We start from the raw sequence: 72,089 nt of genomic DNA on the forward strand, positions 1-72,089 counted from the left end.
AAAGAAATTCAAAGGCTTTGAAATTGTTACTGCTTTGCAAGGAGTATAAAAAGACTTAAGTGGGAATAAACTGCACTGACATTGCTTATCAGTATATTTTATTTCCTTGTAGCATGTTCTGTCTTAATGCATACAAGGTCAGACATACAGAAATGACTGTAGGTTGTTTTCAATACTTGTGTTCTGCCTACTGAATTACCTGAATCATCTTGCAGTGCACGTATTGTAATCACTTCTGAATGTAAGGGCAGGTTTTAAAAAAATACCAAGGAGAGTGTATGTGCCTGACAACAGGCAAGTCACTTGACTAGCATGTGATGCTGTCCTACCCAGAGTAAACAGCAGGTAGGTGTTGCATATTTGGAATTTGAATGGGGTTACCAGATGTCCTGGGAAAACTGGGATTGTCCAGGACTGAAACAGTAAAATTGTTTAATTTTCCAAGTTTTATTCACGTTTATTCTATTCACGTTTTTTTTATAATCACAAAACTGTTTAACTTCCTGGACCATGTTAAAAATGGCGATAGCTGATCTATTTTTTTTTTTTTTTTTTTAACCTGATTTTTTGAACGTTTAACAGATTTGGTCAGATGAGAATAGAAAGAAAATAATGAATTGTTATGGTCTGCAGTAAATACACACAGTGTTTGTTTTTTTGTTTTGTTTTATTACATACAGTTACTTTAACTGCTTCAGGCATCAATGAACAGAAGACAAAAATGTCACGATTTTTCAATTTCACTCTACAAATCTGGTAACCGTAATTTTGAAAGACAGGCATAACACGCTTCCGCAACACCATAAAATCCACCCACATCAGCACCAACACTAAAACACCTCATCTGAGAAAGGGCTGGGGTAATAATAAGAAATTCCCAAACAAGGATTGAAGACAAGAATAATATCACCCAGGCAGACTGTCTTCCCACAGCTGTACCTAAACACACTCCCTCACTCCCTCTCTCTCTCTCTCTCTCTCTCTCTCTCTCTCTCTCTCTCTCTCTCTCTCTCCCCCCCTCTCTCTCTCTCTCTCTCCCCCCCCCCCCCCCCCCCTCTCTATATATATATATATATATATATATATATATATATATATATATTATATATATATATATATATATATATATATATATATATATTGCTGATATATTCCGTTGTTTTATATGCTGAACACCTTCGTTAGGGTTCAGTTTTGTAGTCATAATACAAATACCTAAAATAAAACGTGTCAGATACTTTGTTGTGTTGACTGTAGTAGCTAGCACGACTGGACTGTCACTGTAGTTTTTCTTTACGTTGTGCGGGCTGACGTCAGCTCCCTCTGTTGACAGTGAAGACGCTCCACGTGGCCTGTTGTTTACATCGTCCAGGAAGACTCACGTGGGGCTGTGTGAAAGAAGCCGAAGGATTGTGCAATCACATTCCAGTTGACTATTAAGTAACAGAGGCAAACTACATGAAAAGTACAAACACGGACCCTGAACTACAACGAGGTTTTCTGATTTCATCTCGCTTGTCCGGCAAAGTAAGAGGTTTGTGTTTTGATAACATTATATGTGGGCTTTGTTTACATGTGCTATGGTATCTCTTTGTTGGCTGCGATGCTGCTGTGCTTTTACTAATATTATATCGAATCAGTACTAAAATGTTCTTTTTAGAGAATAAATGCAGCTCTAGCATCCGGTAAACCATATTCAGTACTGAGTTGAAAAAAAATAAATAAATACAAAAAAATACAAAATACAAAAATAAATAAATAAATAAATAATCGTAAAACAAAACCTAGTTGAATATGTCCGAATGACCTAAGTACATGTGACATGAACGTGTGAAGTGTGACCATCATATCACATACATAGCTGCTTTGAAATAAGCGGATGACTAAGTCAAAGTCAAAGTTGTCTTGCGTTCTTTTTTTAAATGTACGGGTTTTTTTTGTTTTGTTTTTATACCCAACCGATGATAAATCTCCTCAGAGAAGCGCATGCAGTTGAATGACCCTTTAGGTAAGTCTTTAATGTGTGCTGTATGTATGCATGCCTCACTACAACAGCATTTGTTACTATTTCTTGAACTGTTTTTTCACACTAATGCTACAGGCTTGGCAGACCTAATTAAAGGCTATGTCCTGGAAATGGCTGGTTATGATGAGTCTAGGCATTTGTTTTGAAGATGCTATTCTGTATTCTGTGGGGGTACCATAGGCTGTGGTGACCAATTATTTGTTTATGGGACACTGGTCTAGTTTAATGGTCTTAACAGCAGCAGATCTTAATACCTCTGCCCATCTGTATAAACGGTGATATCTGCCTGACCTTTTAATAAGGTTGTCAATAAATTCCCCCCTGGGGAATACCCCAGAAGGATTGTTATAGAGTTCAAATAGAATCATCAACAGGTGGTGGTTTGAGTCAATAAAATTGAAACCACCACTACCACCACTTATAAAGGGATTCACCTACATTTTCAAAAATAGTAAGCGTAGATATTCATATATTTTGTTTTTCTTCTGCAGATACAAATCCAAAGATGTTAAAACTTGGAAGTCGGCTGGTCCAGTTTCACCGTGCCTCAGCCTCAAGTCAAGCAGAGTTTGGTAAACAGGAGGAGAATGTTCAGGAATTGCAATGTTTTAAGGATTTCTTAGCAAAGCTGAGGTAATTTGCCTCTAAAATCTGCTATGTTATTTTATGGAACATTGTTGTGCATGCATTCTGTCTGGCAACACCCCTTTAGTTAGTTATCAAAGATCTGTCATTTAATCTACATGCTTTCATATCATAAAGTAATGGCTTTTTACAAATGTCACTGTTAGGAATGCAGGCAACTTTAAACACTTTTGTCTCCTATGTAACTTCTGTAAAATGGGGTGAATAGGGACAAAAACAGAAAAAGTGATTGGCAGGTTTGTCAATTAGCCAGATCTTTCTTGGTGGAAGGCCCATAGCATTAGCTCATGATTGGTGGATGAATAGGTACGGTGATGTGATACTAGGCTGTTTCAGATCCAGTATTTCCAGAGGAGTTAAATTACTGAGAAACTGAAGGTGGTCAAAACATTGTGCCTGTAGGCTGAACTGCTGACAGGAGGGAAACTGTTCTGCATATACAGGTAACAAGTTGTCACCCTTACATTTTAAGATGAAAAAATAATTTTATGTTACTTATTATGTTGTAATTTTTCACGTATTGTAATTTGAGGCATATCAAGTGATATTACTGGGGAGAATATGGACACAATGCCATGCAACTTCAAGCCAACCCCTGGCCACAAACAGTATAAGAAGCATGGAGAGTAGGAACTGCAGAAAGTCATAAGGGCTATACAATCAGGGATGAGTTAGACAGCTAGAGAAAAGTTGAGAAGCAATTTGGGATCCTTGGGTGTGTTGTAGACAAACTAAGTGTACAGGATTTTGAAGGAATCTTTTGGCGACCAAAATCTCACAGCGATGGCTCACGGTGAAACCTGACGTTAAGGACTAGTGTGTTTTGCACTTTGATCAAGTCATTGATATTACCCTCCCTCCTGAGTAACAGCGAAGGGATGTTCTGAAATTGGCCATCAATTCATGTGATTAATACAAAACACAACAAAATAAAACATACCAAGACATTTGTCATGATTATTGATAATAGATAGAGTTTTTACCTGATAAATATTTAAGTTATCGAGTATTTCAGTTGTGAATATATCATGACAGAAGCAGTGCCTTTGTCCAATAAAATGGTATTATTATTATTATTATTATTATTAAAGGTTATAGTAAATAAAAAAAAAAAAGGTTGCAAATGTTATACTACGAAAAACATCCTTATGCACTCCCCTTTACAGTACTACTGAATATGAAACACGGTCAAACAACAGTGCTTTCATATCAGTGTTGAGTTATGGAGCACCGCCTTAAAAATATACACACTTTGTTTTTTAAATAATACATGTTTGCTGATTTTTTTTATTTTTAAGAAAACATGGTGGACTACAAAAGGAATCCATCTTCTGCAACTTAAGAGTTCCAAATCAGTTTCAAATAGGGAAAGAAGACATTGACTTGGTTATCCTTACAGGTACACACAACCCTTATAGGAAATCTGTTTTTTACTTTGTTTTTTTGTTTTTTATCTTTTACTGTGAGAGAGGTTGGAGCACCTCGTATCCAATATATATATATATAATATATATATATATATATATATATATATATATATATATATATATATATATATATATATATATGTGGTGTGTGGTGTGTGGTGTGTATATATATATATATATATATATATATATATAGGATCCAACCCAATAAAAACAAAAACAGTCCATTGCAACATGTCACCTTTTGTAATACAATGTGATAATGGGTTCAGAATTATGCTAAATGGTTAATGGTCTCCCAAAATAATAGAGAAAAACATGAACTACTGTATGTGTAAACAAGCTACAGCTCTGGCCAAACGTTTTGCATCACCCTATAGAATGAATTCATTTAGCTTCATAAAGTCAAATGAAACCTGATGAATAATGTTATGTAACATATTGAATTACACACCGCTTTGTAGTTTTTATTGAATTGCTCTTTTGACCGAAACTGCAAAAATGTTTTTTTTTTTTTTTTAAATCTAACATGAAATACTGTACTACTATTATGGCTTCCAGTAGACTTTTGCAACACCATTTTATAGTTTCTTAGTTTCTTCTCGGTGATGCAAAACTTTTGACCAGTCTGTGTTAGTGATTAGCTTATTAAAGAAGCACCTATGAGACAATAGCTGCTTTTCCTGTCCTACCTGTGGAAGCCCCAGGTAGTGTTGCTTGAGCAGTGTTGCCATGATGGTAAAGGGAATAATTATATATTGGAAATATCTGTAAAACACAATACCACAATATACATTTAATATACTTTTAATGACATGAGAAAAACAAACTTTGAAGTTACAAAGCAATTGAGGAATGTAATTCAAGAGCTCTTTAGGTATTCATAAGTTGTTTCTGCTTTGTGTAACATCAATAGGTGCTGTTTAGAAAATGTGTTGAAAATGATTTCTCACAGTCTTTAATGAAAACTTTTGACTCATATCTTCTGCATATGTGTCAAACAGCTTTGTACATTTTGTTTTGTGTGTGTGTGTTTGCATCATTGTGTTCAGACATTATTGTACGTGGTCCCCCTTTTTGCTATTGTGGATTACAATTAACAGCTGTTTAATGTGCATGATGCACGCATTTGCTCAAATTTACATTGTGCCTCTCTGGTTTATTTTTCTTTTGTCAAGGGCATGGTGTGTTCTGCCTTGATGTTAAAACCTGGAAGGGCAAAGTATCGGTCCAGGAACACAGCTGGCATTTAAGCTTTACAGAAGAAACAGAGCATTTCTCAAACACGTCCATCAGCCAGGTTGCTGATCCCATCCAGGTCATCAAGGTAACCCTTTACCCACTGTTACCATTTGTTATTTATTTTATCATTGTGAAATACATTTTTATGTCATTCTTTTTACTTTGCATCCATTTTTTTAGTGCCATCCTCGGTATGCATTGTATCTTTATGAGATGTGATAATAATTAAACAATGGCATTGATTAAAGGTGGCAAAGCAGGCAGCGTGGCCCTGCATAGGATTCAATATACATGGAAAAAAAGCTCTTTGTGATATGTGAGATTTATGTATTAAAAAAAAAAAAACACAGAAACAACACATCAGCTCTTCACCCTCTATTTAAAAGTTTTAATCACCACTTGTAAGCAAAACTTACAAACTTACCCATGCTATAGACTGTTGTCCTTTAATTAAATGTATTGAATTGATCCCCGTGTGTTGCTGTAGTGTGTGATATGCAGTTATATGTGTCTGATCAGCAATAAAAATGTTGCAGATAAAACACAAAATCAAGACCTGTCTACCAAACCCTGTGCCTTATAAATCTCCCTGTGAAATCAGATGGCCTCCAGCCCTAGGATGGGTATATAGAGTCTGTTGCGAGACAGGCATTCCTGCTGAAAAACTGCATGGGCTTTCTAAATGTCTTCAGCTACCTAAATATAATCATGCACAGGCAGCTGAGCACCCCTTTATGTTCTAGTGGTGGTTAACAGAAATATTCAAAGTAAATGTTTCATGAAAGTAAGAGATTCAGTATTCCAATTTGAAAAATTAAATCAAGTCCCATATTTTTTTCCTCTGGGCTCCACCAGGCCCTAAAGGACACAAAATAGTGCACCGATATTGGGGGCTTCACTTGGCAAGCACAGCGAAGGTAGTCCTTTCATAGTCCGTCTATAATTTTGATTGATCTAAATTATACTGTGAGTGCTATTTTTCTGAGTCAGGGTAACATTGTCTATACCGAGATAGAAAATACTTATACTTTATTAAACTCTTGAAGCTGAGCTCTTCATTTCAATTGCTATAATTATATTCATTGGAGGAAAAACAAGTGCCTAAGCACAGCTGGCAGGCTATGTACTGTCGGGCAGGATGGGATTAATTGTTTCCGAGCAGAAGCAACATTTTGGTGGAGGTTGGGATAAGTGGGGGCGGCCGCAAACATCTTAGTACTGAGGCTGACGTAAGTAATTTACTCGGCTTGCTCTGGTCCATCTCGTACATTAATTCTAAATGCAGGCAGCTTATGCCATAATTATTCCAGGTGTTCAACTTAGCTAGCAGAGGCAAACTCCTTGTGAAATCTCATTTCCGTCCTGTATAGATAATGAGTGGATAATTATCCACTTTACCCGCCCAAAAGGTTTTTTTTGTTTTGTTTTTGTTTTTGTTTTTTTTTATATATATATATATATAATATATATATATATATATATATATATATATATATATTATATATATAGAATGTATAGTTATTCTTACACATCATTAATAATAACCTTTCTCTAGAGAAGCTTCTTAATAGTGGCGGGAGCTGGGCTTTAGTTCTTTCAAATGAGAGGATGACGTGTCTATCTTTTCTGTCTAGTCTGAGGGTTAGCTGAAAGCGTTCAGGTTCTTTCTGTGTTTACAGGGCTGTGAATATTCAATATTCAAAGAAAGAAAATCATCAGCTTTGGTGATTAGTGTTTAATACAGTAATCCCTTGCATATCCTCCCGTCACGTATTCGCCATGATCAACCTCTTCAGCAACATTAGTTTATTATTGAGAACATTAGTTGAGATAGTTTTCTTATACTGCGCTGCCATTGATGGTATTGTCACGTGAGCTGAGCAGTTTGTTGATACGTAAACAATTCCTGTTCGCCTGCGGGGTGTATCACCTTCAACCACCATCTCGATCTCCTGCCTGTCACGCAGCGAATGCACACACTCACACAGCAAACAGCCACTCTGTCACAAGCATTAATACCCTGTATCTTTCTAAACAAGGGATTTAAGGGAGCTCCCTAATAAAAGCTGAATCTCAAAACAGTAATTGTGTGAATATAGTAATTGTTACAGCTATGTATAATGGTATTTAAAATAGGATTCATTCATCTGAAATTTTACATATCCGCCCTTACTCTGGTCCCACTGCACAGATATGCGACAGATTACTGTACTAGTAAATACAGTAACACTTAAAAATAATGGCCGCAAATTCATAATGAATTCCGTCGGAATAACACCTGAATATCTTCTGCACTTCCTCTGAGTTCTGAATTAATTCATTTTGAATTCAGCCCTGTTAATTCATGTGGATTGAATTAGCCATATTTATTCCATGTTCCTTTGTAAATGCATGAATTAACACTTATAACAATTCCCTGGTGGGTAAGTAAGTAAGGGTATGAATTAGTGAAGAATAAACAGTGAATTCATTAGGAATGTATGGAGGGCAAAGGGGAACCTAAATGTTTGTAAATCATGATGAATTAACAGGGCTGAATTAAACAAAGAATGACTTAGGAAGTGCATATGATATACAGATGTTATTCCTGGGTTATTCAGCTAGAATTTGTGGCCATTATTTTGAAGTGTTTTAACAAAAATGCCAAATATAAAAATAGAAAGTACATCATGTAATCAGTTTCGGAATTCTCCTGGTGTCATTAGAATAATGCAAGGGTTCTGTATGAAAGGATGCTGTGTCTAAAAAATACTGTACTGTGGCATGGAATGAAGCTTATTTACAACGACCCACAGTGACCTCATTCCCACAAACATGTGTGCTGCTATTATAAAGTGTTCCGTCCCATAAGATTAGGTCCTGGCTGACACAATACATATACAGCAATGTTTGGGAAAAACAGGTTTTGTTCAATGTCACTTTTCATTCTGTAACCATTATGAGTAAGCCCCGAATGTCACCCCAATTCAATAAGTATTTCATTCATGAATTACAAATATTTTCAAATGCAGATGGGAAGCTGTGGCAGGCTGGCGAGTGGATAGAGGCCCAGAGACAGTCTGTAGTTCAAAAAAATAACTATTTTATTATAAATAAACAAAAAAATGAAAGGGCACAAGGGCAAAAACAAAGGGATTTAAACACAAAAAACAAAGACAAAAAACAAAACTTACAAAAATAACAATTTCCAGGCTGGGCAATGCCTTCACTGGATTCAAACTTTCAAACTTTCAAACTTTCAAACTTTCAAACTTTCAAACTTTCAAACACCAACCTGCTTCCTGAGCTCCCGCCTCTGAAATGAGAAGCAGAGGCCTCCTTTTATGTCAGGTGGCTGGGCACTGATTGATCATTAATTAAACTAATCATCTAATCAACCCCAGCCACCTGAACACAATGAACCCAGGCAGGTAGGGGGCTTACCCATTGTGTGGGGTAGGGTACATTTAAAGATTTCCCCCGTCCTCATACGGGAGACGGGTATGTTCGGAAGTATTTAAAACTTCGTAAATAAGCATAGACGATGAACCGCTAACTAACGGTGTATTGCCACACATTTTATTTTTTTTTATTATTATTTTTTTTTACTGCTTTAAATTCTCTCCTTCAGACCAAGACAAAGAATCTGTGGAACCACTTGATGCGGAGTGGGGTCTGTGTTCGCCAGTCTCTCTTCCGCTCCAGGGTGGTCTTCCTCAATCCTGAATGCCATTTGGACCCTGAACTACAGAAGAGCAAGGAGGTGGTAGACCATTGTGATTTGGATTCATTCATCAGCTCCTTCAAGGATGGGTACCTTGCATGTATTTTGGATGCAGTGACACCATATTTGTTATCTGGTGAGTATAACACACCAGAATTGTTTTATTTTATTTTATTTGCTGTCATGCTGGTCCCACTGGGGGTAGCGTACTAAGGTTATGAAAACCAAACAATTAATAGAATAAATGATTTACTGCGTCGTTATTGCTTGTTTTATGTTTTAAACAGGTCACTTGTCATACAGGCAGCTGAGCGATTTAAGCAATGTGCTGCAGAGAACGGGTACGTGGGACACTGTCAATCTGCATGGAGGGCAGAAGCTGAAAGGGGATTATCGAGGCTGCCAGCACATAGCCTTGAACCGGGAGGAGACAGACCAGCTGGAGTTCACCCACCAGAGCAACATGTCAGCTGGGTATCTCTGGGCTTTCTTGGGATATTCACATCAGGTAAACAATGGCTAGCCCATCGTCAAACCCCTTGCAACTCCTCAGAATAATCAGGTTGTAGGTGCTATCGCACTCAGTGTGATAGACGAAAAGGATATATATATATATATATATATATATATATATATATATATATATATATATATATATATATATATATATATATATTATATATATATTAATCATCTTTAGGACTCTATTTAAAAGTTTTAGACAGCAAAATGTAAACAAACCAGATTATGCATGTCTGCGGCCTCATGCATTGTGATCTCTGTGGAAAGCCATCTGAGACAAAAATGCATTGGGCTGCTTTACAGCGATCCAGAATGTCATGGGACAGAAAAAATGCCAAGCACGTCATTCTGAAATGCCTCACTTAAACAGTGCCCAACTTCCTGAATAAACAAAACAACGTTTAACTTGAACTGTTATTTGGCATCCTTTGTTTTGTAGTTAATTCACAATATTTAAATTATGAGAGAATATCCGAACATGAAAATCCTGTGCTCATCCCAGCACTATTGTATATATTTTTTGGAGCCCTTCTTCAGCTGTGTACTTTTGTTTCTACACAGCTGAAGAAGGGCTTTTTTGTAGATTTTGTAGTCATTTAAACCTTTTGTGTACATCCTATAATGTACATTAATTGCTTAAAATGCTTGATTTCGATTATGATGTTACCCTTGTGAATTTTAATGTGGACGTTCACAAACATAATATGACATTGAATAGCCAGCGCTGAAATAGACCTGCTGTTAGGATTTGAAAACGGTTGTCGTTTTTACAGTATATACAATCCATACTTAATCCGTATGTGTGTTATAGTTTTGCCCATGACAATGAGGGATGTTTGCTGGGTGTACCAGCTGAGCAGCCTGGCACATTCAATCTGAACCCTGGCATCAAGGGGCAGGCTGCGTCGCAGCTGTAATAAATTACATACAAGTGCTGCAGAACAATAACAAAAAAAAGTGTGAGCCATCCATTTCGGTACCATTTACAAGAAATCAATATCAATACTTAATGCAATACTGGTGAAAAATGAGCAAAGATACAGAGAGCATAATAAAGCAGAAATGAAAGACCTTTTTCATTTCGGGAGGGAAAAAACAACAAAAAACACTGTATTGCTTTTTGTTTTGTTTTTTCACTGGCATGCATTTTTCACAGGGGACCAGGTTTAACCTTTTCTTAAAGTCTAAAGGCTGTGTGGCTTAGCAGATTGGGAATAGAATGGGAATCCTTATACTACTAGATCACTGGTTCCATTCTTGGAAAAGACACCTTTTCACTTATTTTTCACTCTGGTCAAGTCCATTTATCCAAGTCCATGTGTTTCCTGTGCGGAACTATATAAGATCCCACCTGAGCATAGCAGTGCATCAACCTGTACCTCTGCAACGCTACCCTTAGTGGATGTAAGATATACATCACTAAGAAATACAGCATAAACGAATGTGGTAGTCTTACATCCACTGGGGCACGCTTTTGCAGGGGGACATATTAATGAGTACACTCTGGTGTAGCAGCAGTACTTGGAGTGAAGGCATGATTGAAGACACAGGGCTGCTTTAAACAAACCAGGATGAGATGATGGAAGGAGAAATGGTATACAAAGTGATTCTAAACAGCAGGAAGAACTCATTCATTGAGATAACTCTGATATTGCTTACCCACACCAGGCTGCTCTTTTGTACCCGCTGGATAAGAATTTGATTTATAATGTGGCGACAGCAAAAGCTGACTTCATCTGATGCAAAGCGAAAAAAAAAAAGTCAAACAGCAAAACTGTTGGAATATAAAAGACAAAGGAAAACATAGGAATTTGTGAGAATGCGGTTATGCCAATGAGAGGTAAGGGAATGTTATGTTTGAATGTTCATAAATCATGGTTATTGACCCTTTAAACCCTGCAGTTCTAGCAGTAGTGTTTCCTATGGCAGTCAATATTCTGGCTTTCAGGTAGGTGACTTCATTCTTGAGCTGTCCACTGTTGAAAATTCCTTCTGGAAAACTAGTGCCATAAGGCCCATCACTTCACAGTACTATGCTTTGATTTACTAACTAAACTGCCACAGCTCAAGTGGATCTTGTTACTTTTTTTTGTAGGGAGCGCACATAAAAATAAATAAATAAATAAATAATTTCTCGATTTAAAGCAATAGTGACCCTCCCTTCCCATTGTCAGTTAAAAACAAGAATATGTGTTTTTTTTTGTTTTAAAAAGCCTACTTCTTATTACTGTGTATTTGGTAACTATAAAAACTAACATGACCAATAATAGTATTTATGTTAAATGTGTCAAAACCTCAAGTCCACTAAAAATACACATCGTCGGATGTATTTCATGATCCGAATACTTTATACTGAGATGTGACACAGTTATTTTAATTAATATGTATTTTTTATTTTTTTTTAAACTGCATCCAATATTAAAGCAAAAAAGGAACATTTTTGCAGCTTGATGAATTTCATGGAGCATTACAGTACACACTGGTTTGAGTAACACCAGAGCATTTAGGCCAGTTGATTGTAGCTAGACCATTGGAAAAAAGGTGACAGACAGCAAACAGAGTGATTAAGTTCTAACAAGAGCACTTGGGAATATAGATATATTAGTTTTGGCAAATAAAAGATTCTGTAGACATTTCTACATGTCTCTATTACTTCAATAGAAATACACAGGAACAGGCAGGCTGTCATCATATTCTCCTTTTGTTTCCAACGCGACCAGTGCAGGGAGAAGGAAAAATGGTGCCCCTTGTATATCGTGGAAGTGTGAAAGCATACCATAGGCATTTTGTTCTCCTCATATTGATCCAAAGTTCTTGAAGTGTTCATGTTTAGTGTAAGGGGCATTTAAAAAAAAAAAAAACAGACTACAAGACAAACTATTATTCTAAATACATAGCGGCATAATATAAGCACAGATGATTTAATGATGTATTGCTAGATCATGCACAACAATGTATTTTTTAATTACATTTTTATTTTGCATTTCTATTTATTACTTGGGATGAATGAAACATTAAAACCTGTAACCATGAAATGAGCCATATATCACCCAATGTACTGCACTCAACTGCTTTCTAGCATTCTTACCACAGACACCTCAACATGTGGTAGAAGTGGCATTTTCAAGTAAACTATAGTGGCTAAAAATGTCTATTCATTAATTGTTTGTTTAACACTGCATCTTATTCACCTGCAATAAGATGTCAGATTTTGATATAAAGCTTGAATTCCATGCCAGTAGATGGCAGTGTAATCAAGTTCTAAAAGCTTCTTAGCTGTAACATATACTGTAGTACATCTTGTACAGAACAGAAAACTACATCTTGAAAATACTGTTGGTTTTATACTGTAATCAGCTGACAATTTGGGGCATTGAGGAAGAGATTGTTTTTGACTTAGCTTTAAAACTCCACATTGTTGAATTTCTTTTGTTACTTGACTTTTACGAGATCCACAGAAGTGTTTAGAAAGATGCATTGTGCCCTCAAATATAAAAACAAATACATACTGGAATTAATTAAGTTATTTGTGAATACTGTGCTTTACCCATTGAAGCAAGGTATTAAGGGGTAGATGTACTAAAGTGTTGCGTCTGTCGCAATCGTTGCAAACCACATGCAAACCAGTCGGAAGTGTAGCGTGAAATGTTCTAAACAAATGCAGCGCTGTTAGCATCATTTTAGTGAATGCTTTCCAGCCACAGTTCTTATTTGCGCTTTAGCCTTAAATGAATATGTAGTTCTGGGCATTCCTGCAGAAATTCGCAAAAACAGGGTGGAGACTTGGTGCAAATAAGGGATCACAAGTATTGTAATGAGATGTACTAAAGCTGCAGGCAATTGCAACACTTACAATTGCATCCATTTGTTAAGAACTTTTGAAAGCATGTTTTAAACAGTCATAATTGTTGCTGGCATTTCCCAGTCCGCTTTTTCTCATGTATTTCCAGTTGTGCTCAATCCATTTTCGAGACGAAAACCGAAGTACCTAATTTTCACTAAAGTCACGGTGTACTTACAAGCTTTGAAAACAAATTTTTATGACATTTCTGGTTATCCCAGCTTGTTGGGAGCAATAGAGGGCACACACGTGTAACTAACCCCACAGCTCATTCAGAGCATCTGTGTAGGACCTTCACCTATTGCGTGTTAATTGTCTAGGCTTCTAAGTAGACCAAGTTAAAAATAATAATAATTAAAATAAAATAAAAAACCCTCCAATAATTTAGTTTCAAATAATCTTTTATTTGCATTGAAACCCAATGTGTACAATGCTGCATCATGATTTGCATTGAAACCCAATGTGTACAATGCTGCATCATGATTTGCATTGAAACCCAATGTGTACAATGCTGCATCATGATTTGCATTGAAACCCAATGTGTACAATGCTGCATCATGATTTGCATTGAAACCCAATGTGTGCAATGCTGCATCATGATTTGCATTGAAACCCAATGTGTGCAATGCTGCATCATGATTTGCATTGAAACCCAATGTGTGCAATGCTGCATCATGATTTGCATTGAAACCCAATGTGTGCAATGCTGCATCATGATTTGCATTGAAACCCAATGTGTGCAATGCTGCATCATGATTTGCATAGAAACCCAATGTGTGCAATGCTGCATCATGATTTGCATTGAAACCCAATGTGTACAATGCTGCATCATGATTTGCATTGAAACCCAATGTGTACAATGCTGCATCATGATTTGCATTGAAACCCAATGTGTACAATGCTATATCATGATTTGCATTGAAACCCAATGTGTACAATGCTGCATCATGATTTGCATTGAAACCCAATGTGTGCAATGCTGCATCATGATTTGCATAGAAACCCAATGTGTATAATGCTGCATCATGATTTGCATAGAAACCCAATGTGTACAATGCTGCATCATGATTTGCATAGAAACCCAATGTGTACAATGCTGCATCATGATTTGCATTGAAACCCAATGTGTACAATGCTGCATCATGATTTGCATTGAAACCCAATGTGTACAATGCTGCATCATGATTTATTTTGTGCTACCAGTAGGCTAAAGTACAAAAAAGGTGTGCTAGGTATTCATCTGATTTTACTACAGTACTGTATACTGCATAGGCCTACTGTAGAGATTTATATTTTTAAATAATGTAATGTTAGTGTTATTTCAGTGCAATAATTTATATTTAAAATACATCGAGAACTGTAAATGTATGTGTATGCAATTTTATTGTATTATTTTTAAACCTGACACCTCCTTATGTCGGACAAATAAATATATATATATATATATAGATAACGGTATTAAAACAGTTATCTAGAATACATTGTACAGATGACGTTTACATTTAGAATGCTATTTTGATTCTTGCACCCTTGCATGTAAAGACGTTATCCTTCGGGCACCCTCTGCTGCAGCAAACCACAACTCAACTGCCGTTATTTTATTTGAAAAAGTGTCGCACAACTCTCGCTAGAGATCTCGCTAAGATGACGCAAATAATATTTTAATTAGTATATTGCAGTTCTCTTCGTTAACATATTTTTTCAAGACAAAATGTGCACTTTGCGAATTGTCAGAACCAAAATGCAAATTGCGTTATGTTTGCACTGCGACTGACCCATCTTATTAAAGCGCTTTGTGGTGGTGGTCCACTATGGAAGGCGCTATATAAAAAATAAAATTATTATTATTATTATTATTATTATTATTATTATTATTATTATTATTATTATTATTATTATTACCCCTAAGAGAGTGAATCATACTTGGAATAACATTAAAAAACAAAACCTCTCTAGTAGAAATGGATAGTCTCACCTAGTTGCATATTCATGTTTTATATAATCTGTAGCAATCGCAACGATAGCATTTTGGCAGCTTTTCAAATTTCAATCTTTAAATTCAGTGCCCCAGTTTTAGCATATTTTACACCAAGGTACAGTGACTGGAGCACCAATATTACCAACACAATGATGTTAACTTCAGCTGTATCATGTGTCATGTAGACCAGTGTAAGAACTGTTATTTGGGGCAGAAAATTGATAACAAGGCTGGATAACATTGAGGGATGTGATCAGATTTACCTTTAAAATCTGAGTGTTGCTAATAACTTAATACAGATGCCCTTTAAACATGTGTTTGTAGATATCCAGTACTCGTACTGTGACTGCAAAAGTGATTAGATTGTTCTGTGCTTTCCATGCATCGGGTGTTCGACATGGTACTGTATCCAGACTTAGTTTCACTTTGATCTTGAAAAAATAAATCTGTCTCAGACTAAATTAATTTGTGACTCCCTGCAGATTGTACCCACTTCTTGTTGTTTGTCTCATCTGTGTGTGAATCAGCAACTAACAATATTGTTTCAAGTAGGTTTAATACATAGCACTAAATATTTTTGATAAAGAAAAAATAAAGGGCTGATTATTGTAGTATTCATAAGGTGCGGTGGAGTGTATTCCAGTTGCTATAGTAACCAGAAAATGGTAAAAGATCCTGCATAAAAGAAAATTAGATTGTGTATATTAAGTCTTGGAGCTTAATATAACTGCCCGCATGAAGCCTATACAAATGAAAGCTTGCATACAGTTGTATTAGCCTGTTGAACCACAATGAACATCTCACTTTTACATTGACTATATTTAAATGCAGACCAATAATCACTTCCTTTTAATGCAGCTCCATAAAATAATGTGAAATGGTCGCAGCATTTTAAGGAAAGCAGGTATTTTTGAGCTTAAAACAAACAAAATAAATAGAAAGTTGTAAAGGATTTGTATTGATCCACGCAAGGCACTTAATGTATTCTGTCATCATATGAAATCAATGAAACATGCTTACCTAAAATGACAGGAAAACTCTTCTTCTTGAACAAAAATACAACACAGTGTTAGAAGTTTTGGGACTTCATTTTAAGTGGATTGGTAGATTTTCTAATGGAGCTGCATACTGTATATTGTCCTTTTCTTCAATTACAGCTATGATTCAAGAATATGATCCTGTCTAAATCCCTTCCAGGTTCCAATTTGTGATCTTAAATGAGAGTTCTGTTCTGTTTTACAATGTATCTGCACAACATTTAAGTGTTACTAGTAATCCTTAAACACTTCTAATAAGGGTGCCTAGGCTACAGCAGGTACAGTACTTCATGGAAAATACCCACATCTATTTAAATGTAGCCTGCTGGCTCCCAGGCCCCATTTCTGACCACGATCTCCTATCAGTGATAATAGAAAGCTTTCATTTATTATCCCTTGTTCAGGCTCTTATCCCTGCATTGAAAGTCATGAGAGTGGAGTAAGGACTGTTTAACCTAAAAATTCATCAAATTAAACATTGTGATTATTTTAGATCACTGCCATTAACGTTGGTATGTTGAGCGATAATTAGTCACGCAGTGTTCTGTGTGACTGAGCATTCATTTAGGTAGACAATGCTAGCTGTTTGCAGGACGCTTGTTAAGTGAAGGCAGTTAATTATATAAGAAGCTAATTACATGTAAATGTTGCATCTAAAAGCAGCTACCCAGCCCGCTCACTGCTTAAATAGGCGAACAGTTGGAATTTCTGTTTTGTTTATTTTAGAGTGAGGCAATTAATTGATTTAGCTGATGAAGTGAATACGCCATATAATCTTTCCAGGCAATATGGCAGCAGCCCAAATGAGTTACTGTTAATATATATGCTGCAGCCATGTTTATCCTTCTGTATTTGACTCATCACCTTGACTGCCAGTTATGGTATTGTTTAAATTGATTGCCATTATTATTTCAATCACTGTGTCCACAATCAGATATTCATAGGCATTCTCACTTCCTTGGTGCCTTTTGAAACTGAGAACGGAAGAAAATAGGAGCCGAGTGAAAAATAGCTCCCATTCTAGTGGTTAACCAAGTGGTTTTCCACAGGGACAGTCACTTAAGTACAGCACACTTGCTGTTCTGCAAGCCAAAATGAATATACAGTCGGCGCTGCTTTATCGGGACGCCTCGGGAGCAGGAAAAATATACCGAATAAGCTGCTGTCCCAATTAAACGAGAGGCAATTGAGACGACCTTAGTCACACTTTTTTGTTTCCAAAGAGAAATAAATATAATGAAATCACATTACATTATGATTAAATGTTAAGTTTATAGTCATAATGGGTTTTTTTTTTATTTATTTATTTTTATTCCTAAACAAAATTAATCACTGTTTTTTATTTCTACATGAAATCACATGTTATCACTAAGTGGGGCACCTGCGATGTTGACACGCCGACTTTCTTTGCAACAGCAGCCTGAGAAACCACAGGAGACTCCTGCACCAACTGAATTAGAAACATGTTCTTTTTTTATGTATATCAGTTACAGAATGTGTTATTTTATTAGTTCAATTACTAAGACAACTATGTAGGAAGAAGAAAGACCTGTGCAAGGCAGCAAGGCATGATGGCTCACTAGGGGGCTTCCAAAGTAGGACAGCCGTAGTGCCACACAATCTTTAGTATGAGTGCCACAGTGTCCCTGTACTGCAGCAGTCTTCTAGGACCCCCATAGAAATCAGGTGTACATCGCAATGGATTCTGGTTAAATAGTACATCATTCAACTGACTCTTTAGTGCCTTCAGAGTAGAATGGAACAGTACACCACACAACATCACAAATCTATTTCAGACAGATCTGTTTCAGCAATGTGTTTGTTATTCTGTGTTCCCTCGTTATAAGGCAGCCCTTTATACCACAGAACAGGTTATAAGGCGTTATTGTAATGGCTTCTCTGCTCTATAGTGCCATTACAGTAGTACTTGTGCTCTTATTTTAAGGCGGAGCACAAATTGCATGGTCTCATACATATGGCTCCTGACTACAGCATTATAAAGGGTATATATCATAAACAGTCAATAAATGAAAGCATGAAAAGTAGCAAAATATATGTACATTATACATCTTTTCTTTATCATAATGCTATTTGAATTGATACATATATAGCAAAAAACAATAGCTCATACTCCCTAAGCTTTATAAAGACTTTATAAAAAATATACTGTGTGATGTAAATTTAATTTAAAATAATTTTTCATAAATATAAAACCATGGCTATGTGCTGTGTACCACCTTATATAAAGTGAGATAAATGTAGCAGCACATTTACCCATTTGATCATCTGTGGCAAATTATGCTGTTTAAGTCCATTTTAATTCAACTGCTGTCAAATTAAGAATATTAGTGCATTCTAAGAGAGTGAAGTCAAGGGTAACGGCAAGCAGAAGTCTTCGTATTTGCAGTCCTGTGGGAGGACCTGTAGGCTATAAAGGGACGCAAGATCCATTACGTGTTGTAATGGAGGGAGTCCTTTGGGTAACATAAGGCTAGTTCTGTGGGGAAGGCTGGACTGCTGAACCTTAGGCTTGCAATACTCCAGCGGAATCCCCTCAGATCCCAGGCGGAGGGGCACAGCACCAGCTGAGCCAGATGCTTTACATCTGATACCAATCAAACATGAAATCTTGAACCTCCTGTGGATACAGGAACCCCTTTCGGGACATGCTTTGTTAAAACCTGATATGTTATTTACAAAAAATATTTGTAAATGGAAGCACTCTGGTCCATCATGATGTGGTCCCTACAACATCTTTCACAGGGAAACATGAGGCTTGTTGTATAGATATCACAGAATCTATGCTTTTCTATTGGGGGGGGGGTTCTAAAAAAATGTAAAAATGTTGGCTACGTCCTGTAGGGGTTATTTTAAATGCTTGGTAGCATATGTCGAGTAAGCATCTGGAACTAAATTTAAGCATATTTACTGAAAGAACAAGACTTAACTGAGGAAAACCTAGTATTACTAAGCTGAAATATAAAAGCAAAGCAGAATCTATACCGAAAACTACATGAAAATGATGAAATTGAGTTCAGATCAGAAAACCTGGTCTGTACTGTACAACCAGAGTGCACACATCTCTAATGGTCAAACTGAAGATGGCATATTACTAAGAATGTAGACAGATACAGTATATGGGATGTTAATTCAGAAACTGAAAGCAGCATTTTATCTAGTGCCTGGATCCTACAAAATGCACATCAATAACAAGAAACTAAATATTGTAGATGAAAAAAATACCTGAATTATGCATTTAACCAACTGTACAGTACATACAAAGAAACACAAATTGTGAAATTGTAATTGCAACAGATAATGTTCTAAATACAAGCCACATTTACTGTACCTTCTTTAAGATGTGTTTTTTACAGTGTAAGGCTAACTTATGTCCCATATTCAATATTTGGAGTAATGTATAGAACAGTAACGTCACTATACTTCCCAAAATGAGTTTTTTGATTGGTTGTAGACATTTCAAATATGTTATGGTTAATTGTTTGAACATGGTATTTGCAAAGGAAATTAGGAAATTAAACAGAAGCTAACACCCTTACTGCACCTTTCACACTGGACCAGATGGAATTCAAGGAGGGTAGGTGACTTGTATGCAATGTTACATTCATAAAGTACTGTATGTTCATATAGAATTATCTGTTGATAACAAAGTGGAGTTCACGGTTTATTCCCTTTCTTGTGTACCCAGGGTAGTGCTTTATACTTTTTTTGCAGTTGTGTTTTCCGTTGTTAGCAAGTTCCTTGATGTGTTACAGAGCCACCCAATACACAATCTCACCAGACAAGATGTTATCCTGCTAAAAATTACTGAAAGAGTTTGTGGTCATATTGTCTCAGTGTAATAAAAACAGGGAAGATTCCTTTTTCATCTTTTACAATCAACATTAATAACAATTCCCTGAAACACAGGGAAAGCCACAGCAGTGATGCAAACTTAGCGCTAGTGAATAAATGTGTTTCAGAAAAGATTTTATTTTATGCACTGGGGCACTTAATTATGCAGCATGTTTACCATGTTCATTTTGCAAATACATGAGTATTAGGCTGTAAGTAGCAGCTGCTCTGGGAGGCTTGGATGTACCAGAGTCACCCGATAGCTCCCCAGACTCGCTTTTCAGCCCCAGAAATAAGATGCATCTTTGATTTGCTACTTATAAACAGACAGAGACAAGAGGAGCCCTGATCAGCTGCACTGACCTGCCACTCGTGGCAGCTGTTTAAAGTGGAGTAAAATCATTGCATGCTGCAATTACCAGCTGTAAAGGGTTTTCACTAGGAAACAGCATTGGACAGGGAGAAGTCTATTGTTATAGAACTGGACTGCCCTCATCAGGTTTATCTGGGACAGATGGATAAATGATGCTGCTTGGCTGTTGTTGGTTTCTTTAACAGTCTAGAAAAGTTTGGAAAAAAAAAAAAGTTTTAATATGCCATGAGTTTAAGCTTTCTAAATACTATACAAACAAGCACTGGTACCTCTTTTTATGCTTGGTTATGTATGCTGTTGTGGACCTATTGATGAAATGGTTGTAGATCTCAAGGAACACAGTTTGGAGAACGTAATTTTAATCCAATTGAAACCAAGTCTGTATGTATTATGTACTGAAAATGTGTAAAGGAAAATATATTAAGATTTTGGCTATGTAGTTAGTTATCTTTCAGTATAACCTAAAAGCAGAAAAGAAAATGATTGTAGAAGTTAACCTTTCATGATACCCCTATAAGTATATATTCATCAACACATCTAACCCCAGCCTTGGAGCAAAATGACATAACGACAGTCACCATACTGGAGTAGCATGGAGTACAGGTGTCTTCGGCCTACAATATATTTGTAGGCCGAAGTCATAAATTAAAAAAAAATAAATAAATAGACTCAAAGTTATTAAAAAAATTTAGTCATGCAATAATAATAACAGTGGGTTTTACAGAAAATTGGGTGTACAGTGAATCAAAAAGAGCTTTACAATAGAGCATCACTGATGTTAAAGGAAGCGATCCACTAACTTAAGCTGCCTGATAATTTGGCTCCTTGTCACTTCAGACTGATATAAATTGTGGAGATACACAGCATATGACAGCAGATGTCCAGCATTACTGGAATGAAAACCTAATTGGTGCATGTTGTCCTTTAAACAGGCAGCTAGAAGATGGATTTGGAGTGCCCAAACCGTTCTTACATAAAACAGATGTCACCATAAATCAGCTTAAGCAGCTTCTAAAGCCCGTCGTCAATAGCTAGGATTATATATAATACTTAAATTGATCAGTGGATTAGCAAACATTTATACCAAACACTGAGTATTTCATACAGATTGTGAATCAACATGTAAACCTTAATATATGCTGTTCTGAGATTCCATGGCCATTTAAGCAAGGCAGTGTTTATAATACTATATAAGGCATTATATTTTTATGAATTCTGTATACATTCTATATAAAATCTATGTTTTAACTTCTTTGCAATATCTTAATATTGTGGTGTTTTTTTTTTAAGACTAATACTATACAGCACTAGAAGTTGTTTGCCACTTTCTAGGGTGCATGTGGTTAATTTATTTATTTACTTTGATTTTACTGCTCCTAATTACGATTTTCATTGTCTTCTACCTCTGCTGCTGTACAGTGCACTGTGGCATCCAGTTAGTGTTGACAGCATACCCAAAAGTACATCTGCAAGGGACTCCTAATAGCCCCATCAAAGGGACAGTCTACACCTGAGTTCACCAGATCTGGGAGCAGTTTCCTGCCTCACAGCTGTAGGCAGCTTCCTGAGATGCCTGTCACAGAAAGGGCAGCCCTGGCTTAAACAGCCGTAAGTGATTGGAATAAGATTGACAGATCCAATCTTATGCTTTTTCACTCAGGAGGTCTGTTTCTGATTTGCCCGTAATAAAAAATAGCTGTAGACCATGTTAGGGGTTAATCAGCTGCATTATCCATTTAGTGTAGCTGCACAGATTTGGTATGTGGTCAGATGAATCACACTATAATTGGCTGTAATGAATTCAGTTGTTTGTGATTATCTACTCTTGGTGGTAAAAAAATAAATAAAAAAGTTGAGATAAATGTGGTTCTTTCTTTTTTTCTTTGTTTCTGCTTGGGTTAGAAAATAAACATCTACATTTATTAAAAAGAAGACTGCAAAAAGAAACAAGAAAACAAGCTGTGTATCTATCTCATTTTTTTCTTGTTCGATTTTGGTTGATTTGACCTTTTATTTGTCTTTCATTGAGGAAAGCAAGGACACTGATGAGTCAGTGAGGCTGTTTAGGGAGAAGCAGTAGCTGTTAATGCAGGCAGTGGTGGTAGACTGTCTGCCTCCAGTCTGAATTCCAATCGGTGCGGTGGACTAATGTGCCAAGATAGTGAGCTTCGCTGGGAGCTGCAGCGGAGGTAAGATGTCATGTCCGTCTGTTGGATAACAATTAAATGTGGCACCTCAAGCAGATCAATTTAATTTCAGCCTTTCTTTTTTTTTTTTTTTACATAAAGTGCTACACTGCTCTTTGCTCTCCCCATTAATGCGGAGGCCCTCGAGTGACTTTCGGATGACCTGCACTTATTATCCATCCCCATCCTTTCCAACCTAAAGCAGTCACCGAAGATGCTCCAAAGAAATGAAACACGATAATAAAACAGTACTTGAAATATCAACATCCCGGCCTAATTAGAGTCAGGCTAATGGTCCCTAATTGCATATCTGAAATGCACCAGTTGAGTTCTTTCTAGTGTAACTTGACTACATGTCTCTTTGTATGGATTAATGGAGCCAGAGCTGCAAACTAAAATGCAGTTAATTTATTATAAGATCTATTAGGCATATAAAAAAGGGGAGAGCACGAATTATTAGCCTCTCGTTGCTGGAGATACATTTCATCATTGACTCAGAGCTGATTCCACACAGATTAAGCTTGTTAATTTTTACTTACTGCCGACATTCTTCTCAGCATTGCAAAAGCCAAGCCATACGCTTTCCATGCTGAAATGAGTAGGTGGGGGGGGGGGGGGGGGATGAAAAAAAGCCGGGTACATTAACTACTTTGTGCTTTTAATTAATCTAATTACACAAAGAGGGGAGGCCATTTTCCAGCTGTGCGTAGTAGCTTTTGCAATTTTGCTAGGCCTGTGCTATATATATATATATATATATATATATATATATATATATATATATATATATATATATATAATATATATATATATATAAAAGTGATTATTTTATTGTTTTACTTGTTTACACTTAGTAAAAACTTCTATTAATTGTATTATTAATCCATTATTTGGTGATATTCATTTTGGTTTGATTTAGTTGTATTTCATTGGACGTTTTATGTTTGAAGGTGTTGGATGCCCCTAAATCTTGAGAAATGTGTTTTCAATTTTACTGTAATTTACATTTAACTGGTTTAGCTGGGAAGTGCTTTTACAAATGTGTTTTTAATCTAGTCCTTGTAAAATCATCAGTTGATAGTGCATAAAAACAAGTAAAAGCATCACCCTGATTGTGGTTTCGTGCTTCATACACTGTAGCATATCTGTTCTTCTCTCCCTAGGTTTCGTTAAAGGTCCCTTGTCAAAAAAAGCAAATTGTCTATATATATATATATATATATATATATATATATATATATATATATATATATATATATATATATATATATATATAATTTTTTTTTTTTTTTTTGCATTTATACCCTTACAGCAGTGCCCTTTTTATTTCAGAATTTCAGGTGGTTTTTATTTTAATGTAGAATCTGGTGCCTTACAAAATTGTAAATGTTACTGATGAAACGTTTGCACTTTCAAGTGCTTTTACACTGTTTTAAAGTGAAGCACGTTGTTTGAGAATTAGTTGCCAAATGCCTGGGGTCCGCTGTTTAACAGAACCATTAAAAGCCTGTTGTAATCATTAGACATCACATCAGTCTACAGTTTGACCAGGAGCAATGGAAATTCCCAGGGGGTGTGAGGATGTGGTTTCACTAGGCACAGTTGTGCCTTCTCTTAGTAAAACTATTCAATGGCACAGACTAAAATATTTCTTTAGTTTTACTCTAATTTTATGGATGATTTATGAATAATCTTTCAGTATAAAATATTAAAATCTTAGGAAGCTGGTTTTGACCTGGAGGGTTTTTTAGTTCTCTTGTTGCTATTAGCTTCCCCTCCATATGTTTGAACTGTATTTTTTATGAAAGTATCGTTTCGGAAACCATGAAACACTTCAAATTGTGTGTCTGTTTAATTTTGTGCATCTCCTGAATGGAAAGCAAGCTTGATCCAGTAACAAGATACTGCAATTCCCCAAGGACAAAAATATTTGTGGGACAAAATCTGTTTTAAAGGAAACAGATTTATTGTGGATCTGCTTACATGTGTTATGACCACATAGCTTCTTCAATGTGCAAGGCTGCATGTTTTTGATATGGTTTCAAAGGCAAATAAAAGCAGCTAACAAACTTTGTGTTGAACATTGTTCAAAAATGCTTCGAGCCACGGTAGACAAAAAAAAGCAGACTTGAGCTGCTTTGAAAGAAATCATTCTTTATAATAATTTCATTTTTTTTAATATATTTAAAAAATACTTGTCTTATTAAAGTAACACGCCTACTTTTGTTTCAATTTTTCTATACCCATTCAATATCCATCTCCTTTGTTCTTTTCTGTCATTTAAACAGACTATCGCAGACGTTGCAGAGAACAAACATTGCACAGAGATGCTATCAGTTAAACATGTTAGTATGAAATTAACGAACGCAGAGTTAATGATATCTAGATAAAAGAAATGGCTGAAATGCAAGAATACAGTACTTTTCTCATCTTCCTGATCTGCTGATATGAGCACCCACCTTCCCCCACCCATCTCTTATCATTAAATTAATGATCTATTGGGAGGTAAACAATACCAGGTTACAAATATTATGATTTGGATTTAGTTTTACAGATGTCATTTTTTTCCCTGGGACTTATGTAATAAGTTTCAGCTTTGGGTGAAGGGATGATCTGATGAAAACTGACTTGCATTAATTAGTTTAGAGTTCAACACACCTGCTTTAAATACAATTTAAAGGGGTACCTGAGGGTCTCACCTGGTAAAAGCCCATCCACATGGTGTACAGGTGTAGTTACACAGTCAGGGGAGCGCAGGTTCATGTCCTGCCTGTGCGAAATCGACAGTGCGCTGGGGATTCTGGAGGGAGCATCGCACTGGCGCTCCTGTGGGTAAGGGAGGCAAAACGGGAAAGCTCACTGACATTCCTCTCGAGTTCCTGGGTGTAGAAGAGGAAGCTGATTTGGTCGTGGGATCAGAGGACGCCCACCAAATCTTCAGTTCTCCTGAGCTGTGTGCGGAATTGCTGTGGTGGGGTAAAAATAGTTGGACATTCTAAATTGGGGAGAAAAATCAGATGTACAGTAATAGGGCACTCTAAGTTTATTTAAAAAAAAAAAGAAAATTGCTTTAAAAAAAGTAAACACTGGTTGTGACCCTACCGCTTTCTGGTTCTTTTTGTTTTAATTAGTCTCTGTGCACAATGCAGTCTGTGTTCAGTAGCTTCACTCTATTTCCATTTGTTTCGGCCACAGAGTGTTACAGGCGACCAATAGAAATAAAAGAAAAATCAATAGGGCTTCATTAAAACAGCGGGCAATCATGGCTCTGGCACAGCTTAATTACAGTTTCAGTAGCATTTGCTTTAATTGGAAAGAATAAAGAGAGTGAAGTGGAGTGAATGAAGAAATTAGCATATCTATCACAGTGTCACATCGCATTGTGGCCTCACAGTACTTTGTTTGCACTGAGAAGCACTGAGTGCTTTGGGGGTCTCTGAAAAGGACTGCCAAAAATATGGGGAGGCAATTTGCAAATAATCAGATTGCAGCTTTGTGTAACACGAATAAAAGGTCTTTGTCGTGCTTAAGTTTTTTTTTAGGCTTTTTTTTATTATTTGATGGGATGAGTTTAATAGTTTAAAAATAGTTACATCACTGACAGTGTCAGACTAAAGGTATACTGTACATAAAATTACAGTCACATCATCAAAAACTAGGAGCTGTATGAAAAGTATTGTGTTAGGGATACATTTAGATCAGTATATCTGTATTACATCTATGAGATTTAAGAGTATTCTCCTTATTTTCAACCATTTCACCTGTTAATGAATAATCACCAGAAAACAGTCTTAACTGTAGATTGTGGTGAGGTGTGATGTGAGCTGTCAAGACCACAAAACTTATTCTGGTTTTGACCTGAACGCGATCAGAACACAGACCTCCATAGGTGAAAGGCTTGTGTGTTAGCTCAATGCGCCAATTAGACTCAACATTTACAGTAGTAATTGCTTCTTCTGCTTACCTCACAGTTATAATCGCTTACAACTCCAAACAACTACCAGCCATGGCTGTATCTGACAGCTCGTTTTGCTGTGTATTTACCCTGCTGTAAAAAGCTGCTGCAAAGGGTTTCAGGGTTAATAACACAACCGTATTAATGAAGTCAGTCTATAAAGCTGCATAAATACATGCAGATACAGAGCAGTGTTTTATCTCTGTGTTCCTCAAGCTGTGAAATAGCAGTGGATATTAAAATGGGAATAAAAGCCTGCAGCTGCATGTACCGTATCAGGATAAATTGCATACAACACAAATATTATGGTAAGAAAATGCAACTAAATGTAACATTAAAGGATTTCCAAAAGTAAATTTGAATTTCACGTTCGGCTAGTTTTAGCAGCGCACTAATTCCCTCAAAGGAGATAAATACTGTAATCAGTGAGGTAAATGTATGTGTTTATAGATGCTGCATTTCTGCAGAGCAGAAAGCCAGTGCACTTCAGCAGTGAAAAGGTTGATTTATAATTTGTAGCATTACCATCTGTTGTAGTTACATGAAATTACAGATAAACCAGTTAGTAAACACTTTGCCCCATTGTCTGTTGTTTTGATAATCACCCATAATAACATCCAGCATCAATATGGTCTTTAAACCCGATTTGGGAGTTAATGGAATAAGAGGAGGCAGTCAGTGTATGCACCGGGGTAATGTCATTAGGAATGTTTGTGAAGAACAAATTAAATCAGTCGTAAATTGTGCTCTCGAGTCAGCCAGAAAAGCAGCCTCATTCAGGAGAAGGGGATTCATATTTTAACCTCTCGCAGAAAATGCACTTAAACAGATTAAAATAAAATAGGGACTATGTGGATGGATGTAAATGGTAATTGCTGGCGCTCTAATGGCTTCCTGTTAGCTGTGTCAGGCTGTAGGCAGAGCTATTTTAAAGTTAACCAGTGATTGAGGTCATAGCTTTGGCAATCTGGTGATTAAACTGAACTGTGCATGTCACCAAATAGCAGATTATCCACCTAATGGGGTTGATCAAAACAGACACTTTTTTTTTTTTTTTTAACATCTTTTCTTTTTCTCTTGTGTTTCACATGCAGACTGTCTCAATATATCAATAAAAAACAGTTATTTCCAAATTGCTGTACAGTTACTGTGATCGAGTAGTTCCAGGCCTGCTTTAACCCTATTGTTTTCCAGGGCTGGCAATGTGTTTGGTGTTTGTTTTTCCCACCTTCTTTTCCCCTGCAGCAGATAGTTACATTGTTTCACAGCATTCGCTTCAAGCAATGGCATCTATAGCTCCATGTTCCCCCACAGCCTATACTGCACCTTGCAGCCAACTACCCTCCCTCCTAACTTTCAATAAAAAGTTTGGGTTTATTTATGTCTCGCTTAAAGCCCTTTGATCACAACATCTATTAAGGGTTTAACCCTAGGGTGCCTCCACTTGGATGGAAAGGAGTGGGTGGGTAAACCAAAGAGACGGGTAGCTGTTCACAGACTGTTTAGAAACCCTAGGCTCTTAGCAGCTAGAACATGGCTGGGCTGAGTGAAGAGGGCTTGTGTGTTTCTTGGAATGATGGGCAGCTAGTGTTGAAGAGTCTGATTAGTTGGCTCCAATTTATAGTAGTTTATGTGCATGGATGTTAACAAAACAACCCTTTACTGATGACTGTAAACAAAAGGGTTGGCTGATCATACAGTTGCCCTACTGGAATCAATTGTTCAGCAGGTTTTTAGTGTCCCGGTAGCTGGGTATAGAAGCATTAATGTTGAGGTTTTGAGTCATTTTAATAGTACTTAAACAGAACTTTAGTATTTCAGTGATTTATGGTGGAAGAGGCCTTGCTGATATGGAAGATGACCACTGTGTCAGCAAAGAAACATTGCAGCGCTCCCTATGGAATTGTCAAACAATTTCACGCAATGTTGCTTCATAACATTAGCAGCTTTTGGTTTGAGTATATACAAGATTAAACATCCATAAAGGTGTATGTCTAGGTCAGAGTTCAAAACTGCAGCATACTGTATGCAGGCAAATCCAGCACATTTGTTTATGTGTGCAGGAAGCCTTATCCAGTTGCCTAAATATATTCGGTATTGAATCCATATGCATTATCATTCCAGAAAATGAAATGTAATAAAGGGAAAACAATATTAAGTGAACTGGTTTAAAAAAAAAAAAAAAACTATTAGTTTGGCTGTTCACAGAATATGTTTTTCTTCTTTTTTTTTCAGTTTTTTGTACAAAGCTGGAATCCAAATATAGGAGTGGCAGGCAGTTTGTTTCATCTGGTACTGGCAGACCTGCTTTGTTTAAAGAAGGGGTGTTTCCCTTCTAACACAATATATAAGTGAATCTTTGTTGAGAAAAGTCAGTTTTAATAACGTCATGTAATGATCAATATAGAACAGGTACATGCAATAACAGTTTGTTAGTGCATGGTAAATGCATAATAGCTAGCTACAAATGTGCACGTTCCGTAAAAATGACATCACTGAATTGACTTTGTATATCTGGCCACTATAGAGTTACCAAGATGTCCTTCCAAAATGTTGCACTCTAAAAAAAAACGTGAAGCGCCAAACCCTTTCACCTGGCTGCATTGTTATTTCTTATGTCTAATGACAGATGTATTAGCAATGTAGCTGCCATTATTATCCTGGTATGGGTTTACACTAAATTCAGGCTCAGTTGAAACCTGGCACCTATTGCTTCAGGTAAAACTTCTTTGCAGTAATATTCATGCATTGTGTAAATTAACAAGGAAGACCCTGTGCATATTGTATGGCGAACATGCAGGTGATGACATGACTTCCCAGATACAAAGTACGTGTCATTACTCACAGGACAACGGTTGTCAGTTCAAGCCCATATCCAACATAAATTTACTGTTTTGGCATAGTCCAAAAAAAAAAAGACCGGAATGCCTTGTTTTTTGGCAGCCATATATCCTGTTACATTAAAGCTTTTACTGAGATCATCTTACAATATGAGGATGCTATGGTTACTGTTAAGTATTAAAATTAATGAGTTGGACGTCTGAGTCTTTTATTACAGTATTTTAGGAAAAATAAGATCAATTGCTTACCTCATCTCCAGGGTGAAGAGGTTTGCTTGGTGGCTGAATCTCCACTTGGGTTTCCATTTTCTGATAAAATCTCCTGCCATTTTTTAAGCTCACAATAAAAGAGGAGGTGTTAAAGTCATATTTTGTTCTGTGCGTGTTACGTTGAGAGACATCAGGTTTCTATGGTATTAAACGGAAGACCATGCCATACCTACTTCCAGCAACCGAAAAGGCATTTTGCAAGAGATTCTCTAGAACAGGGGTTTCCAACCCTGGTCCTGGAGAGACTCTATCCAGCAGGTTTTATAGGTATCTTTACATAATCAGTGGCTAAAGATCTGGAACATCTGTTAATCTTGACTAATTAAGCCAATAATTGGTTCATTTAAGTAACTGAGAGATTGGTTGAAACGAAAACCAGTAGCCACAGTAGCTCTCCAGGACCAGGGTTGGAGACCCCTGCTCTAGGATGTAAAGAGATGCTTCTAAATTGTGTTATCTATCAATCTCTATTGTTGTTTATTTATTGTTGTGTGCACCTGTAATTTCTGCCCCAGCTGCAACTGTATCAAATGTAAGGTTAGTAAATGGAAAATCTCTATCCAGAAATAACAAAGGGGACAGAAATGCAGAGTTAACAGTGATTGTAGCTCAGCTAATGAGATGCTGTACCGAGCATTATGTGATGTTCAGTTTTAAACAGCATGGCTATTTGAAGCGTTGGAAAGGGTAAGAGAGACAAGGCGTCACGGCATTGCTGCCACAGAGGTACACTTGAGACTCCTCCCCTCTGCTCCCTCTGCCCATTCCTCTCAACACAGAGAATGCTGTCTGGGCTACTGGTCTGGACTCAGTAGATTCTGTGTAAGAGCGTAGGTTAACCCATACCGGCCAGCACATATCTATACGCAAAATACCAAAGAACTGGAATGACCAGTTTTTGTTACAGCCACCTCTAAATTTGATAAGCTGCCAGCGAGGATTTACATGTGATTATTGCCACAACATGGGTCTTATTTTTAGCTCAAAGAAAACTTTCATGAAGGAATACAGTGTTCTTAAAGCCTGAATAAATTATTGTATTGATTGATGTGTTATGCTAGGTGTGTTAACCTGCTATTGCTTTTTGGTTTATACACATCTGGTCAAGTAAATGTGTGTGCAAAAACATTTGTACGAAACAAACCAAATATATATATATATATATATATATATATATATATATATATATATATATATATATATATATATATATATATATATATTTCCTTACCTTTTGGAAGTGTTTTTCAACAATAGAACATTTGTTTTATATAAATTATGTTAACTTAGTAAACTAAACAGGTTTTTATGACAATTTAGCATGCATTATTGAACATATAGTTATAGTGCTAAACATAACTTCACCACATGATGAAATAGTAAACAACTTGCAATGAAAATGTCAACAAATTACATAACAATACAAACATTGTATAAAATTGTGTGTACGTCAAACTGTAAACCTGATCCATATACCATTGGCAAAATGCATGTTTTTTATGCATTCTGTCTGGTCTTGTGTATTACAATGGCAGACCCTTCATTAACTCTGTCTTCAGGTTCCAGATTCCTCAGGGCTGCTATTGGTTCTATAAAATATACAATATCTGGGGTTGCTTGGTCATTCACCTACCCAGGAATCTGAATTCAGTAACTCCTGGAGCACATCCTCATTTTTGCAAACATCATGCCAGGTATTATGTTAGAGCTCTAAACCAATAAATAAATAAGTAAATAAAATACATATAAAATACTATATATAAGGAATAGTGTCGCTCCCTAATTCCTAAACATTAAGCAAATGCTTTTATATAGTTATTATAATACAGATCTAGATGTATAAAAAATGAACAAATGATTGTTCTACATTTATTACATTATATGTCTGTCCATAATGCAGATTTGTACAAATTTTTACATTCTCCTTAAGAGGTGTACACAGTAGGCCAACAATATGAAATATAAAAAAGTGTAATATAGAACACCAAGTTTAGTTTGTGTTCATCAGCTATGCACACCCAATTTAAGAATGCAAGGAGATTGTAAAGAATACTTAACAAGGTAACTTTCGTCTTTGCTTGTGTTTATGTAGTTGGCAGCATCTTCCTATGGGCAGAGGTTAATTGTCTGAGTGACAGGGTGGCAACCTGAAAATAGTTAATTAATCCTAATTCAATTGCACAAGCAGCCTGAAGACCATGGCCCTCATTCTGAGATCATCACTGAATGGATGCAATGGGGAGGAGCAGGCCAGGGGCTGACAGTGCCACTCACAAGAAGCATGCAAAAAAAGAAAGAAAAAGTTTGACAGCCCGAGCTCAAGGGGATTGAGCGGCTGATGGGCATTTCACTGTTCTGATGTTTGCTGCTTAATTGACAGATCTTCACATAGTATCTGTGGCTAATCTCTGACAGTCTTTCTTAGCACAACTGCTAAGAGAGGTTAGACAAGAGTAGTTCCAGCCACTGTCTGTCAGGTCCTACTCCTGGGTCAACAGCAACAGTTTCATATGTGACTGGTGACCGAGCTACCCTGACATTGCAACAAAGTGGTGTTCATTTTGTAGAAAGATCTGGGGGTAGGGCAGGGGGTTGCCAATGCACAAGCACAGTGTGAGGGAGGGGTACTGTGTTGCTGAAGATGCAACCTTTCAAGCGAGACCTTAAGTCAAGGTCCTGTTGGTGGATGTTATCTAAAACTAGCGTTATCTAAAACCCCTATCCCATTACTGATAATCTACCGCTCATTTTTCAATTCTGTCCCTGGGTGGGAAGGATGAAAGAAATCAGTGAGCAAGTGTGACCAGGATGGCTGGTGGTGATGTCAGGCAAGGAAATGAATGGATATCAACACCAGACTGGGGGTAATGAATGTGCTAGTGCGCAGATTTAATAATAAATAAAAAGTTTAAACAAAACAGAACATTTACTCAAAATAAACGGCGTGATAGCCAAAACAGACAAACAAAACAGACACGGAACAAACACTAAATAAAACATCACGTTGGTTTCGAACCAGTAAGCATAGCAATTGCTTATTTCTATCTTTATCTTTTCTCTTTATCTCACAACTCAAGTCTCATTCCACCTCTGAAAACACTAACCCCGTACCATCCGTGATCACCTTATTTATACACCTGTGGCTGGAACCTTAATTAATCAGTTAATCACTTATTCAATTCACGACTTCAACCACATTCCCACATGTTTTTGCAGGGAGGATATTAACTTCCTCCCTGTCACCCATTATTCCAATCCCTGTGCCTAAATACAAATATACAATTTAAACATAACTCACACTTCGTGCACCACTGCACACATACATATAAACATACAAAATACGCACAGGGGCAGGGCACCATGCCACAACAAGTAACATTTATTCATTTATCACTACAGCTTAAAATGCATGCTTGTATATGGAATCAGTCTATGTACACTGTAAATTATTGCAATAAAGAAGTCCTTTTTTTGTATATGCAACAGCTCTGTATCTATAATCACAAACCTTATTTATAATCTATATGTTGCATTCTTACGATGATGTACACCTGACATAGGTTAGAGGGCAATGTTTAGAGGTAATTTGAAGAGTATTTGTTCATGTTTTTTTTTTTTTTGGTTGTTGCTGAAAAGACTATAGAGAGATGGGTAAAATTAAAAAATAAAATGATTGAAGATGTGCTGTCACAGAACAAACACAGAGGCTTTTGTCTTAACTGTAATCACTACATCTGAAAAAAAAAAAAACTCCCCCCTGATGTTGGCAGAAGCCAATACTTTACAGTTTGAAGAGCGGTGAGATTGGAATTGCATTTAGGGATTGAAAATTGAATGTACGTTACTAAATGAGACTGGCTTATCAGTCTAAATCACTTTCTTGTTTCTTTTTCTGTAGCTTGCAGACTTGTTTGACAACGCTTTCTCACAGAGTTTGGGTCTATTACAGACTTTTTTTTTTCGGTTCTAAACAAGGTTGGCATTAAGTAACAAAGAAATCGGATTTCTGCAGTCAAGCTGAAGACACAACAAGGCTTTTTTTAACACTGCACAGTATAAAAATAAAGTCATCCTGTTTCAATAAACAGCTTTACTGCGAGACAGTAACTGTCTTTCCACTTTTTTGCCAAATATGAGCTGGCAACCCATGGATGATTTAGAATATAAATTGCTTCAGCACATGCAACAGATTTGGATGTTGGTCCTTGCTTCTGGGTGCATATTGGAAGATTCTTTATTTCGAAAGAAAAGAGAAAAAAAATCAACCACATTTTTTTTCACTGTAAACTGAGTATGTTTCTGTCAGTGTTTCTGTGCTTTCTGCAAAACAAATCAAAAGGATTGTCTCTAATTGTGCATGTCTTATTAAAAAAGAAACTAAATCAATTTAAATACTTTTAAGTTGGTGTCATCCATTTAAGCTAACAATTTATCAGTAGTTTTGAAGAATAGTTATATCCAGAGGTTGGAGACATTTGGGATAACAGACCAAATATGTATTTCTTTCTAAAACAATTCTATAAAAAAATAAAATAAATAAAAGCAGGTACACATTTTACAGATAAACCAGGATACAAACAAGTATATATGTACTATAAACTCTGACCCTTTCTTTAGTGGTTGTAATATGGGAAGTGCACAGAAAGACCGTGTATCTCCTTGCTCAAACCAGTTACTTAACTCCGCTGTGCTAGTTGTCACTCTTATGCAGTATTTCATAATAGAGGGAACAAACCCACCAGGACAAGCCATCCCTGCAAAGCACTATTTTTCAATGTCGGCATAGCAACTGCTACAATCCAGGTGGATTCTCCAGTGCTTGAAAACATCTCTATAAAACTGGCTAAGCCCTGTGTGGTAAAGATTGATCAAATAGACCCCTAAAACTTGTTATGCTGGTAGCTTAGTCTGGGTTTGTACCTGGAAGCCATTGTGTGCTACACAATACCTTAAATATGCAGGTGATTGTAATGAGAACATTATATCTGACAGGTTCCAAGTTTGTCTTGTATTTTCTGAAGAATGTGCCCTGTGTGCATTGGCACTTGAATGATCAGCTCAGAGGATGCTTTGTGGTTCAGCAGCACATACAGACATGCAAGGCAGACAGGTAAAGCAGCTGCCGTGCAAAGTCCTTGTGCCATTCGCAGTTATTCAAATGGATTACATTAACTTGCATACTTTAGCAGATGTTTGTGGAACATTAGTGTGTAATTTACCATATTCATGTTTAGTGGTCAGTTGACCACAGAAGCAAAATAATCATCACCATTGTGTGCGATTGGTATAGGTTACCAAACCACCCACAATTGGATATGCTGCCAAATACTGAACTGAAAAACTAGTGACTTAGTGCATAAGTATTGCCTATGAAAAAATATATTTTGAGTATGCACACCGTGGCATGTAGTTAGGAACACAGAGTTCATCCACTAAGAATCACATTATTATTACTGAAGATAAAAATCAGCTTTCCTAATAACACTAGCATTTGACTGTTGCAATTGTACAGTCTTAAAATATAGGGTAATACAGCCCCAGTCCAGTTTCTATTTAGTTCTGAAACACAACGTTGCAGCTATTATTTACATGAAAACATTTTGCAGAAATCATTGGATGCCTCAAGTCCTTCAAAACAATTGTGTCTGAAGTGTATTTTTTTTATTTGACGTTAGGTGCAGTTGGATGCCACAATCCAATTAACCAATTCTTACCTTAACCTAGTGAGTTGACCCAGACATTTTTTGTGTGTTACAGTAAAGTTATGTCCGAGCTCAGTATTGGATTGTCCAGTAAACGCACCCTGTTGACTTTGCCATACAACTGTTTTTATGATAAAGAGCCTTCCTGTCTTAGACTCAGCAAAGAAGGTCAACTTTTGTTTTGCACTGGGCCCAATCTGTTTACTATTACATCACACTTATTTGCTAATAATGACTAATCTTTTATAATAATGTTGTTTACAATGGAGTCTAGATCTTATTTATTCCAATTTAAAGAGATTATCTCAAACTAAGTCTTTTAAAATCAAGATATGCAAGCAGGGGTGTAACCTGCTTAGTGCATGTATGCATAGACATATATATATATATATATATATATATATATATATATATATATACACACACACACACACACACACACACACACACACACACACACACACTCGTAGACTCGATCAAAAGAAACTTATCACTTATATTTGGATAAAATTAATACAATTTGTTAATTTAATACAATTGACATCATGAAGATACTGCAAAATGATCTGTCGATCTTGGGCAGGTGTTGTGACTCTTGGTCTCCCAGTTCGTGGCCATTGGCAGAGTGTGTCTGGTTATACCGTCTTACCAGGTTTGAAATTGCTGGCTGTGAGCACCCAAGGCGGCAAGCCACAATATGCTGCTGTAGTCCAGCCTCCAACATTTCGATTGCATGAAGGCGCTGCTGTCTTGACAGATGTGGCATTTTGTTTTTTTGTTTTTTTCTGTGATTTTCTTTATTGCTTTTATAGCTCACTGGTACATGCAAAAACTGCATCAAAGCTTCTCATTACTGCCTATATACCTAATGGATCATATTGCAAAGGTAGAGAATGGTGTTAGCTTAAACCAGTTGAAATGTATGAAAATATTAGGGGCTGTTTGAAGATATTTTTGCATAAGCAAGTTTCCTGTAAAATCGTGATGCCATAATAATAAAAAAAAATGCAACACCCTTTAATTACAGCAATTTAAAAATGACAGCAATGACCTTGTACTGCTGCAAGCACATTTGTGAAATATTCATTAGACTGTCTAGTGTCAGCTTCCTAAATGGACCAAGGCAAATTATGTATTATGAGACACAGCTTAACAAGCTTTAAAAAAGACAAATATAAGAACATTCCTTCCTTTCAAAGGAAATAAATAATTGTGTCATATTGTAAGGCGTTAGCGCCCTGCTGCTATTTGGTGTTCACATTTTTCTTACCCTGACATCTCCCACCCCCCACACATACAAACAAACAAACAGAAAAATCTATTCTACCGTTTCTGTAACGGTCATAAATCATCAGAAGGTTATGAGTATTTATGACAGTTGAATCTAAGAAGTAAATAGCATTTTTTTTTAGCAGACTTTCATCCATTAGGCAGCAGTTGCAGGCCCCCCCCCCGGGATGAAATCTAGTTTTCTTACATAAAAAGCTTATTCTGTAGACCACTACAGGGACCCTAAATAGTAAGAATTGCTGTTTTTGGGGGGGAGGGGTTTGTCCCAAAGGCCTTTGATTTGATAGCACAGTCTGGTGTCTGATATATGTATTTTGCAGGGTTTGTTTTCTCTAGAACCACAGTACTGTTCTTTTCAATTGATATATCCAGCAAACATCTTGTGTTGTCTGCAGTATTTACAGTATGCTGAACACTGTTGCAGTTTGTATCAAACTGTTGAGGAAATTATGTCAGCGATCTTAACCCAATGTAAAAGGTAATGTATGAGGATCAAACTCTGGACTCCAGGTTCAGAAATCAAGCCTTCTAGGCCAAAAAATCAAAGTTCCATTTGTAAAGCAGACAGACCACAGGGGATACACCTGTTGAGCTTTATATGGAAAAACTTAAATTTTCCTAAGGCAATGTGATAATGCCGCACCATTTTTTCACATAAAGCTCAATAGGATGTGCTATTCTATTTATGCAACTAAGAAAATCAGAACTATTGGATCATAAGAGCTTTTCTTTAACCAGTAACACAGTACCAATACATATTATAAAGGGACTTACTGCATATTGAAACCAATATCAATTTAATTTCAATATGAATTCAGAGTCTTTGTGGTAAAAAAGTCGAAACATCTAACGCTGTTAACCCTTTTTTAACATGAAAAACAAACAAACAAACAAAAAAATATGGGTCATCAAGCATTGTATGTCAACTGCTATGTTTTAATATCAGTCATTCTGAGCTCTTAAACTGTGAGGTGCAACACCTACTGCTTAGCCTTCATAATGATTTGCTGCCAGCTAAATGCCCTGAATAGAAATCAGTGCTACAGTAATATAGGCATCGGAGCTGAAAACTGATTCGTAACCAGAATAACTTACCAGTTGATTTGAAGTGTTGTGGGGATGACACTAGTTTTCCTGCAGCAGGATAATGAGGGATAATACCTTAAGGAACAAACAGCAGATCCTGGTTCATGAATCCTTAAAACCCACCACCTCTTGACTATTAAAATAATCACCAACAATTACGGACAAGAAGAAAAACCCAACTCAAAGTAATTTTTCCCCACCTCTGATACTTCTCCATCCTTTTGATGTTGTGTGGGTGAGTAACAGGACTATTGGGCCTCCACAATGACCCAGACAGTGCAGCCGAGCTGGAATAGAGGACTCAATCCACTGCAACCATCAACTAAAAGGCCTAGACAATGTATTGAATACTGGGAGATGAAAGAAAAGAACACGTAATTTAAAAATTGACCACCTCTAAAAATGAAGAAAATAGAACAGTAAAAAGGTATTGTAATATACTTTAATCTCCTCTGAATGTAGCAAAATAAGAAATGCCATTAAATCTTCCTTTGAAATACATGTGGGCCAATTATCTGAGCGACAAAACCTTGTTAATGAATCTATTGTTGAGGCTAATAAACAGGAAAAGCAATATTGGGAGGGTGATCTGTGTATGATGCACACTCCTTTAGGAGATGAAAGAAGAGGATATTTAAGCTAAATTTATAGAAATATCAGGGCAGTGGAGGCTAGTTTCAGGTGTAAAAACCTGAAAATTGAAATTCCATTTGCCGGTGAAGTGAAATGAACCTAACCCACTGTATTCACCCAATGACTGAGTGCGAATGGGGAGATGAAAGCTGACAGTGGCATTATAATTAACACTGGAAAAGAACAACAATAACTATACTCAGAATAGGAGCTGAGTTACAATAGTCGTGCAGCATTTATTATTATTATTATTATTATTATTATTATTATTATTATTATTATTATTATTTATTTATTTATTTAACTTAGGTTAAATATCATTACAAGATTTGTTTAAACAATGGCATTTCCTGTGTCTCTCTCTGTTTCCATTGTTGTTGCTTAAATGGAGTTTCAAGTCTTCTTTATATTACTGTCCTGCTAGGGTGCTTTCCCCATATCTGAAAGGACACAAAGAACATGTAGTAAAAGTGAAGGGGAACCAAATATATATTTGGTTATGGACTACAATTTAGACAATGCCAGCCTTTATGATGAGACAATCTAATGTATGAACAGGTGGCAATTAAACTTGTAGTCATAAAAGTCTGATTGCTATACATCTACAAGGTGCAACACCAAGAGGGCTTCAGGTAAATGCAAATAAAACAAAAATCAGTAAAATACTTTATTAAGAAATTAGTTGTTGTTTTTGTATTATTATTATTTTATTGGCAACAGCCTGGAGAAGGCAAAAGGTTAAATCTACTGAGTAGCTGTAAAGGTCTAGATTGAGGTTAACAGGCTTCACTCAGTCCAGGGGTCCCAGTGACCTCTGCAGACCTCCCGAGACATCGGGGGGGGGACGACTTCCAACTCAAACACAGGCCAGGAAATGGAAAAGACACATGATTGGATAATTGATTATTGATAGTATTTGCAGTGGTTCTGGAAGAGGACATCAGCGTAACAATTACAATTTAAAAAAAGAGGTGGTCCAGTTAATAAGGGTTGGAATTTACCAATTGCTCTGGAAATTGATAATTACATAGGAATTTAATAGGAAATCATATTTTCATTAATCTGTATTTGATTTTGTATTTTTACCTTAAAAAAAAATATATGATAAAGTAAAAGGTAAACAACGTTTGGTAATTTCTCATTGTGATAGGAAAAAAATACGTAGATTACTTGCTCTCACATGCTTTCATAATTGTAATTACTTTTTTAAGTAACTTAATATAAGGTAATTAAGCCTCATCCTATCTGCAAATTCATACTTTTAAAAAATGCACAGTGTCTAATGTGTTAAAGTGGCTTCAGTTATTGCATAGCATTCTGTATTCCGTGCCAGTGCCAGACTAGCCACCTGCAAATTAGCTCATAAATAACCAGTGCCCTCCCTGGTTAAATTATTTAAATAAATACATAAATAAATGCAGCTAACGTGACTGCAAATAATGATCCTGACTCCTTCTTTGCATCATTATGCGACTGGGAAAAGAGACACCACTTCTTGCACAAAAATGCACTTCAAACAAAAACTGGAAGGAAAATAAACAAGAAGCTTTGTGGCACGCTATATGCCTTGCTTAAAACAAACCATTTTGCACATGTCTTATTGTGTTCTCAGCTGGAATATTAACAATAATTGATAGTGATGTGTATGGCTACCCTACTGTACCATTCATTCCCTCATTATTATTTTATAAATATATGATTAACACGTATTGCTGTTGCCAGGCTCCCTTTTACTGTGTCAGCAGCCCCTCAAAAGCCTGAGAGATGCGGTTTTCAAGTAATTTTGATTTTACAATTCCATTTACCCTGCCTTTTAATTTACTATATAATGACACTATTAGAATAAAATACATCTGGAAGTTCTTTAGGGACTGCTTAATGTTCTGTGGCTTTGCACCGTGGAGGCAACAGATGCTTTGAGTTCAGTGGATACGTGTTCGCTTATTTTGGACTTGAGTTTCTAGTTTAAAAATATTCACATTCAAATTATTCAGTGCATTAAACAAGATAAAGTTTCCCCACATGTACAAGGATGAGAGAGAGAGAAAGAAATTGGGATAAAAGCACTCTGACCTGTGATCAACGATATTTGCTGCTTTTTCCAATACAGTGCAAGCATCACTTTCGTGGCTCAACGACCTTTGCTTTGGCCTAATGCCATCCTAGGTGAAAGGGGAGAATTGGAAGTGGTCTGATGATGTCCAAGACCATTCTCTAGTTGCCCCCAACACTGCCGTTCAGCTGCTGGCTAATTGCTGTCCTCATCTTCTCTCTCTTTTAAAGGTCACTGTCAAGATGTACAGGAGAGGAGGTCAGGGATGGATATGGAGGCCGCTCAGCGGCACAGCTATCATCCCCTACAACACGTACATCATCTTCAGGGTCTGCGGTGAAGAAGCAGATGCCAAGATCCCAGCCAAACACATTGACACAATCTGCCTGAGCATTTGAAATTGATTGGGGGGGGTGCAAAAAAAAAAAAAAAAAAAATGGCCATGGCAGCTGCTTTCTAGGCCAACACAAATAACATGAAGCCATTTGTTATTGATCAGTTCATCTGCGTTCTCCTTCACCTTCACCTACTGATCTTGTCAGCCATTCTTTTTTAATAGCCTAGTTAAGTTGAATTATTTTTTCACCATTATTATTTTTCACATCATTATAGTTAAGCAGAGCACTATGCATTGTGTTGCAAGTACAGGGTCCAGTGCATAGTGTATAGATATTCTGACAATCAGGAGTCTGCTTTTATAGGAAAGCTGGATTCATTATAATTTACAGGGTGGTTGGGAGCCCTCAGCATGACTGTCAGGCATCCATCATGTGGGCTTTACTCACGGTTACAATATTCCCAATACAGCTGGACAGATTACCTTCCCTCTGAGGTATGTCATTACCCCACACCTGTAACAAAAAATGAAATCCCAGCCATTCGGTGCATGGCTGTTTTTTTAATCAAGGTTTTTCAGAAATAGCATTAAGAAAAAAAAAAGATCATTTTTATCACGTTTCCACTTTTGAGTTCTACTAGAACCTGTCTTTTTGATTGAATCTGACTAAATAAAAAAATAAACCTTAAAATATTAAAGCCCAATCTCAAAATGAGACACTGCATGCTCGTGACTTGTAGAATGCACTGGCCTTTAAACCCAGCAGCTTCTATTATGCTAACTGAGATATTTCTAGTAATTAACATGGTTAATGTTATCTTATTTTGAATTACAATTCCAGTGCCTGCGAACACTTTAAAGTAATCATTAATTACCAATTAAAATAGCAAGCTCATTTTCTCCAGTGCAGTTCAGGTCTGTGTTACCCAGTCTTTAACACTCTAATTGGAGTGATTTTAAAAAATGTGCAGCATATTAATTAGAAAGTGGTATAAAACTTATGACAAATATTGTTTCAGTAGCTCAATGATTTAAACACTCCAGTACTTCTACAGCCACAGATCTCTAAATGTGCTGTGAATTTGATATAGTGTGCAGGACTTAATAGTGTGCAGCCTCCCAGTTCATGATCTTATTTAAAAGTTCACAGGTAATACAAAGAGTAGCATTTTGTTTTTTTGTTTTTTTGTTTTTTTTTCCCGAAGCCTTATCTTTCGTTGCTGTAAAAGCTGCATTAACAGGTCAATACAGTCAGTTGTCCACGGCTGTAATTGACTCAAATAAATGTATTCCTATCTATCCTCATCAATTTAATGTTTGTTGTTGGTTTCTGTTGTTCAGTAAACAAAGATTGTTTTTAAGAGGTATTTATAGATTTTATTGTTTGCATGTTTTTCACACATAAGTTTATGATAGAGTTAGACTTTCTTTGGTTAAGCTATTTTTCTTTGGGTATATTTTAGTTGAATATTATTATTATTATTATTATTATTATTATTATTATTATTATTAATATATAATAATAATAATAATAATAATAATAATAATAATAATAATAATAATAATGCAGTCCGCTTTTCGATTTACAATGACAATATCATCAGGTCAAAAAATGCAATTTCAGTAATGCATTTTATTGCAGTTGCTTTTGCATTTGAGTTCTCATTAGGTGCATTCAAGTCTTTAGCATGTTTATTTCTATATACTTCAATATACTGAAAGTAACTTTTTAGATTACAGCGCTACATTTAGTATTTTAAGTTCCTTAAATTATCATTTGCTTTCAACTAATAACCCTAGCATGCAGCCATTAATTTCATGTCATTGAATTAATAATATATTGTAATTACATTGTTAACAATTAACACTTTCAGTGCACTCATAACTGTACCTTTGCCTAAGGGCATACTGTAAAATTTTCATAATTATTAATTCCCACTTCGCAAGCATCATAACTGTACAAAAAAAATAAATCTGAAAAAAAATTAAACATGACTTTTTGCAATAGGTATTTCTGTCTATTGTTGTCTTTATTTATTAACACACTGCTTTACCTCTCGTATTGTATTAACCATACAAATCAAACTTACTGTGTATTAGCTGTATTGTTAAATGATAATTTGTAGATCTTAAAGTGTTAACTTTCAATAATGCTAAACCTCAGGATGACCTACAAGCTATTGATTCAAAGACTTGCCTGTATTCCCTTTATCACTGTAATTTGTATGGAAATTAAATGAGGTATCATTCAGTTTCCTTCATGGTTTTACTTTGCGGGTTTAACACGGAACGTGTTGTCGAGAGAATAAAAGAAAAAGAACATACAGGGGTTTGCAAACACTTTCCAACTTACATTTTCTTGGCCATTTCACCTGGAGACCGATATTGTCCCCACCTCTTTGACATCTTCATTAACCAACCAGCTGCACCCCCTAATGACTGGCATGTTTTCTACCCAGTGACATGCTTTGACCTCAAAACACTGATGAAGTGAAATAACAAGGAAGAATCTAGGGCTACCACCACTGCCATTCCGGCCCTGCAGCTTGTGACAAACCACGTTGCCCCTTTAAGTGACCCCAAAAGTTTGTGCGAGTGCCACAGACTTGTAGTTGGCATATGTTGGGTACGAAGCAGTGCAATCTTGCAGTGATTTTATTTATTTATTTATTTATTTTTAATTGTGCTGTATAAAAAAACAAAGTTACCATTAATAAATCTTTTTTTTTAGAATTAAAGTAAGGGGTGTTGTCTTGTGCTGTTGTGTGAGTGAGCTTGCTCGTAATGACCACGTAAACCTATTTTTTGTTGTATATATTTAGGCCCGGGGTCAAAGGTCATTACTGGACAGTTTCTAACTGGTTGGCCATGTTAAATGGCTTTTCATTTCACTTGGTAGTGTGTTTTGGTGTCAGTATGTCCTGTCTATTAACCACGAACCAGCTATACATGGACACAGATCAAAGACACAACGGGGATGACCAAGAGGTATCCATTGACATTTCAAATATGAATAACCTAATAAAAGGGAGGGTTGAAGTGTGTCTGGGAAAGGAAAAACACAACCTCTTCCTGTTTTCGGTTCACTGAATCGTTGACCAGCACCACAAAGAAACACTTGTACACCGTAGACATAGATGAAAGAATTTTAATTACTAGACCAAAAATGTAACCGGACGCTACTGAGAAGGTAAACTTTCCTCTGTGCTTAAAACAGAAGTCACTTTGTCACCAGATATTTTAATATGATTTTCTTGCAAACTGCTTGAAAGTTGTAGTGTTCCTTGGTTCAATAATTACAAAGAAATAAATCAACCCACTGTGTTATGGCATAGCAGCAATAATGTTTGAAGCCCTGGCTAGACTGGGTCACAAGTAGGGTAACTTTGGTGGTCTCCACATAGAGCAGGCTATAGGGTCTATCTTAATGATATAAACAGTGGCAGGTCTATTAATCGCACTTGTGCTTTCCCCAAGAGGAGATTTATTGACCCCTGTTATTAACATTACCTGGTAGAATAAAAAATACAATAAAGATTTTTTTTTTCTTTTAAGGTATGTATAGATGGGACAGAGGGTAGGAGGTTGAACAGCTTTTCTTATTTTGCTATGCTCTCAGTACTGAAGCCTGCGTATAAGAATGCTAAAAATGTCCCCAAAATGTATTTTGTGTCATTTACTATTTACAGTATACTGGTGTTACAATGATGATTTTTGTATTAGCATTTTACTTTATGAAAAGCAATCCACCAGATTTGACCAGAAAAACTGAATTCCTACCATGGCCAGAACCCAACATTATAATTACAGGTTCTCTTGACATTCAGTCCTTTAGAAGCACTTATAGAGCCTTTCTGAGTTCGCTTTTTCAAAAGGGAATGTGAATTTAAATTGTTATGTATCTTTCATCTTTCATGTTCTGACCTGTTTTTTTTTTGTTTCTTTTTTTTAACCAACATCTATGGCTTTCCAGCGCTGCTGTTTAGCCATTAAGATCTATTTAAATAGCTGTATAATGTTTGAGAAGAGAAAAACAAAGCAAGCCTACCTGCTCTGTAATAACACTCTTGGCCGTGATGTTTTTTAACAAATGTCAAACTCCTGAGTATGTTAGTATTATCTACTTGTGCTTTGTATTGATCCTTGAATGGTACGGCTTCAAAGTCTTCAGTCATTAGCAGCCCATTAGTGTTCTATCTAGCCTTAATATGCCATTCAAGGTGCAGCTTTTTTGTATTTCTGTATGGGTCCAAGACCATTTGGACTTTTTGTTTAAAAATAACACAAAAGCTGAAATGTTCGTTTTAGAAACGCAAGTACCTGTTTAAAAGCATTAAACAACCTCCAGATTGAATTTACCTGTTTTAACAGCCTGTTTCTTTTTATAAAGTATGCAAATTACCACGCTAGCAATGGGCCTGATGGTTAGCACAGTATGGCTCTTGTGCTGATACAAAGTAAATTTTTGTTCTTTTCAAATCTGTGCTAACATGTGGCATGGTCCTCATTGCTAGCCACTCTTATCGGGTCAATGCACAAAAGCACCCCAGATTTCTGCCAGGTTGTCCATTCCCCTTCATTTCTGTTAACACGGGGACTGCAGTGCAACCAACAAGCTCCATCCAGCTCCAGCACCTGCCCAGCCTTAATACAAATCACCCACTTTTTTCTCATTTTTGGAAATGGCAATTGAATGGATCTGTAAAAAATAATAATACACTAAGTTTTCTTTTGAATGGCACAAAGATAAAAGGAAGACAAAAATTGGTATTTTCAGTCCTTACTGAATAGTCTAGGTAAATGTTATTTTAAGGCAACACGTGTTTTTTTTTTTTTTTTTTAATAAAGCAAAAACAAACAAAAAAAGTATGTTGCCTGAAATAAATAATTGGTACTATGAGGTCAATATAAAATATGTAAAAGATAACTACAGGGCAGGGTATATTGACTGTATGAAGAAATCGAGAGGCACAGTTGTCTCCAAATGGACTTGATGGACTTGAGTGACAATGGAAGTGAATGGCAGAGACATTCCGCTTGTCATCTAATTTCAGATGCACCTCTCTGTACGTTTGTAATTCCAGTCAGATTTTGAGCAGTGTCCACCAGACGAGTAACAGAACTGAAAGCTAAAGGTTTCATGACCTGTCACTTAGAAGCTTGCCATTATCAACTCTGCTGGCCAGACTTTGCCCTCCAGACTCGTGACCCTGACCTCTGGACCATGGAGTTGTCTTTCACCTTCTGTCTCCCGGACAGCACGGCAAAGGTGACAGGAATGATCCTGACAGGACCAAGTACTTGAACTGCAGTGAGCTAATGGCTAGAGCAGCGTAGACAGCCCTGTGCAGAGTCACATTGCCATATGTGAAAGGGCAGGATCTTCCTAATTGATACAGGCCACTGGTTACTTTGCCCTCTCTGGATGCAACAGTCACCCTGCACCAGGTTTTCAATGGAACCAGGCACTCCAGATGTTGTGAATTAATATTAAATAATATTGTAATCTCACAAGTATCCCACATCGTTCCTTAAACAACCTGTAGGGGCATACTGTCAAAGCGTTTTCTACAGTATTTAACAGTATTTCTACAGTAAGTAACCTTCCAGAAAGATAGCTCTAGGATGAGTAATTACATCATTAAATAAAATGGATACAGTTAGGAATGGATATTAATGTGCATACAGAGGTTTTGTTTACTGGTCTGCAGTTTTTGAAGGTTTGGAATGATTTATATTTTCCATATTACCATAGTTAATTTTCTTATATCTGTATACAGGTCTGCAGTGTTGAAAGAGTTAATAAGGAGTTTTAAATAAATAGGAGTTTAGCCAACCACCCAGTCCTCCTCTAAAGGGATTGTTAACCCTTTGAGGCAGGTAAAATCTGCTCTCAAGGTGCCATTTCTTCTGTTGGCAAGCTGCTGCTGGTGCTTCTCCAGCATCACAAATCTGTGCTTTCAAAATTGCTGCCAGAACTGAATGAGACAGGAAGATACGCTCTCAAACATCAAACTAATTGGAAGGTTTAAGTAAACACATGCTTTTTACACTGCTGGAACCTTGCTAGCCATTATTTGGATATTGAAACATTAACAGCATTAAGCACATCCACAATTCAGTCTGTAATCGTAATGAGCGCTGGCAAGGTCTTCTTACACAGACAAGCAAATGGCGTTTCTGCAGAACTGCACATGACATAATGATACGGATATAAATCATCATAATACCAATTTAGACCTGACGGCTTGCCATCAACATGGCGAGCGCTGGCGGCCGTAAATACACACAATTATAAATAGCCATTTCCTAGCAAACCATGCAACCACATACATTAATATTCCCCAGTTTGGCTTGTTAGTGTTGCTGTGTTTAAGGCATGCTGCAAACAAGGTAAGTATTGACAATTTGCAAGCTCCTAGAAAATGACTAATAGTGCTTTTACAGGAAATAGGCAACAGACAACGAGAAGAGTTTGTATTATAGGACAGAGGTTGCTATGTTTACCATGAGATTTACAGAACAAGTGTGATTGTAGTTACAGAACAGCAAAAATGATACAGACATTTAGACACTTAGGAGCACACACTATAAGGTACATTACTGTAGATTGAAAAATTACTGTGCATTACAAAATAGCAGAATCCAAATAGGTTTAGCAGAAAATTGAGACTGGACTTTAATCCTAAAAATATCTGGGAGACGCCACAATTATTTAATTTATTTAAATGCATTCTCTTCTTAGTGTTTTGTTTTTGGTCCCTGTTTACACAACCTTAAGGAATATTTTTTAAGGACTGTATTTTGTATTTTTAGATATTATCTTGGGTTAAACAGTGACTTGAAAATGAGATTAAATCAACAGTTTCCTGAATTTCAAATGAGATTTTATTAAACAAAATGGACTTTTAAAAAAGCAGCCCTTTTTTACCTTTTTTTTAACTCATGAATTAGTTTAATGAGGTTTTAAAACGGACAGTCCTTTGTTCCTATGTTACTTATTTAAGTGTTTCTTTGATCAAATCAACACCTCATAAAGCCTGCATGTGGTCAGTTCTAGATCCATGTTACCCTTGAACCTATTTGTAAAGGGATAAAGAGATGTATTGCATGCATTAATGCTCTAATAAGCTCCCAATTTCACTAAACAATACTGTGTAAAATATCTGCCCTGCAGAAAACAACGTCCATCTTTAAACTTACAGCCTGTATAATATTGTTTCCACGTTTGGAACAAAAAAAAAGAATGCATGTAGAGATGCTATCAACACAAATAAGAAACATACCCATATTATGGACTTGCTTTTTTTTCAAATTTGCTTTGTTTCCATAAACAAGAAATTCAATGGCACTCTTTTAAAAGCCACATATAGCAAATTCGCCATTGAGCGTGCTACAGATTATTGGGCACTGTTTCCACGTCTTTTATTTTAATTCTAAACTTTTATTTCACCATTAAGATAATAATGCATTAAATCTAAGTTAAAAGCTTCCATGTTTTTGTTGGTTCTTACAAGTTCAATACTGCAAGCTGTGTGTTCAAACACCTGGTTAAATTAGAAAACTACCATATTCCTTTGAATTTCAGACACCTTTGAATGTAAGACACCCTCGACACAGCCCAAATTTCCCATCTTCAATTTGAGGCAAAAAAAAATAAATAAATAAATAAAATAAATATGCATTTACAAAGATACAACCTCAATTACGCATATGGAAGCAGTTTGAGACCGCCTGCTCTCACACAGAGCATTACAGTTATGTGCTGCTTCTCATTTCCAGTCATGATTACTCACACCTGTTTTTCACAATTTGTTATCTGTGGTATTGCTTGACATGTCAAAAAATACAGGGGTCTGATCAGCATTTCTGATCTTTCCAAGCTGGTACTGCTTGTGAGAAATACTGAGATTCAAATTCTCAGGAAGCAAATGACGCTTCTTTGAAAATGGCTGCCTGTATGTCATGGATGATTCGAGATCATCTTTTCTCTGCAGTCAGTCACATAGCCGTTTGTGTACTCGGGTAGTCACGTCTTTTTTTCCGGTGATTTTAATACACACATCACTACTGTACTTGAATTTAAGATGCAGGATATTTTTGAGAAGAAAAAAATGGTTTAAAAAAAGTTTGCCTTAAATTAGAAGTAATACTGTAAGTTGTCGATGAATATAGTCTACAGCTGTTAATCGTGCTCAAATACAATTTTTTTTTTTTAATGAAGCGTTAGCCTTCAGATTTACTTTAAGAACCACAGACATATATCTACAAATGATATTGTACACAGTTTGTCATCCCTCATGCTCATCTACAATATATATGTAAAACATTTAACAGTTTAGACAGCCTGCACCATTTTACCATAAATACTAAATCAAGAAATTCATGATTAACCTAATCACAAAATGAGCCTGATGGAACAGAGCCAACAATTTTGCTATAATCTGGTCTGTTTCTTTAAAACCCAATTGAGTTTCTAAGATTGTCTTTAAGGAGCACGTCTGTCAATAAATAAATAAATAAATAAATAAATCAACCATGAAAAAAGCCAGACTTCACTAAATTAACCCTTCCTTGACATTTGCTGTTATTTATTCCTATTCACGCCACTGCTTTTGTTTTTTGGTGCTCATGGTGATCAATGGGAACTGAATTTCAATCTAATGATTGTCTATGTAGAAGCAGAACCAGCAGGGGCAAGGCAAAGTGAGCTTCCCACTTTGAGCACACCTCAAGTCTGTCCTGGAGGGATCACAAAACTCATTAGTAACCAAGGCCTGGATTCAATCAGAATTATGGTGATATAGCCATTATAAAATATAGCTATTATATGGCGGTACCATAAAATTTGATTTATTACAGACTCAAGCTGGATTTAAACTGTGCCTCATAGCGCCCAAAAGCTCTATTTTGGGGCCTATCAACCTACCTAGTATTTATGTATTTATTTATTTATTTGATAGGCGTAAGTTGTATGTGTCAACTTGGGTGTCTTATTGTAAATCATTATCTTCGTAGTTCTCCAGCCCAAACTGCACAAGATGATCTCTCTTCTACAATAACAGGCACACAACATATTGTCTTATTTCACATCTGCAGGCATATATTTGGACCAGGTTCTGTTTAATAACGGTATTGTTTAATTGTTTAAATGGGCAAAACCACAGAGAGAGCATTAGAAGCCTGTGGGGGGGGGGGGGGGGGGGGGGTTTAAACAGGTGGATATGCATTAGACATTAGGACAGACGAGCGGGTAGCATGCTTTATAAATTATTTCTTCTGCATTAAATATAAGAAGTATAAAGGACAAAAACAAGTGGCTGAGTGAAGCCATTTAAAATTGTCTCTGCTCACAGTCGATGAGGCCTAAAAGGGTCGCGAACAACAAACGAGAAGTGAACTCGGAGAAGCTTTGTAAACCTGTCCCTTTTTTTTTTTCATTGCTAATCACTAATGTTCCCGACTCAATAGCCACGGCACAAGGGAGAGAGGCTGGTACGCCACAATACAAAGAGCGCTTTAAGGTGTGCACTTTCTCTTCAGTAATTGGTGAAGAAGCTGCATTTCACTGGCTGATTTCCTGCCTTTTTACAGGTCTTAACAAGCATGATGCTTTTAATAGAGGTTTGAGTACCTGCCATTCTCCGAGGGCCCCCTCTCTTTCTCTCCGTCTCTCTTATTTTTAAAGCAGCATTAACTGTACTCTTTTTTTCTGCCACTAATGCCTCAAAAAACTCTACCTTTAATCATTCCTAGATCAGGAACCAAACAAGCAGGCCATTTCCTACTTTCAATTACTCGCTGAACAACAAAAAAATAATAATTGAGAAGCATCTTTATCCAAAAGCACCATGAGTACATTTCACAGAATTTTAATGAAAAACACACATCTAAGAGAGTGTTTTGACTATCACCAAATGCTCGTTGTCTTTTATCAGCGCCAAAGTGAAGGCATCAGTGAAGAAGAGGAGAATAATGGCTCGGGAAAATGGGATTGCAAACTACTTTAAATTTGTCCAGAATGCCACCTTTATTACTAAGGAAAATATATCAATAGGTACTTCACAAGTATTTTAATAATATGCCAATTACATTAATGAACAAAGGTCGAATTGTTCGAAGGAATGTATGTTTTTATGTATTTTAATCATAGGTCCGTAGTTTTACCGAATACCACTCGTATACAGAACCAAAGACCACCCCCTTCACCAACGGTTATATTAGAAAGAGAATAAGTGGTAACGTCCCAAGTGAATGAAACGTCTGTGATTTGGTTTCCCGTTTATATAATAAACAGATCAAAAGAACACCTTGTTGACTATATCTGATATAAGTCTTTGTATATACGGGCCCCCCCCAACTCCCCCGGGTCTAATCATTGCTATTTCACGAAGTCACTTAATATAATTTTATTCCCCTTTTTTTTTTTTTTTTTTTTTTTTTTTTAAATTGCTTGTATCTCTTCCTGTTGAGGGCCCCGTAGCTATTGACTGAGATGCAGTCTGGGTCCTAATATCTGATGCACAGGAAGTGAATCTATAGTGTGGTGGCAAGATAAACAAATCAAAGTGAAAGTAAAATGTCTGGAAAATAAAATGATAAAGGGGCTTGCAAGAAAGTTAGCAAAGTCTAACTAGCCAATAATAATAATAATAATAATAATAATAATAAAGATTGACTTGACACACTGCCTTCCAGTCACATCCCCTGTCCAGTGAATTGCCACTACTCACCCATCACACAGTTGATAGTTTTAAAGGGGGAGAGATGGCAGGAGATCCTGTTATTCACTGTATGGATTCCCACTCACATTGCCTTTCACTCCACTGGGCTCTCAAGGGTCCACAAATTGCGACCATCTATTCCTTCTTATTGACCAAGGTCCTTAATTACCACTGCAGCAGTAATACCTGCTATTAAATTCTTCTGAGCACATTAGCTGAGGAGCCGAGGACAATGTTGTGCGTGAGTGTGTGTGCGTGTGGGTAATTACAGACATCGGTTGGTTAGTCGGGATGAGGGCTAGATAACTGACCCGGGTCAAAGCCTTTGCTTTGCAGCTCGCAGTCTGTGGGTACGGGGGTCTACATATGAAATTAAATGCTTACCCTGAGAAGGCCTAAGTGGAAAGAGAAGAAACTGTCCAGGGGAAGAGCTGTGGGGCGATAATAATTTTCAAGCTGTCATTTCTTTCTTACTTAAACTCAAAGGCATTTACCTTAAGGCCTGTAACAGCAAAATCAATAGTGTAATAGCGCATTGTTTCATGTCCATTTACAGATCTGCACAGCTGCTCTAGCACATTCAATTGGACTACACGGTGCTGGGGCAGTAGCAAGGCCTTCAAAAATGTCTTTAAATGTCACACAGCACAGTTAGTGGTACTCATTAGATTAGGCCACTTCTAATTGTTGCAGGTTTAATTGATTATTTAATTTAAAAAAAAAAAAAAAAAAAAAAATGAAGATTTAAAGATAGATCAAAACGTGCCAAAATATCAATGTCAGTGTTGCTATTGATTTATTATATACAGTAATAAAACATAAAAAAATACCCAATATATAGCCAAGGTCAGAGGATGTAAACATCACAAGATGATGTACCCCAATGTAATAACCACAATCACATTTAGTGTAAACTTAACAGGATTGTGGGATACCACAGCTTGCGTCACTGTGACTTGGAACTGCCGTACTGAGCCACCAGCAGGAACCTAGTAGAAATGAGACATTACAATGCTGGTGTCCACGCTGGTGTAATCTATAAAAAACTATCATCCAATTGTAAAATAAAAACATGGCAGGTGAAATGAAGAGGCACTGCAACCTTATTATGTAATTCTAATAAACTACTGGTTAAACTAACAGCTTCTAGTTGCCCGTGCAAACCTCTAACATTCAGCTGTTTCCCATTCCACTCGTTACATCATCTTTAGCTAGTCTGTCATTCATTTTAGACAGCCAAAACAATTTTCAAATCACTCAGGATTTTGCCACAAGCACCACATGCTGTTAATAAGATTTTCATTTGGAATGATGCCACGCTGGCCGCATTTTGTATTGTATATAAATACTCAAATTTAATGGCTTTGGGTTTTGTTTAATGTTAATGTCAACGATGACAAAGTTAAGGGGAGAGAGAGTGAGAGAGAAAGAGACAGAGAGGGGGGTAGGCACACACAAACACATGCTGAAAAGCAGGATTCTGACAGCTATTTGCAAGGTTAATGTTCTAGAAAACAACATCCATCTTTGAAACAGTTTCATTAGCCCCATCTAGCTGACCCCTCCACATAACGTTGTCAAATGTGACACGCATCAGATTATTGGGAATGTGGAGATCAATAAATATGCAACAGTGCTGCAAAGAGCGCTCCTGGCATCATTTCTGAACAAATGCCATCTAACATAGCGCAGGGGTAGCTGTCATCTGTCAAGAAATCTGTTAATAAATAGACAGGCTAAAGGGGAAGCTATCAATAATAATAGAATGTATGGGTAATGATGAATTGGACTGCAGATTTCCTAGCCTAGATACTGATGCACTACCGTTCCAAATGAGCAGGTACTAGACAAACACATTGAACTTGTGATTTACATTAGTTACACAAATAGAAATCTGAAACAATGGGACACTACACCCTCAACCAGCTTCCATTTTCTAATCACATTGCTGCTGTCAAAATAAAACTCAGTTTAAATAAATAAATAAATACTGTAAATCATTAGGATTATTTTTTTTATTTTTTTTTACGAGGTAACGTGAAAAGCCAGAGAGTTAAGTCTTCCACTGACATTTGTTTCTATTGAGGTTTCTTTTTTAAAAGCCATCAGCTCTGTCTAAAATAACAGAATCCATTTCATGCTCCTTTTTTCCTGTCATCATAATGAATCTGTCTGAACTCCTCATCAGGTGTAGCAGCTCTTGTTTGTGTTGTCTTCTGGTCTATGGGCAATTTCACCTTCCTCTGAATACATTTTAACAGGAAGAGATTTTAACCACTTGTTACTACCTAGATACCCCAAGTACCCTCCCCAAACTTTATGCAACATACGCTCTACTAACATTGTATGTGTGTGAGAGAAAGAGAGAGCGAGAGTGTGTGAGTGTATGTTTGAGAGGACAGTTTGACACTGACAGAGCACTTGAAATTCCTTGAATAACCTTGAAATTCCTTGAATAACCTTGAAATTTTGTGAATAACCTTGAAATTCCATTCATGAATGTGTAGCAAGTTATTACAATAATAGGTATTTGAAACACTGCATTTCTACAGCAGACCCTAGTGTAGAGCTTGTACCAGGACAGTATTATAATTGATGGCTTGTGTATGAGATATGTAATAGTGCCGGCTGTTGGGCTATTTTTTTTAATCCTGCTTTGTTTCAAGCTTTTTCATTCTTTTAAAAAAAAGAGTCCCGTGATGCTGGATGGTATTTCACTAAAATACTAAATCTAACAGTACTGGGCATAACTCCAGAAAAAAAGGTTTACTGTCTGTATATAATTCATGAGTTTTAAGTTTTGTGAATATAGCCTAGATTAAGGAAATCGGACTATATAGATTCCACTAACAAGCCTGTAGAGAAAGACCCCCCCTCCCATATTCACACCCAATTACAATTCTATTCAATTTCTCTTCAGTCAGGCAAGCCGCTAGAATGGGGTCGATAAAACTACTCTGGGCATCTGCTGATCTGTAGAAGGGTACCCTGCTTGGAAAAATACTAAATTAAACCACATTTTGTATCACATTTAAACCAATAAACTATCACCACTACTTAAACCCAGTGTGTGCCATTTAAGCAGAGGAAAAAGCAATTATACACAAAGTTGGAAGCAGAATCCAAATCGTATCTGTGATGTCATAAAGGATACCCAACAGCTCCCTTGTGGCAAACTAAAGGAACTGCTCTGTCAGCGTCAAACTGTCCTCCCTCCCTCCCTCCCTCCCTCCCTCCCTCCCTCCTCTCTCTCTCTCTCTCTCTCTCTCTCTCTCTCTCTCTCTCTCTCTCTCTCTCACACACACACACACACAAAACCTACCATCTTTCACTGTCCATTAAATACGAGGTTCTGGCCAAATTATTTTTATTATTATTTTTGGTTTGTGGTTAAATTAAATATGAATAGACTGAACCCAAATGAACATATCAAATCCACCTAACTGAATCATCCCAATTCTATTTTTAAACATCCACTCTGAAGTGAGGCTCTGCAGGGGGATAATAAAACAGAACATTTATGTGGGGCGATGCAGGCTTGGATGGATACATGTCTTTTTTTTACAGATGACTATTACGTTCTAAAGAGAGAGTATTGCAGCGCTTCTGGTAATAAGGCCTCTTTTAGACCTCTTGATCAATCTCAAACCTTTAAGCACAGCACCATCCCATAAGTAGATGTTGCGCTAACCATGACTTGAAAAGCAATGGGACCTGATAATAAAAAAAATGGAGCAGTATTGAGTGGCCCTAGCAGACGGTGCATAAAAGCAGCCTTGTTCGGCACACACCTCCTCTATTCCGCACAACAGCCAGTTAGGATAATAGTCAAGGGGAAAGAATAATTACAGGTAATCATTGGCTGGAAAAAAGCTAGTGATCATTACAGCATAACAGATCGTACTGCTCCCTGCTGTAAAATACTGAGGCCGGCATTAGTGCAGAAGGCAGATAACGATAGGAAAATTATCATGTAACCTTAAACCTCAGGCAATTTGAGTCTCTCTCTCTCTCTCTCTCTCTCTCTCTCTCTCTCTCTCTCTCTCTCTCTCTCTCTCTCTCTCTCTCTCTCTCTCTCTCTCTCAAAAGAGACTGTGTAAAATTGTAAAAGAAATCTCATTTCCAAGCAGAGTCCTCGCTTCTTTCAGAGGATAGAAAGTGAGGATAAGAATAGGACAATGAATTTGTTAGTGCAAATGTTGTGCAAAAATTAAATCTGAGGCTATTTAAATGTAAAACAGCACTGGGTTTTAATAACTGAAGTTCTGCTGACCTCATTCCACTGTATGTAATAATTGTCTTTAGAATTTAGACCTGCGACTGATTCATTCAATATAATTGATCCCTTTTTGTATAACTAATACAATTTAACATTTTCCAATTTGCGTTTTTTTTTTAAGAATACAGTAGTAGATTTTTATTGGAGGGAAAATGATGACTGTCCATACTTCCAGTATTGATCTGCGCTGCGCTGGAGGAATTATCCATACACAACAGACAAATCCAGCAATGTGCAGTGGTGTTGTAAATATTGAGGGGGTCTTATCTCACACGTTTAAATAGTGTGTTTATCGTCCAGGGGGCTTAGAGAATTTAATAAATAAATACCCCTCAGCCTTTTTGTAAGGTCCTGCAAGAAAAAAGAAAAACAAATTGCAGCAATACAACAGACCATTATTATTATTATTATTATTATTATTATTATTATATTATTATTATTATTATTATTTATGCATGTACCTGTTTTACCTTAGGATTTAAGGATTTACCTAGGATTTCCTGCCTAGCGTTCAAAAATATTAATTATAAAGAAATTACCTTTAATTGCAGGACACCTAACTAGTTTAGAATGGAAATAGAAAATTAGGCTTAACAAGTTAAAAACGATTCTCATAATGATTTCATCACAGTATTTGACCCTCACAGCAGCGCTATATGCAATAACAATCAACACGCACAGGTGCACACACAGCCTGTTGTCTTTATAGTGTTATTGCACTGATAACACAGCAATGAAGAAATATAAGTGAGGTCACGAAATCCATGGGCCGTCAAGGTGGGATTTTTAAACCGGTCCAGTGAGAGCGTTTGGTTTGTATAATTAAAAAATGTATGCGCTGCATTAGTAAAAGCTTTGAATTTCATTTAGTTTTCTTTTGGTTTCGTTTTTTATTTTTTCCTGGAGGGCTAGACCAAGACGTCCATCTCATTTCAAATATGGCCTTTTTGACTCCTGCATAATTGAAAATTAAGTTTACAAGGTTAACACAACAGAGGTTCATTTCATCTATTATATAGTCCACATGTTAATTTTTATTTTTGTAAAAAAAAGGCTATTTTATTTCTTACTAAGGAGGTATTAATGAATGATCTCCAGGTAACCCAATTAAAACATCAAACTGCGATGCAGTCTGGTGTTCATGTGCCTTCATCTCTAGTACAAAAAGGCTCTTTGAAAAAGGATTTTTTTTTTTTTTTACCCCAAAATAATTGCAATCACAATTAGAAGCAGCGCAGTTACATTATCGATTTTCTGCTAAAAAACCTTTTTAGTAAACAGGCACAAACTACATTCATTAAGTATAAGTGCTTCGAGCTATGCTGTGAAATTCAATTCAACCATTACTATGAATTACACTGATTATTGCTGTAATTACTTCTCTTGGCTAAAACTGTATTTCTGTCCCTTGCTATTACTATTGAACATATGGCCATGTTCTGCATTTTGCAGCTAACAGATTTACATTCACCAGCTCAAGCCACTTATATAAATCACCGTCGTTGCTTTGTACAAAAGAGAGGGAAGGGAAAGCAAAACAACCTTTAGGTGCACTGAATGTGCTTTTTTTAAATAGCCAATGCCACTGAGTGATAATAGAAAGTGTAGCTGTCGACAGATCTCAGGAGAGAAAGGTGATGTCACCATTGATCAAAGTGAGCTGGATTCTAAGCAGATTCATTGCATTAACAATGGCTTGATACATCTGTGTAAGAAGCCATGAAAGCTTTTACAAGTATACCTTTCCTCCTCCTCTGAGGAGATACAGTATCCTTTCAAATGGCTTAGCAATAATTACTCAGCCTCTTCTGAAGAGACTTACAAATAATCTTGTCTAGTGTGGGACTGTGTGTGTGTAATTTTTTCTGCAAGTGAGGCCCCAGTTCACACTTTACAATGCTGACATGACATTTGTGTTGCTCAGGAATAAAAAGATTGTGTAGCAGCAAAGAACTTGCAACTCTATAAGCAGATCCTATGACACAAGGTTCAGAAGAGAAATACTCAGAATGGAGAATGGTCTCAGTTGTATTGGAGTCAGAGAGCTACAACTACCGAAAACATACAAGACCACTGCCACATTACCTGTCTGAAATTCAAGCGCTGCTGTGTCAAAAAACATATACATAGTGGCAACACAAAAATAATGCATCTGTTACAAGAGGCTGTAACGGGGCACCATAGTTAACAATGTATTTATAACAAGGTGTGCGAACAACATGCATATTCCCTCACCAAGGATAGATTTAATTATTACCAGTGTCAGAAAGTACCAAGAATATATAGGTCACTATGGCCTGCGTTCAAAGAAAGTAGTCATGTATAGTGTTTTTTTTGTTTTGTTTTGTTTTAATACAAATTGGATTATCAGTTGTAGCTTTCAATCAGATATCCAATGCACAGTGGGTGGATGTAATGGCCTCCCTCCATCTTCCTCTCCATTGAGCCAGGACCCAAATGAGAGACCAGCTTTAACACCTACGCAAGAATGATGCATTCAACTACACTGTGACTGGGGGAGGAGTGAAAGTGGCACCAAAGCGAATGCAAGGTAGGACGACCAGGCCAGTATGTGTTTAACACACTGGCTGCCTGAACGCAATTACATGTTGTCCAACACCTGGAGTGCAGAGATGTTACATATGTACAATACATAACTCTCCTGTTATTTTATTACATGCCATGCGTGGTGTGATGGTAGTGCTGAAATGATGTGCATGGAAAATACATTTTAAAAGTGTATTACTAAAGATTATCCTGGAAACACTTCAAAATGCATGTAGGACAACTAGAAGCAGTTACATTGTAGTTAGCATTTACACATGTTTACTACCTGTACATTGATAAAAAGAAAAAATCCCTACACTCGATCATTATTTATATTGTACTTACAAGGTGCAATTCCAAATATTTAAATATTTCTGCTGCTTACCTCTTATTATTAGTCCATTGGTTGCTTCCTGGTACCTAATCATTCCGATATTGAAGCTCAAACTCACTCCAATGATCTAGCTGCAATAAGACCTTGTGACACACAGTACAGGTAGCAGGATGCAGCTGCTATATATTGTGCTGCATTTGAAGTATTTGCAGTACGGATGGGACGAATACGGCTCCTCAGAATCATTTTCCTTTAAGGTCTCACTGAACCGTCACATTTTGAAAGCCGGTTAAACTTTTAAATCACACAATTAGGTTGTGATGTGTGTATAATCTCCAAAGTGCTTTCAATTAAAAACAAACTGCCGCCTTTTAATCTGTAGACAGGTGAGTTTCGCGTGGCAGAACCTGCTTTACAAACACACAAGCATAACAACAGTGTGTAACGTCTTCATGTACAGTCAAAAAAAAAAAACGAACCGACATTTAATTTGAATATGGTGACGCTTTTAAATTATAACATTTGGTTCTGCAGAGTTCTTTCGATTCAAAGGTGGTGTGACCAGACGTTTCGGTTTAGCCGGAACAGTCCCGGTTTTTGCTTCAAAGGTCGCTGTGTCCCGACATTTTTTTCAAAATCTTTAAATAGTCCCGGTTTTCAGCAACTTCATGTAGCGCGACACATTCTAAATACCTTTCGTCAAAACAACCTGAACACCCGCTTTTAGTTTATGGCACCTGAAGTGGAAACAAAATTAAATAAAAAACAAGGTGCTAGGGTAATCGAAAACGTTATTTTTCTAAATAGAGTAACACAGGTATGCATGCTTATTCCTCAGTTAGCAAACTGCTCATTTAGTCTTTAGCGCCCACTACTTGAACACTAGTGACCCATTTTTCAAGCCGTTTCAATCTTGACTCTGTCTGCATTTTTATTTCCTTTATTTCAGCGATCACGTTTGCTTGTTTCATTGTATATAGTGCTATTTGTTTATAGTTTGTTGTTTAGACATTTTACATTATAAAGATTTTATTTCACCATATTTGTAATCACAATTTTGGAACCTTGTGGCCAGACCAATCGATTCTTCGAAAGCAAGGTAAATTTACATGTTTTTATGATGTTTATTTGAATCCTCATCTTAAAAGTTAACAATTACTGTAATAAACTATTTAGTAGTTTTTGTTTTTATGATCTAAAAAAATAAAATCAACACAAATCGCTGGAAAATTCTATGAACAAAAGTTGTAAAGTTTAATATTTTAAGATATTTACAATTTTTGTTCAGGGCTAACCATTTCCAAGAAAATCTTGATTGAAATTTTCATAGCTTATTGGATTATTTAAACTTCTTTTGCGTACATAATTTAAAATCTATTGCTAGCAATACCTACTATCATTAAATAGAGATAGCTTACCTTATTAATAAACTGCAGAGTGGTATTAATTGAGATAATTTCAGTTTTCAGTACATAATACATGATGACTTCATAATTTGTTTTGCCATATGTAATACATACTTGGGCCCTTCTCTCCTATTGGGCTTAGGCCCCTCATAACCTTAATTTGGCCCTGACTGTATGCACAGGTAAACATGGGACAGACAGGCTGACAGGTACCTCTACATACTGTCAGATTAGCAAGCTGTGCTAAAGAATGCCCTTAGGAAGTTTAATCAAAATTGGATAAGTGGTTCTCTAGATCTTTCCTTTCTAGCTCATGCCCTGGTGTAAAAAAATCTCCCTCTAAAATCACTTTATTGACATGGCTGAATCCAGAGATGATAAAAGATGAATCTATTGACTTTGATCAGTGCAACCTGAATTCACTGGGTTCCTAAAGGCAGACAGGGCTCTGTTGACAGCACTGATCAATCAGAAACATTAGCGACCACTTGTACCTGTCTGTAACTGATAGTGTTGCTGATTTTTAAATGATTAGGTCAGTACACTGCAAGAGAATCCCAATTCACTTTCAGGAGCTAAGCAACATGGGAACTGCGAAAGGCTGTTTATGAGCAGCAAAAGAAAATCTGGGCATAAAAACAGCAAATGTGTACCAAGAACTTCAAGCAATGAACAAACATGGGGTAATGTTTATCTGGCTTGAAACCAATGTTTATCCTGTATAGACTGAATGAGCACTGGAGACTTATTTACTTATTTTGTGTTCACTTAGCGCTAATGATTTGGGTTCCTAGTGGACAAGTAAGCACATCACACACAAAAAAAAAATCACAACTAATAATTCACTATAGAGCCCTCGCTCCTGCTCCCTGAACAACACTCATGGGTGCAAAAACCGCTATGTTAAACAACCTTTGAACCTCCACGCATGTTAAAAACCTTAAAGTTAGTGGAACCAATGTGGATCATCATTAACAGTCTATGATTTCATCTATGCTAAGATTCTGGCGAATGCAGTGAGTCCTGACTAACAATGAACATACCTACCTGTTTGCCGATAATAATATCTGTCCTCCAAATTCTTTACAATGAAAGCAACTTTATTACAGCAATCATAACACTATTGTATAAATCTGATTAACAGTGACTTACAACAGGAAAAAAAACAACAGGTCTACCAATGTACCCCAGTTTGTATATAAACTATCAGCATGCTGTTTTAAAAGTGCGTTTTCAATCTCCACTTACTTGCATTACTACATTTTGTTTAATTACACTATGTAACACAATTTTTGTTCCTGGGTAGTAAGTGTTATTTTCTAATTGCTTATGCCTCAAAAGTATAGAAAATGGCTATTATTCCCCACAAACTTTGCTTTTGTGACCAGGACAGGTACATTTCAAAATATTACTATTTCCAATGAGAAAACGGGTGAATTTGTGTCTTTTCGTTCACATAAAGTCAGAAAAAAACAACATATGAATCCAAATTAACATGTATTTATACTAAAGTAATACAAAAACGACTACAAAAGATTTAGAAGTGAGTAGTTTTTCGAGATTTACGATTATACTGTAAATTTACAGTATAATCATAAATCTCGAAAAACTACTCACTTCTAAATCTTTTTTGTATTACTTTAGTATAAATACATGTTAATTTGGATTCATATGTTGTTTTTTTCTGACTTTATGTGAACGAAAAGACACAAATTCACCCGTTTTCTCATTGGAAATAGTGATATTTTGAAATTTACCTGTCCTGGTCACAAAAGCAAAGTTTATGGGGAATAATAGCCATTTTCTATACTTTTGAGGCATAAGCAATTAGGAAATAACACTTACTACCCAAGAAAAAAAAAAAAAAATAATTGTTACACGGTGTTATTCATTGAACACAAGATCACAATTTCATTTCCTGCTTAAAATTTGTGTTAGAGAGATGATTTGCAAGATTCATGATGGACAAACTAATCATCTCAGGTATAGATAAGGAATCATATATTCGATTTCTTCAAAGCGAATTACCAATAAATAACATGACTGATAATTTTAAGATCGTAATAGATATATGGCCATGCCATCTTCATAGTTTCATCTTCCCTTGGGCCATTCTGAAAACTTGTAACCTAACCCTCAAAGATTTGCTGCATTAGTTCTGCTTAGCTAGCCATGAATACTAATTGCAGGAAGAACTAACTGCACCCAGTGCCCCACAGCAACGAACACACTAACTAACACAAGAAAAAGTTTCATAGCAACAGAGGGCAAACAATGAAGGGGAACTGAAAGACCTGCAATATAATTCAATTTGAAGGGGATAAACATCAATGTTTGAAATCCCTATAGTGCTGTCTACCGCAGCCTGACAGTAGCTGACAATAAATCCAAACTGCCTGTCGTTGGTAATGCTTTAGCACAGGTATATAGCAAGTGATCCCTACAGTGCAGCATATTGTATCCATTTCTATCAGTTTTTTTTTTAAGCTCAAAACCTTTGTTGCTTGTTCTTGAATTACCTGGTGGGTAATTATCCATTGGCCTGCTGGGAATGACGATTCTCGCTTTTATTGAGGTTGGAAGGGAAATTAATTTTCTCACATGACTAAAATGTTATCTAAGAAGTGTGCAGAGGTAAGCGGTTTCTTTTTATTCAAGAAGCATTGGGATTGGTTGTCTAACCAGTGCCTGCACATACTGTACTTTGAGTCCAGATGATTGAGCAGTAAGTGCACAGTACGTGAGGTATTACAAATATTTCAAGAGTTGACCAGATTATAGCTAAATCTAATTCAAAACATATACAGAAGGCTAGGAGTGTAGGATAAAGGTTCTGATTGGTGCAGAATCGAGGACAGGCACAATAAGAGCATAAGCGTCTCCATTTTATGAGTAAGGTGACTAAAAAGGATAAAGCTATGAAAATCTCACAAATCAGATAGTATTTTAATGAAGCCAACAAGCATTTGAATGCAAGCCCTCAGGGGTTACACACTGGTCTCTTATGGGTATTAATACATCTGTTTGGAAAGTGCTTGAGAGCCTCAATAACTTTTTTGTGCAGCAGGTTTTTGTTTGGAATTAGGGAGAGTTTAATACCTGAACTCATGCAACTTAAGGACAGGGATTCAAGAAACAGTGGGGTATTTTGTAACTTGTGTTCCTCTGTCATGTACAAACAGTAACAATTGGGAAAAAACTTGATTTGACTGCCTAATGCTGTCGCCTAATAATTAAAAGTTCACTTACCGACAGAAAGAAATCAGAGCTGTCCTAGTATTGTTTTCTTTACCTCTATCTTGTTGAGATTAGTGACAAAACTGATTAGCAATCAAAGCACTAACATTCCTGCTAAATCTACTGTCACAGGCTGTTACAGTGAAGTAATCTACCCTGTAAAAAGATTACCTGCTGGATGAGATCCAGTAAGCATGCAGGGGAAACGGTTTACTTTAACCAGTTAAGAACCATGGGAGCTTGATTGATCAAATCCGGATCATTTTTCTGATACTTGACTGGGCACAAAGCAAGTGGATTTGATCCAGCCCTGGTTATAGTCTTTGTATATCATTGATCTTTACAAATAAATGCGTATTGACAGCTTTGACCCGTGTTTTCCTTCCCCATCAAACAGCCGATAAGCCCTTCCTGTCCTGTCCTCAAAGAACTGAAGGGTACAGATGAGTTAAAAAAAAAAAAAAAAAAAAAAAAACAACAATCAATTGATGGGATCATTTACAGAAACTAGAGCATGCATCAGTGTTTCACAAATTATGCCTTAGCTTTCTCAGGGTGTAAACTTTGATCAGTGATCTTTGACCTATTAGGTTAAGTCTGGCACAGAAAACGTTATAACCTGATAGCTCAGTACATAGTTTTCTAATTACATACCTGTGTAACAAAGCTGTGCAATTGCGTTTCATATGTTTTGGTAACTTGTAACATGAATGGGAAATGAACCCTTATTTAATTTAGAGCAGAAAGACACTGCCTGAACTTTCCCTCAAAACTTTTGCAAAAACTTCTCGATTCTAGTCTGCTACAGAACCACCTCAATTCTCGTCCTACTACCATGCAGAGACTGACACATGCTCTAAAACTTGGTGGCTTTGTAATCTAGCCTAATGTCCACCGAGCAACTAGTATTAAACACTACACTTAGTGCACTTTGCCAACCTATTTATTACACACAGTCAGCGGGCTCTGGGTGTATTACATGTCAGTAATACAATTACATATAAGTAATACAATCAAGTGCTTAGGTTAAATGACACTGTGGGGCCAGATCAAGAGTGTTACAAAGTCATCTGAAACCCTCAGGTTGCAGTACTGACTTTATTACACTGTGGGCCCCAGTTATTAGCATGATACTGACTGATGCTATACTTTCTGTTTTTCATTAACAAGCAAGTAGATTCAGTTCATGTCTATAAATACATATATTGCTTGTGTTTTTTTTTTTTTTTTTTTACTGTCCCAACTGTCCCAATACTGGCTGCTCTTCAGTTCCAGTTACCTGTATGTAGCATAGATTAGAGCAGCCATTGTGCCTTACAGAAGTGATCGAGTGATCTACCACTTTCTGAATTCTATTACTGAATGATTCATTAAAGTGGCTCATCATACTGTGAACAAACTACTGTTAGCCAAATAATTCCCCCCATTTGCATTTGGATGATGTGTGTTATAGCAGAGCTATAAGAACTGTACAACGCTTATATGATTAAATAAAGCATTTTTAAACCATAGAACGCACCTATCTTGAAATGATACGTTTTTTTTTTTTTTCAAACATGAGCAGATACTGTTGCTGATATTAAAATGTCTAATCTAAGTTCCTGTGTTGTATATGGGTTGCGCATTCTATACAATGTTAGGAGTATGCTCTGTGATTATATATTCTCTATTGTACACTATGGTGTTTTTGATAGAGCAGCATTATATAAGGCATGTAAACCACGTTATACGGGGGGTGCATGTTATACCATGGTATCACGGTAGTGCTTTGGGGAGCCTGTTAGGGTTAAGGACACTGAAAGAGCAGATGCTTTCTTTTCTGGCAGCAAAGCACTGTAATGATGTGAAACCTCGCTTATATTGTTCCTCAGAATGGCTTTAAGCTCTGCCTGCTGAATAGAGCAGGTGGGATATTGCTTCTTCTGTGCTCCTCTAGTGGATGAGAATAGGAGCTCTGAGCAGGACAGAAAAGCCTTATCCAGAGCATGCATTAAATCAAAAGTAAGCCACCTAATGCACACCCCAAGAAAAGGCTGCCATTACCATTCTTAAGTGTACTACTCATCATCACAAAAACAAGAATTAAGTTAATTGCTGCATCTTTAGTTAAAACAGCTGCTTTAGAAATAAAATGCTATTTTTTATTTTTTGTTCCCCTAATCAAGTGTAACAAGTGTTGGTTCCTTGGCATTTACCCAGTTCAAATGCAAACTAGTTTTTTCTTCTGCTTTTGTTGCTTTGATTTAAATCCCTGCATATTGTGCTCTCATTAGAAGCCATAGCGTGTGTTTTTTTTTTTTTTCAGATTTATAAGGTTTAAATAATAACGCATGATGCTGTTGTGCACATTCGCTCAGATAAACAAGCTTTATTTCCCCCCTGCAAACAAATGTTAAAATTATGGATAACTCATTTCTAAAAACATTTCTTTTAGTTAGTAGAACCAGAAATCATGACTGCTAATTGGTCATTCTAAAAATTGATGTTGCAGCTACATTCTGTTTTAAGTAACTTTCACTTAGGCATACACTGTATGTGTTAATGTGTTGTCTTCAGATCCAATGCAGAGCAACTCCAGAACTGGGCAGTAAGAAGACGTACTATTCTCCACTCACCCTTATTTGTAACTCATGGACAGTTTTCTTTTTTTTTATTCAATGTTTGTTTTAGTTCGTCCTTTAAATAGTAAAAAAAATAAAAACAAGTAAACAAAAAAAAACATATGCAGTGTTTAAAGAAGTAAAACTATACTTTCCAAGTTAGTTCGTCTTACAATGCAGGGAGCGACTGAGCTACTTGTGTCAAAACCACATCACTTTCTAATCTCCTGAGCCTACTAACTTAACTTAATAGGTGTTCATGGGATTATTGTGCAGTGCGATTTCAATCTCTACCCAGTTGAAGATGGATTGTTTTAAATGTAAAATATGGCAGTGGATCCATTGCCCTGAGCTGTGCTAATTAGTTTCTAATGTAACTACAATTCTTTTGAAGAGATGTTTTCTCACTCTCTGAATCTCTTTAAAAGCATCCCTGGGGCTGGAATTAACTGCTAAAAGGTGAGCTGTGAACCTGCAGCGGGTCCAGGGGCGAGCTCGAGTTACTGCCCTGCCGAATATGATGCATGGACACTGGGACACGGAGGCACCAGCCTGCAGCCTCCTTCACCCACGACGCTGCTACAGGGTACAGACTGACACAAGAAGTGAAAATGCACTTTGTTCATGAAACCCAACACCAAACTAATGGTTACAAATGTGTTTTCAAAGAGAAAACCAGGTTCCACACACACACACACACACACACAAACCCTTACAGCGTGTGGAGAATCTGCATGGTTTAACTACAGCTGGCTGCCGTATTGGTTTGTTACTTTTATCTATGAAATGTCTCTTCTTACCTCATTTGTCCCCATATTTTTTGTAGCTTTGTTTAGAAAAGGGAAACTAACTTTATAAAATAAAATCTTAATTCTTGCAGCTCAGCCTCCACATGAGCTGACTTGGATCTCAGCCGGTAACATTGACCCTGTAGGGCTAATGAAATTCCTAATAATCGGGGTCAAATTTTGATTTGAATCTTCATATCGTAAATCAATTGATACGTTTAGCTAAAGTAAGCAATGACTACCCCATAAATATAAAGAAGTAGTTCAGTAGTATTTCATAGTTGATTGATTAGTGATTTTTTTTAGCATAAACGCTTTCAACATTGTAGACCTATATAGTGTCTAGCCACTCCAGTTACATAGAAGTTTTAGCCTGTCAAGGCCCACTTGGAACCTTGTTCAAACAAATTCTTAAATTATTTAATTGAACTCCTTATGTATTAAATGTCCTGGACTGGAATATAGACTGGATGGGACAGGAGAGAGCACCACTGGCCCCTGTGCTATTGTAGTGAAAAGCCACAGCAAGCTTTGTGCACCCATTCATACACTTCCATTCTATTCCACCAGCTATCAACTTTAGCCACCTTGGTAGTTCCATATATTCGCCTGGTCTTCACATATCCTCCCAATTGCTAAAGCACTCAATCACACATAATGTACTGGGGAAAAAAAAAAATAAACAAAACTATCTGACTTTCCACTTACATGAACGCATGCGAAGTCATAAGTGTTTGTGTTCTGTACAGAATCAGGCTCCTTTTACATTGTGCAGTTCAATAATCATCAGAAATCTTGAACGACTGAATATAGAGTATTGGATATCATGGAATGAGATGTCATATTCACCTATAGCTGTCAGAGAAAAAAAAAATTGCTTATTGGGAGGAATCCACACAATGTTGAATGCAGAGGGTCAGATGATGTTGAATGAATGTATGTTGAATTATTGTAGACATCTGTATCTGGATGTCTGAAGAATGGTAGAGCAGTCCCAAATAGGTGTTTTGTATATACCCGGGGAAACAGCTTTGAAAGAGCAATATATTGTATCATTTGTACACTGGCTGTTACATTCCCACATATACTGTATGAATGGCTGTCATGATCAGATAGATAATGGCTGAAATTAGATAGCTAAGTGTCCTGAGGTCAAGATAAGAGGGGTTTACAAAATCACTAAGGTCATATGATATTTCCTAAGTGAATGTTCTATTAGGGATACTTTATTGTATCTACATTTTTACAATATGCCTGCATGTTTACAATCCTATATTATCTGTGTTCTGTAGGGTACTCTATTGTTGTTATTTCAGTAATAGTATTTCAGTGTTGCACAGGTTTTTTTATGGTTTGTAAGCATAGAAATAAAACAATTTAAGCGGAAACAACAATAGTCATACAAAAAACACAATCTAGGATACTAAACAGGTTTTACAAAATGAATACTAAGTTGATAAAATAAATGTTGATTATAAACAGAAGTACTTTCTTGCACAGTTTAAATGTATCTTTAAACAATACACATATAAAATGTATTATTAGATATTTCTGAGTGCAACATTTTAGTTTTTCACTTGCAATAATTAAAACATAGTGTTGCATACCAAATTGCCTTTTACCTGTTAGTGCTGACCTGTAGCAAAAGCATATTGTAGAATAAAAGCTTATCAGATCGAAGCAAATCCGCATCAGAACGCAGACATGAGTTTAGGAGAACTTCTGTCTGGCTGTTTAAATTATAATCATATCTTGAGTGGTATCTAATCCTGCGCCATGCAATAAACTCTTTTTATTTATGTCTCAGCCAAAAAAAAAATTGAAAATGCACAGCCTGGAGCAGAATTTAAAAGAAAAAAAAAAACCTTGACAGAAGCCACACAAAAGCACTAGAAACAGTGGTGTGTTTTACTGAGTGACACTTCAAACAGATTCAAATGGCTCGGTGCTTTTTTTTTTTTTATTCAAAGACAATGTATTACTTTCAACTTCAGTAATCACAAATGCCTAATTAGTTGTCAGGTGATAGTCTGTGTTCTCATCAGTGTAAGCTGTATAGCTGCAGGGAGTTTGGTCGACAGACAGTTAAACTTTAGATTGACAGAATGCCCCCCCCCCCCCCCCCCCCAACCAAAAAAAAGCACTTCTTGTAACAAAAGGTAGCTAAATCCTGACTATTAAAAACATTTCTGTGTGAACTTCTGCCTCCCCATCAAATCCAATAGTCAAAACCCACAACATACCTGGAAAAGGAATAACATACTGTCTAATTAATCTATCTGCTCCTTGGAATTTCTCATATTTCTTTGCATATATTGTTGTATAATGCTATTTATGCCACCTCATACTGTATCTGACAGTTTTTTACGTTTTCAATTTAGAACATTCCATACATATATATTTGGATTCCATTCCATTCTATTTTTTGGTCACACATTTTTCCTAGATTTAACCCATACACATGGCAAACTAAACTTGGCTAAAACAATTGAATGACACTAAGAGACAGATTCTAAAAGTGTTTTTTTCTCCAAATTCTTACTATAAAATCAAAAAATACAACTTGCAATTCTGTCCCAAATAAAACCATTACAAATCGCTGTCCTCAAAATCAAATGTTTGACTTTGGTACATTTATTTGGAGATTTGTATTCCTTGGAGTAAATGTAAATGAGCTGGTACCATATGGTCACTGTCCATCTTTATGCTAGAGTTCTTCATAAACCTAATTTTTTATAAACCCGTAAATTTACATACATAAATAACATGGAGACAAATACAAGGTTACAATTCCACCTTTTACATAATTGGGCTTTCCATTCACCTCTCACTACTTTACAAACACAAGCAGGGGAACAACACCTTGAGGGGCCAGGACTGCACTCAGACAGCACCACTGGCAGGCTACAGCAGGTGGCACATAAGTCTGAACAATACGTAAAAATAAACATGTTTGGGTCAGATAAGGACTCAGCCCTGTATGGCAGGGGTAAACACCATATGGATTGTATCCAATTAAAAAACCGTTAGGCATTAGGGAAGCTTATTTAATGGTATACCATCAAAGCCAACCAAAATCAGCTTGTGTTGTGCCGTTTGGTCTTTCTGCATACAGGTATGAACTGTGATGGGGTGATGAAATCAGGTGAGGGGAAATGTGATGATCAGGGTATCATGGAAAACCTACAAGCTTGGCAAAGGAAGCCGCTTCTTTAGCTCGTCTGCTTTAAAAGGTCATGATTTTTTATTTATTTTTTTATTTCCAAGTTCCTCTCTAGATGCCTGCATTGAAGTATGTTAGTCAACTTCTATTCCAAAATACCCTGTGCCCAGAGTCGGGTTAGGTGTCCCATACCACCACCATATATAAGGTTCAACTACTGCAAAAACTACTTCAGAAGTGAATTATACCATTGGGATACAGTTAAAAAATTGTAATACTAGAATATTACACTGGCAAGACCATAGGAGAACCATTAGTAGACCATGATCTCAAAGATGATGTTTTGTTTACTAAAATGCTGTTTTTTCTTTTACTGATAACAAGTTTATTGTAACTTAAACCACATGGGGCACTGTTGTATTAAATGAAGGCTTTGGTAGGTCAGGTCTCTTACTTGGCTAAAAATCACAAGTTTACACCACCTCGCCATGTAACTCAATATGTTTTCCTCTCAGTAGGTATCAGTGGGGGGGGGGGGAACAACACAATAAAGACCTTTGTTTTATTCTTGTGCAGGCTTCCATTCCCATTCTGTGTCGCTTTTGGTGATCGTGACACTTGTTCAAAAGCCCTTTTAGTGTCTTTTTTTTTCCCCGTATTTGTCTGCTCTCCAAACAAGAAGCATTTTTGTCTATTTTTTTACAATTAAGAAAATGCCTCTAGGCTCTACAGAAACAATGTAATCAAGAATGCTTTTAAAACTGATACGATCAAATAAGAACACATTTCAGTTGAGATTTCAGTGTAAGTTTTCAATGTGTGTGTTAATATGCTGTATGTAGACCAAATGCAAGGCTTTGCATTCTGATCTCATCAGTAGCAGAAGCCAAGAAAGGTCAAGCTTGGTGAGTTTAGGACAATTTACAGGAACACCAAATGAGGGAAGATGTGCTGTTTAGTGGTTCAGCCCCCTTTGTGTCATTAACGGCAATGCAATAGCTCGCATTAGTTATATAACCACTTTATATTTAGCATCTCGCAGCTCTAAGCATAGCACCCAAGAAATAGATCCCAGTCACATCTTAACCACATGCCTGCCTTGCCTCTAACTTGACTCCTTTATTTTACACAGCCATGGTCGGTGTTGCTAATTTGTGCAAAACCTGTGTTTGTCAGTGGGTTTCTGCAGGTCTCTGAAAAATACCCACCAGTAATGGTCATTTTCATTGTTGCTTGCTGTTTCCACATCAGTGTCAAGCAACTATATTCTGCCGTGATTCAATCTTCTTTTTTATTGAAATAATTTGGAGACAATAAGAGTAGGTCAACAGGTCCCAGTGCTGATGCCCTGATAGATACAATACATGCAATCTATAGCAATATAGCAATATATTTCCGCCTGTGTATAACAAAGGGCATTTGCAATAAAGAGGCTTGGTACTTGTTATCTTATTTAAATCAATAAGTCTTTGCAATAGATACTGCCATCTAAAGACATTTTTTTTTTTTTTTAAAAAGGAGTTAATCAAAGAATAGACACCTTGAAAATATGCCAGAGATGGGGCCTATTACCTGTAATAGTGGAAATTAACTTAATAGGATAGTGCCAAGATAAAATGGCTTTGCCAGTCTCAGTAGCAGTAGCAAATCATATAGGAAATCATGCATAAGCAGTGGGAAAATGCAAATAGGAAAGCAGCTTTTAAGTCAATTGTATTTTTTTTTTTCAAAGCAAATCCAAATGCTTTTATATGCTTTTTTTAATCCTACTGAGGTCAATTTAAAAAAAAATTCAAACATTTAGACTCACGTATATCAACATATCAACGAGATGCACAACTGAATTTGCAAAGACTGGGTCCAAGATAACTTAATCCCAGTGCAACAATAAAGAAAAACACACAGCATACATATAATTTAAATGGAAAGCAATAAAAACACTTCAGGTATTAAATAGAAGGAAAAAAACAACCATTGACTGCTTGAAACACTTATATGGTGACCAATGCAAAA

At 36.6% G+C, this 72,089-nt stretch overlaps 1 protein-coding gene across 4 annotated transcripts; it reads left to right on the forward strand.

Annotated features, from left to right (window-relative positions):
- The first annotated feature begins 1,275 nt into the window (after positions 1-1,275).
- Positions 1,276-42,445, forward strand: si:zfos-911d5.4. 4 transcript variants are annotated; one of them, XM_041269331.1, is made up of 8 exons: positions 1,276-1,534; positions 1,979-2,008; positions 2,518-2,659; positions 3,970-4,070; positions 5,277-5,425; positions 8,951-9,179; positions 9,331-9,551; positions 22,066-22,468. In XM_041269331.1, the coding sequence occupies exons 1-8, from the start codon at positions 1,459-1,461 to the stop codon at positions 22,084-22,086; spliced, it is 969 nt and encodes a 322-aa protein (XP_041125265.1). In that variant the 5' UTR covers positions 1,276-1,458; the 3' UTR covers positions 22,087-22,468. The 4 variants fall into 4 exon arrangements, with proteins under 4 accessions (XP_041125265.1, XP_041125262.1, XP_041125263.1 ...); XM_041269328.1 differs by lacking the exon at positions 22,066-22,468 and adding an exon at positions 40,892-42,445 and having other exon boundaries at positions 1,285-1,534; XM_041269329.1 differs by lacking the exons at positions 1,979-2,008; positions 22,066-22,468 and adding an exon at positions 40,892-42,445 and having other exon boundaries at positions 1,289-1,534.
- Positions 42,446-72,089: the final 29,644 nt, after the last annotated feature.

Source organism: Polyodon spathula, chromosome 13 (assembly GCF_017654505.1).
Source record: "Polyodon spathula isolate WHYD16114869_AA chromosome 13, ASM1765450v1, whole genome shotgun sequence".
NCBI lineage: Eukaryota > Metazoa > Chordata > Actinopteri > Acipenseriformes > Polyodontidae > Polyodon > Polyodon spathula.

Bases quoted from the DNA above. Each gene is read 5' to 3' on its own strand.
- si:zfos-911d5.4 (XM_041269328.1), top strand. From the start codon at position 1,459: ATGAAAAGTACAAACACGGACCCTGAACTACAACGAGGTTTTCTGATT. The intron at 1,535-1,978 runs GTTTGTGTTTTG...AAATCTCCTCAG, and splicing joins CTTGTCCGGCAAAGTAAGAG to AGAAGCGCATGCAGTTGAAT. The intron at 5,426-8,950 runs GTAACCCTTTAC...TCTCTCCTTCAG, and splicing joins ATCCCATCCAGGTCATCAAG to ACCAAGACAAAGAATCTGTG.